This window comes from Boleophthalmus pectinirostris, unplaced genomic scaffold (genome assembly GCF_026225935.1).
Source record: "Boleophthalmus pectinirostris isolate CB_2022bp ecotype Guang Dong unplaced genomic scaffold, ASM2622593v1 HiC_scaffold_16, whole genome shotgun sequence".
Taxonomy (NCBI): Eukaryota; Metazoa; Chordata; class Actinopteri; order Gobiiformes; family Gobiidae; genus Boleophthalmus; species Boleophthalmus pectinirostris.
The window spans coordinates 32,995,560-33,067,648 of record NW_026571095.1 but is presented as its reverse complement, the minus strand read 5'-3'; the positions used below and the strand labels follow the sequence as shown (position 1 = coordinate 33,067,648).

The 72,089-nt window shown below is 41.2% G+C and overlaps 3 protein-coding genes across 3 annotated transcripts in view; 1 reads left to right on the top strand and 2 right to left on the bottom strand.

The window, feature by feature from the left end:
* cavin4a (caveolae associated protein 4a) overlaps positions 1–8,684 on the bottom strand; it is a 15,545-nt gene extending 6,861 nt beyond the window's left edge. The window contains exons 1-2 of the mRNA XM_020931152.2: positions 8,530–8,684; positions 5,108–5,537 (exon numbers count right to left, since the gene is read on the bottom strand). Coding sequence (XP_020786811.1) covers positions 5,108–5,491 — 384 coding nt within the window. The 5' untranslated portion in view covers positions 5,492–5,537; positions 8,530–8,684. The remainder of the gene's footprint in view (positions 1–5,107; positions 5,538–8,529) is intronic.
* A 20,496-nt stretch (positions 8,685–29,180) lies between these two features.
* On the bottom strand, positions 29,181–49,073 carry tmeff1a (transmembrane protein with EGF-like and two follistatin-like domains 1a). Its single transcript, XM_055151384.1, has 10 exons — positions 48,926–49,073; positions 42,418–42,527; positions 40,835–40,964; positions 37,224–37,253; positions 37,037–37,133; positions 34,754–34,902; positions 33,152–33,205; positions 32,276–32,396; positions 30,711–30,872; positions 29,181–29,265 (listed from the first exon to the last, which is right to left on the bottom strand). The coding sequence occupies exons 1-10, from the start codon at positions 49,071–49,073 to the stop codon at positions 29,181–29,183; spliced, it is 1,086 nt and encodes a 361-aa protein (XP_055007359.1).
* Positions 49,074–68,785: 19,712 nt separating this feature from the next.
* slc39a6 (solute carrier family 39 member 6) overlaps positions 68,786–72,089 on the top strand; it is a 28,806-nt gene continuing 25,502 nt past the window's right edge. The window contains exon 1 of the mRNA XM_055151459.1: positions 68,786–68,960. The gene's annotated coding sequence lies outside the window, so the exon portion shown is untranslated. The remainder of the gene's footprint in view (positions 68,961–72,089) is intronic.

The following is a 72,089-nucleotide window of genomic DNA, read 5'->3' as shown; positions in this document are numbered from 1 at the left end:
ATTTTAGACTTTAATCTGATTTGATTTTCAGTTTGATTTAATTAAAATTTTTTGTTCTTTGAAAATCAAACTCCCAGACAAGACCACGAAAGCTTCAGAGTACTGATCACAGGCTCCTGAAAATGTCTTGTTTAAATCCAGTTTGTATTTTCTCTTGAGTTTTCAGACCATTTTAAAACTTTTCCTCAGTGTTTGCTTATGTGTGCTTTGTATCTCCATGATAATTACAGAACATTACGCTATAGAGATACATGTAGAACATCCCCGGAGCAATGTCACGGCAAAGTATCAGCAGCTGTGTTCATGACATTATGCAAGTGCTGAGGTATTCGTTTCCACCGGCGAACCTCCAGAGGACCAGATGGGGCAGGGCCAGAGTCATTTTAGATTTTCAGGAAGGTGGTGGTGAGGTGTTGGGGTGGTGGGGTGCACAAATGTAAGACAGACTCAACTTTCTGAATCATTTTAAACTCTGGCTGGGCGCGTGGGTGATTAAGATAAAATGAATGGTGATCTCGTTCCTGTGGCTATAAACTATTTTGGGAGGCTGACCAGGTTTTCAAAACTCAAAACTGGGACACACCCGGGTTTGGATCTCGGTCTGGTATAAATAAAATCATGACAAGAGCGTGTAACATTTAATACATGATTAGTTTTACTTTTTGACTCACTTGTGGGTCAGTATTAAATCTGAGGTACTTTTATCAGTGTATTTTTTTTTTTTTACCTTATGGTCATTTTCAAGCTCGGTTTTCTGTATTTTAGCCAAACAAATGACAATAAGGGTCAGTCCATATGAAATCAGCCGTCCTCCCCTATGAGCCATCTCAGATTTGGCTGAAAAAAATTCTAAAAATTTCTAAAATCACCAAATGAAAGAATCTCACATTTTAGCTCAATCCCTTGAGTCGTTTCTGAGTTATGGCCCGTGGAAATTTTGGGGCCATGCTCACTTTTTCGGACACCTTAATTTATAAACATGTTTGAGAGACCAGAACTTTAATAAAAAATAGAGCTATGAAGCTGAAAATTTGTATTACTGTAGATTCTTAGCGAATAGCAAATAGTGTTTAAGGCTATTAAAGGTAATTAAATTTTTCTTGCAGGTGGAAAAGTACGTGAGCTCCACCAAAAATGACCCGTGAGAACTAATTTTCAAAAATTCCGTTTGAAATGAAGGAAGTTAATAGTAGATGTTTTTTATTACTTTAAACTACTCAGAATATGCCAAAGTTTCTCTGGTAAAAATTTTATCAACATCTAACTGTGCCCACAACCGAGGGTCCAAAGAAGGGGCCAAAAAGATCACATTTGGTCTGTGAACATATTTGGGACTCTTCACCGTCCACATGAAATCTCAGAAAAGTGTGAGATTGGTGTCAGAAATGGTCATTCTCTCTAATATTCAGGTTCAACAGTTAGTTTGTAAATATCTGCTTGGAGTAAATAAATTTTGGACCTCAAAAATTGAAAAAAAAAATTGAGCGGCAACCAAATGTGAGATTTTGGAGGCCCACAGCGTCTCCCTTAATAAAGATACACAATATTTACCAACAGATTCAGAATCTATAATCAAGAATCTACAATAATACAAATCTTCAGCTTCCTAGCTTTATTTTTTATGAAGTTATGGTCTCTCAAACATGCTTATAAATGAAGGTTTCCGAAAAAGTGAGCATGGCCCCAAAATTGCTCGGGAACGACTCAAGGCTAAAATTTGAAATTCTTTCATTTGGTGATTTTAGAATTTTTTTTAATTTTTTTCAGCCAAATCTGAGATGGCTCATAGGGGAGATTCCTTGAAAATGGCTGATTTCATACGGACTGACTCTATATTCCTCTCTTTACTGTTTTTCAGGTGTCAAATTGGTCCAAAATAGAAACACCTGGGACATTTCTTGTATAAAACTACAAAGTAAATCACTGGTTTTGTGTAAATCTGCTGGGACAGGGGACACTGAGCAACAGAGTAAACAGGATCGTCTGGTCGCTTCGGTCATATCATCATAACATGATTCACTACGTCTGTATTTAACGCAGCTGTCTGCTCAAACACACACTCGTTTTCCACCCTCTGGTCTGTCTCTATAAGGCTCTGAGTGAGTGACAGGTGCATTTAGCCAATCGCAGTGAAGTGTGTGAAATGAAAATTACATCTGGCTCTAAGTAAGTCATGATATTGTTTGCCTACTACTGAATGCTCAGTCCTTCCATTTATTTAGGTACACTTAAGAACTGTTCTGATGATGGATCTTATCTCATGAAAACGTTAGAGCTTTGCCTGAAATTTTCCATAGTATGGCATTATACTAATCTATAGAGCTTTTTCACAATGGCTGGAAGTGTCGCAATTTAGAGTAAACATCACTTTCGGTTCATGCTTTTCTATTGTAAAATATATGTGGAAATGTCTTGTGTTTTTTCCACCAGCTTCATAAATCTGCCCATCACCAAATCTTCAACGAACAAGAAGACTTTATCCACAACTATCAAGGTAAGAAAGATGAAAACGTAAAGGCAAACAACAACGACGCATGAGTGAAACTACTGAGCAAAACTAATCTTATGGTCATGAATAAAACAAAAAAATAAATTTCATGATGCCGATATTTGCATAAACAGAGAGATTTGTGCAGTTCAAAAGCTACAGATGTTCACAGATTCCATGTCTTGCATTTAAACTGCACAAATCTCTCTGTCCATGCAAATATCGACATCATGAAATCGATTTTTTAAATTTTTATTGTAGAATCAGTCTGAATTCACAAGTTACTCACTAATGCGTCGTCGTTCTTCGCCTTTACGTTTTCGTCTTTCTCACCTTGATAGTTGTGGATAAATTCTTCATGTTAGAATGTTTATCCTTTGTCGACCTTGTTGGATGAAGATTTGGTGATTGGGCAGATTTATGAAGCCGGTGGAGACATTTCCACAGATATTTTGCCATAGAAAAGTATTAAAGTAAGTGATGTTTACCCTACATCGCGGCACTTCCGGCCATTGTGAAAAAGGTCTATTGTAGGGAAGGTTTCAGCGGTTGCCATCTGGACCCTGTCATTACAATCACGACTAGGATTACTACTACATACAGTGGGATAAATCTTAGAGTAGTAAAAAATCCCAAAGTCTCAGACCAGAACCATCAAGCGAAAACGACTTCTAGATGGAGCCAAAAAGTGTTGATTGCAAAAATTGTGTCCAGATGATTGAATCTTGAATCTTGTGCTACATTCATACATCACTCATACAGTTTTATTATACTAATCAATCTCCATGGAGACAAACAGGTGACAGTAGCAGGACGGGAACTACAAGGCAGATCTGTGGAAAGGCAAGAAGTAAGAATGTCCTCCACACACAACAGGATCATTTGCCCGATTTAGGCTCTGATTTGCCGCTCACGGACTTCGGGGAAGTGGTACTCCACTTTGGATCCTTGTATGCTGTGCTTCTCATGTGTGTGTGTGTGTGTGTGTGTGTGTGCGCTCCTCATGTGTGTAGCCAATGTGACTCTGAACTGCTCTGCGATATCGTAACAATAAAAACGTCACCACGGTAAAAGCCAATCAAGTCAGGGCGAGTAATAAAGTCTTTATCATCTCTCGTAAAGTTGTACATTTAAACTGTTACATCTATTATCCATTAAAAAGTGTCCTCCGCAATTAATGTCACCCAGTCCACAAAACAGTGCTGTTAATCCAGTTTAAAGCGTTCTTTAAGAGTAAAAAGGTGAGAGTAGTTTGTATGTTGACATAAATCCACACCATGAGGAGCACAGTGAAGCTGCTGCAGATTAGCCCTGGTGACTCAACTTACTGCAGCCTTCTGTGCATTAAATGTGAACTATTGCACCATATTTATAGCACAGTTTTGACTTTCATCTAATGTAGAACTATCCTGATTCATCAGACGGTTTCACTTCATGGAAACCCTCTGACCTCTCAGCATTGGGATTCGTTCGCTTGACAGTAGGTGGGTACTTTTTTTTAATTTAACAAGTCGCTGCTATTTGGTCGTTCTCTTTGTTCCGGCTTTAAATCCTCGATCTCAGGAATCGTTGCCAACACAGAATGTCTGTCTTCGTCTACATCCATCTCAACGCTTTGTTTACTGTTGTGCTGTTCCACGAAAGGGACACAGACAGACGCTTGAGTTTGACATCATGGCTTCACAGATCTTCAGTGATTCACCATTGCACGGTCTACAACTTCCGGAGTTCTTGCAAATTGTCTAGTGTATTCCAATTCCTGATCAAGTCGCTGGAGAGAAATGAAATTGAGCGGAGGCACTAGGTGGCACCAGTCTGGCTAATCTAGAAGTGCAATGACCTAATATTTTAAACACTTAAGAATCTCAACGTGAGTCATTTTAGGCTTTAGCTTGTGGCGTGCTGTGTCTTCACTGCCATATCCCGTTGAAATTTTTATGCTTGGAGATTTCAAATCTCATCTGCTTTTGCTCGTCTCTGTAGTCTGAGCTTTTATGTTTATGTTTATGAATCACTTAAGACTGAAAAATCCTGTAGTGTGTGGGCGGCTTAAAAGACCTGAACAAATGCAAAATAGATAAATTCAGTGCCATACAGTGGAACATTCTTTACCAGGCTGGCACCAAATAGTGCCTCTGCTCAATTTAATTTCTCTCCAGTGACTTGATCAGGAATTGGAATACACTAGACGGTTTACAAAAACCCCGGAAGTACGAGTTCGGGCACCAGCCAATCAGCGAAGAGCCGTATATTCTGTGTTGTCAACGATTCCCGAGATCGAGGATTTAAAGCTGGAACAAAGAGAATATTTGGTGAATTTTTTCAAGGGTAAAGACGTTATTGTCCTTCTTCCTACGAGATTTGGGAGAAGCTTAATATACCAGTTATCCCTGTTAGTGACGCATTACATACATCAGAACCAAAAAGCAGTGATTGGTTAAATAAAGAAAGTACCTGCCTACCATCGAGCGAACCTAATCCTAATGCTGCTAGGTCAGACGGTTTCCACAAAGTGAAACCGGCTGATGAATATCTTTGGTGACAGACCTTCCATCAGCAAAAGTTACATAGTGCCCTTTAAGTCTGAGCGTGGTGTGTGTTGGTGCTTGGCTCCCTCACCTGGTAGATGACCACTCTGAACTTGTTCCTGGTCAGCAGCTCATCCTGAGTGGACTCCACCTTCTTGACCCTGACGTTCTGCTTCTCCACGCGGCTGCGCACCTCCTTCACGTTGGCGCTGACTTTGCGTGTCTTCTGCAGGAGCTTGTCCACGGTGCCGCTGGTGTCGCCGTGGTCCTTGGCCAGCTTCAGGACGTCTCCCTGGATGTTCTTGATGCTGTTCTCCAGCTCCTGTTGGCGCTCCTCCATGCGCTGCTGACAGGCCTGCACGTTATCGATGATGCCGGCCACGCGCTCCAGCAGGGACAGGATGGTCAGGGCGCTGATGGGGTTCCCCGCCTCGTCCTCCACCCCGATGATCTCCAGCTTCTTCTGGGCTTCCATCGCTCTTCAACACTCAGCGTTCAGATTGTAACCAGATAAGGACTCTCTGTCAGTGGACACAATTACATGGTCAGTGAAATCAGATAACAAGCGTAATCAGATAACTCAATAATGAGATGTGATTTTGGTGTGTGTTTACAGCACAACAGAAATCTGACCACACAACACCTGGTGACATGTGTCAGTTCATCACAGGATGTTTACTAAATACAATACTTAAAAAAAAAAAATAACTCTTTGAATCTTTAACTAGAACTGGGGGATATGGCGATAATAAAAATTCTACTCATGGTCTGATCCTTGGAACAATTTGCTATTTTAGTCTGTTGTCATATTGTCTTATAGTAAACCTGATCCTGTCAGGTCTCAGAAGCTCAGCAGGGGTTTGTACTTGGATGGGAGACACTGAGACCACTGGCGCCTCCACAGGAGGTGTAAAACTCGTCGTAAAAACTGTCATTGTGTCCTTAGGCAAGGCACTTCACCCTCATTGCCTAGTATGAAAGTTGTGTGTGAGTGTTGGTGGTGGTCAGGGGGGCGGATGGCGCAGATTGGCAGCCTCGCTTCCATCGGTCTGCCCCAGGGCAGCTGTGGCTACAATAGTAGCTTACCACCACTGGGTATCGAGAGAAAAAACAATGCTCTGAAAAGCATCATTGAGTGTCCAAGAAAGCGCAATATTAAACCGATGCATTATTCTTATTATTTTTTTATATCATGGATTAATTTTCTCTTTAATGCAGCCACTTGTTCTCACCCTCTTCTCTTATTTATTTATTTGTATTTATTTATGGTCTTATTTGACAGGAGCAGTACAATTAAACATTACCACCATTTAGATAACTGATGTCCATGTACATAAGGCTTCTAGACAGAGGCTCATTTGCAGCCCCTGTCTCTGGTTAAGCTAAAAAAAATAAAAAAAAAAAAAAGTAAATAAGTAGGGATGTAACAATAACCAAAATATCGTTATATTGTATCAGTAAAGTTCTCACAATAATATCGTGGACCATCACAATATATCGAATTACGATATTACGTCTCTTTGCTTAAATGAAGAGTTATGGTGCAGCAACAGCTAAAAAAAAAGACAGAGGGAACTACATAGACCATGATCCTTTGCTCCATTTCAGTGCAGACTACAAGAAGAAATAACAGTTCTAACACTTTTAAGTCTTAGTTCTTTGGATTAAGTCTTGTCAAGGTATTTTAAGAGGAAAAAGTAGCATATTAACATAAAATATCACAATAAATATCGTACCGTGAGATGTATATCGTGAAAATATCGTACAGGGAGATTTGGATATTGTTACATCACTAATCGTGAGCTTTCCCACAATATCGCAATAAATATCGTACCGTGAAGTTCATACTGTGATGATATCGTATCGTGAGACTTGGATATCGTTACACCACTAAAAATAAGTGAAATAAAAAAGGAAAACCGTAAAAGGCAAATAAGAACACACTCAAAAACTGCAAACCCCAGGACACTTTTGTGCTCACACTCTTGATTTTCCTTGAGCCAGTTTTAAGTTTTGTTTCTATATTTCTGAACGGGGGTCACACCTCAGACCAGGAGCAGCTCAGAGTCATGAAGAATCTCCTCGAGCAGCTTTTTTATGACTCTGAGTGATAATCAGATTACTCACATCAGATCGTGGAACAGAACATGACACACCAGCTCCTGCTCAGAGTCAGATATTAATCAGATCGTGTGTGTGTGTGCGTGTGTGTGTGTGTGTGTGTGTCTTTCTGTTTCCCTTGATAACAATGCATTAGTGGAACCGATCTGTTGTCACACTCGAGTCATTTGGGTACAGCCTTTCACCAGCGCCGTTTACTCAGGACACTCAGGACACTGTACGTCACGACACTCATTCATTATTTCTCGCCAGTCACAGATGGTGCCGTTCCTTCAGATGCCCCGGGGCAGACTGACACATATTTGGCAGCTCTTCTGTGCATTTGACCGACAGGGTTGTCAAGAGAAGTTATAATATATACTGCCTCAATATCCACTAGTGCTGAAACAAGATTTAAACAGCTATTGAATAAATAAAAAAGTGAAAAAAGTATGAATCAAACTGGACAAAGTTGGACCTGAATCTTTTAGGATAGTTTATGTTGTGTTGTCTGTGCTGTTTCAGAGCAAAACCACACTGTGATACTAAAGAAACTACTGTTCATTTGATTAAAAATGTATTATTATTTTTTTTATTATTATTAAATTACATTTTTAAATGATCATTATTGAAATCAGTATTTTAAATCCAGAATATGTAACTTTTTAGCCAAAATATAGACAAGATTTTTATTTAATTTTTTTTTATTTTAGAGGATTTTATTCAACTTTCTTACTATGAGCAGACTCACACTTCTATAAATGGACTCTCATTTGGCCTGGAGGAGGGCCTCCTGCTGGTTTCCATAGACATGTTCCTTTGGGAATAATGGTTTTAACTTTCTATTTCCATGGAATCACACAGGTGCCGTGCCTCCTCCAGAAAGTTACACACTGTACCTTTAACTTAAGTTAAATTTGGTGTAGTTAAAACTCTTCAGTCACCTCTTCATTTCCACTGTTAAATGATCACCACATTAATGCGTGGGATTTATTTAGCACCTCAGTTGCAGTGTCATTGCCACAGCCGCCTGTAGCCACAGCTGCCCTAAGACAGAAACATGGCTGCCATTCTGTGCAGCTGACAGTTTCACCCTCCACCAATCTCACTCTCACACAAGACACAAGCTTGGGCACATTTGGAACCTTTCAGTTCATGGGCGAACATTTACCCACTGAAACACTTCTGTTTCCACAAGAATTATTCTAATGGAAAAAGCACTAATGTTGAACCTTTTTAAATGAACGACAAGCTCCATTATCCCTCCATATTTATCCAACCACACCACGGCATTCCCAGATTAACTAAAGACATTTTACCTTCCTCCATTTCAACATGTAAATATAGATATAGATAAATGGAAGGGCATCTGACACACAGACATACAAGCTCAATCAGCTGAAGTCCACTTACTTTGAAGGCCAGTGGAGTAACGACCTGCTTCTTCAAACAGCCAAGTACGTTTCCACCACTTAAATCAACACGAAATCTTGTGCAACTTCAGTTTCTCATTGAAAAAGTTGCTGAGTTTTAGGCAGAGTGTGGAGCGAGCCGGAGTGCGGCGTGCGGAGGAGGGGACGTCCAGCTGACAGAGTTTAAAAAAGACCCCGGGCGGCTTCAGTCCTGATTTGGGGCCCGAGGAGTGGCCCCTGAGAGGCTAAAGTTAGCTCGCTCTGAAAGCTGATCATCTGACATTTGAGGGAGAGGGCACAGCGGAAACCCCCCACTCATCTGGGAGAGGGGTCGCATACTCGAGCACAGGTTTGGTTATCCAGGTGAACCAACGACAACAAGACACACGACAGGACGTCACACTTTAGACATTTTGGTGCTGCTATTGTCGAATAATCAAAAATGTATTCTGCAAAATCTGCTTTTTTAGTGCTTTGAACCATGTCACAAAACAAGCATTCTTACTTTGAGCGGGCTTGCCTCTTCACAGATCTGATCAATGACATACCAAAGCAACAGTGTTGGGGAGTAACAGATTACATGTACCGGAGTTATGTAATCAGAGTACAAATTATGAGTAACTGTATTCAGTTACAGTTACTGTTTCAGTGAGTGGTAATTGGATTACAGGTACTTTGTTGAAAAAAATGGATTACACAACGGTATTTTGGGCTATACCCCCCCCCCCCCCCCCCCCCTTTTTTTTTTTTTTTTTTTCTTTTTTCCCCCAGTAATTGCACTCATTGCTGGAAACTAAACCAGGTCTAAACCAGGCCTAAACTAGATCTAAACCAGCTCTAAAACAGGTTTAAAACTAGGACTAAACCAAGACTAAAATCAGGACTAAACCAGGACTAAACCAGGATTAAACCAGGTCTAAACTAGATTTAAACCAGCTCTAAAACATGTTTAAAACCAGATCTGAACCAGGACTAAAACCAGGTCTAAACTAGATCTAAACCAGGTCTAAATCAGGTCTAAACTAGAACTAAACCAGGACTAAACCAGGACTAAACCAGGATTAAACTAGGTCTAAACTAGATCTAAACCAGCTCTAAAACAGGTTTAAAACTAGGACTAAACCAAGACTAAAACCAGGACTAAACCAGGACTAAAACCAGGACTAAACCAGGACCAAAACCAGGTCTAAACTAGAACTAAACCAGGACTAAACCAGGATTAAAACCAGGATTAAACCAGGTCTAAACTAGATCTAAACCAGCTCTAAAACAGGTTTAAAACCAGGTCTGAACCAGGACTAAAACCAGGACTAAACTAGATCTAAACCAGGTCTAAACCAGGTCTAAACCAGGACTAAACCAGGACTAAACCATGCTGCCTGGACCGTGCCTCCTTCTCCTCTTCTATCAATAATATTTTTAATACGGTTAAATAAAGTCTGAACATTTTATTTTCTTTTAGCAGATAAAACATCTTATGTTACAATATCCTGGTTTTGTTTCTCTACAGCAAATCAAGTAATCCAAAGTATTCAGATTACGTTACTCACTTTAAGTAATTTAATGGATTACGTTACAAACTACATTTTGGGGTATGTAATCTGTAATCTGTAGGGGAATCATTTTAAAAGTCACCTTCCCAACACTGCAAAGCAATAACATCTCCATGGAAACAAGCAGATAGTGGACTGACAGAAAAGTTCCATAGTGCACCTCAAATTAGGCCTGTGTCACTTTCACCTGCACGATTCCATGGAAACAGAAAGTTAAAACTTGACTTCGGAACATTCTCCATAGAGACAGATACGTTTTATGCCAAACTGTGGAAGATTAAACACAAAGAAACAACATTTCCATGGAAACAAGCAGAGAGAGAGAGAGATAGGCCTTAATCCAATTTTTTTTTTTTCTGAGGACCCATATTTTAAAAGTCACAAACCCAAGTCAATGGACATTATTCGTAAATCACAAAATAAAGTTGGATTTGACCATTATTGAACATTAATGAGGATATTTTATTGAGTGATCGTGTCTCTCTGAACAATTAGTATCACTCAAGTTTTAAACCATGAAAAACAATAATCGAAGCAGCAATAAAAGGATCCATAAGTCACCTATTTGGATATTAAACGTAGAACAATTCTTTTTCTATTCAACATTTAACTGAGCCAGCAATATTGGAACAAAAATATTAGAAATTATACAAAACATGTCCTAACATTTCAACATGTGTCAGAACTGTTGTTACGACCCAGGAAGATGAGTCCCAACATATTTTAAAAGGACACAGAAACCAAATTAAAGATTAGAGTTTTTTTTTTTTTTCTTTCTGTGGAGATGTTTTTAAACCCAAAAAGACACCCTTAACCCATGCCCAAACCAAGAAACCAAGAAAAGTAACAACAGAAAGGTGGATCTGATGAGCCGGCCAAAAAGAACAAAAGGGTGCAACACCGGGCCAACCCCGTACAGGGCCGTAGGAGCCGATGCCAGCACCCCTAACTAAAGACCAAAAAAACCCAACAACCTAAACCAAACAGAAAAGCGAAAACAGGACAGCCGGTCCCACCAGGTCAAAACAAACGGCTAACAAAAATGCTACCCAAACGAAGGATCAGGGGAGGCGTGCGCACTCCGGTACCTGCGGCGGCGGACGAGGAGGAGGAGAGACAGAGAGAGAGGCGACACCGGGCTCGCACATTTAAGGGCTCCTGCCGGAAATGAGTATAAAAAAAACTACAAAAACATAACCAACTTACAAAAACAAAACTACGCAGAAATGCTCCCAAAAAATATAAACAATAAAAAAAAACAGGGGAAAGCCAAAAAGTGCCCAAACATAACAACTGTATACTGCAGACCTACATGCAGATTTTGACAAGGCGACCCAAAAAAAGTTTTAAAAAAATCTCTTGTGACCCACCTGAGGGTCATGACCCAGTGTTTGGGAAACTATGTTTTAATGTAATAAAAATGTGATGGTGATAATTATTTCTTTATTTATTGCTAAATTACACCATCGAGGACATACATATAGTTATGACAGAATATATTTCAGAAAATTACACTTTAAATCTACACTTTTTTGATGAGAGGTCCATCAGCAGCTTGTCTCCATGGAGATGTTATTGCTTTGGGCCGAAATGTTCCACAGTAGGGCATTAACTTATCTCCGTATCTTGCATTTATTGAATTACAAATCAAAAATACATCGTAAAAATACATTCTCGCTCTGAGCTGGCTCGCCTCTCCACAGATCTGACCTGTAACTCGGAACATTCCAGGCGAAGTCAGAGCGTCCAAATGGAGACGAGCAGCCAGAAATATTACACAGTGCAGCTTTAGAGTCACTGTAAATGTTGGGATTGTGAGTGTAGAATGGGGATGAGGATGGTGATGGAGGAAGAGCACAGCTGACAGAGTCCACTGGGGACATGATCTCACCCTCTCTGCACTCACGCTCATGTCGACTTTACTACTGTCACGCTACAGCACTACTGTACTACGAGCTGAAGTACCACACACATTATCCAATCCACTTTACAGTTTCCAAAATGCTGCACAAACACAAACTAATCACAACAATAATAATATAATGATACAATAAAGGCTCAGATTTAATGATACTAGTGCTAAACCAATAAAACCAGTGAAATAAAATAAGAGCAAAACCACAGAATAGCATTAAATAAATAAAAACAATACATAATAGATAACAGTCCTTAATAAAAAAAAAAATATATATAATAATAATAATAATAATAATAAAAAAATAAAAAAATAAATATAAATATAGCCGCAAGCGGCAATGATTGGCCCTCGCGCGTGCTTGTGCCGCGCCCCGCAAACACCTCACACTGACCGTAATAAGCCTAAACTTAAACCTTACCCTAATCGTAATCCTAACCATAGCCCCAACCCTAGCCCTATAAATCTTAATTTAACCCTGCAATTTTCAAAATTTGGCAAAAGAAAATATCCAAGATGGCGGACTTCCGGTTTGTAAAGGGGCGTGGTCACAATATACATTTTTGTTCTTATTGCCATGATGCATCTGACTACCAAATTTGGTTTGGCTACGCCAACGTTTGTGTCAGGACGTCCCATTGACAAGGATACAATTTTGGCTTGTTGCCATGGCAACACAATGTAAATGGGGTGTGAGCATCATTGAGTTTTTTAATCGAGACCATGTCACAAATGTGGGTGCCAAATGTTGTATATCTGTGACAAATAAAACCTTATTTTTACATACAAATTTTCTAGGGGGCAGTATTGCACTCATTTTTGTATTTTCTTACATCAATCTGTTCAGGGTCGGGGTGTGAACCCACGGTTAAAGTATGAGTGAAATTGGCCAAAGTTTGTGCAAATTATCAGGCGTCGAAGTTTGATGGTGAGCCCCAAAAACAAACCCGAAATTTGCACCGTTGCCACAGCAACACCGTGTGACCTTTTAAAAAGCTTTTAACAAAGTTTAATGTCCCACTTGTCTAGATGATACAGAATGATTCTGGTGAGTCTGGGTCAAACGCCCAAGGACGAGTTCGTTCAAGTATGAGGACAGGAATTTGTGCCTTCGTCGCCAGGTGGCCCAATCAATCCAATATGACCGACTCCCTGTTGGTTGCCTAGCAACCACGTAATATACTTTTTTGTTCCTATTCCCATGATGCATCTGTGTACCAAATTTGGTTTGGCTACGCCAAAGTTTTTGTCGGGCCTATTGGCGAGGTCAGATGTTTAGCCTGTCACCATGGCAACACGATGGGGAAATGGCATGGGGTCGTCCTAGACTTTTTTGATCAAGACCATGCCATGAATCTGTGTACCAAATTTTATATGTCTACAACAAAGTAAATTTTGGCACTACCGTGCAATTTCCCTAGGGGGCGCTATTGCGCCCACCTGAGATTTTCTTCTATAAATCTGTTCAGGGTCGGGGTGTGAACCCATGATTAAAATTTGAATGAAATCGGACAAAGTTTGTGCCAGAATTTGTAGATTTTACCAATGGAGAGTTTATGTCATCGCTATGGCAACGCCATAAAAAATATGACATGGGTGTCACAGACTTTTGGATCAGGATGCCAAAAGGGAATTTTGTGCTAAATTTCAGAAACTATTGCAAGAATAATGTTTAATGTGAACTCTTCTTCTGGTTTCTGTCAAAAGTCGCGCTGCAGAGTTTTAGACGAACTGTTGTCGGTGAAGTGAGTTTTGTGAGATGCCAGAATAAAGTGCGTTACAGTCGTCCAGGCGGGATGAAATAAAAGTGTGCACGACTTGTTCAAAAAGTTTAAAACATAACTTAGGACAAGTACTTTTAAGAGTAGCTTTGTTCAAACTGTACTAAGTATTACTAATGTTGGGTTCAAATGACATAACCACATTCACATTCAACAGACCAGAGAGAGTTGTTCTAAAGGAAAATCCACAAATGTTGAACCAGATTATTTCAATTAGTGACAAAGTTAATTATTATATTTCTCCTGTCTCTTCTACACACTGCAAAAAACAACATCTCATCAGTTAAAATGACTTGAATTAAGAAAGTTTTATCATGATTTGAGTAAATTTCCAAGAGTGTAATTTGCACAGGGACGGTGGGGACACGTCACAATCAATATTTGGGGAAGACAAAATAGTCTTTACCAATATTTACCATTTTATTTTAATAAACAAAAATATAAATTTATTCTGCTATTTTTACAAACTCAATAGTATTAATTCAACATGTTTCAGTTCACATTTTGTTTATTAGACGTTCTGAGATGTACTCAGTGACGTGACGACAGGGTTACACCTGCCGCTGTTTCATTGGCTGCAACAGAGTGATGTCATTAGTGGAGCCAGGAGCCTAAACTGGGGAAGCGGCAGGACAGGGCCGCACCTGAACATGTCGTCTTGAGCAGCGTGAGTGAAGACGCCGCACCAAACTTTGAAAAACTTTTCAAATGGAACTTACTGGGCTTCATCTTCAGTTAAACTCGTCTTATAATGAGTCGCCGCGGAAAAAGAGCGACTATCACCACAAGTGCACCTCCCAAACAAACGGAGCCCTACTCGTGCCGGACTCTACTGACAATATTCCGTGGAAAAATGTACGGACATGACCTCACAAATATCTCATCACCAACAAGCAAAGGGAAATCTGCTACAAACTTCTACATCGCTGTTATCTGCTAAAGAATCATCTTAGAAGGACAATGGACACAAACTGAAAAATAAAACCACCTCCCACTTATTTTGGACCTGCCCAGACTCTGTGTGTTTTTGGAAAGAATTCATAAAACAACAAGACTTTTTGTACTTAAAATATGAAAGTGCATCTTGCTACACTTTGTTACATGCTTTTTGATTTCTTTCCTTTTTGTAGCCTAGTTTTCAGTTAGGGCCTGTTTTGTTATACCTTTTTGTTTGTTGATTTGGCACAACTGGCCCACGTCTCCTCCCACCAACCTTCTGTTTGTTCTTTGTGCACTTTGGTGAATGTTTGGCTGAAAAATAAAAAAGTTTGCCAAACCGACTTTGCCTCTAGGATTGTTTTATATACATTGTGTCCCTTGTTGGTTATAGGGGACATAACAACTTAAAATAAGAAAACCAACAACTTTTTGCACTTAAAATGAGAAACAAGAAACACGCACTTATTCCATTTGTTGATAATTTTACTTGTCAAGTTGAACTGACTCAAATAACTCACCTAGATATTGTTTTTTTCCAGTGTACAATAATGGTAGGGATCTGACAGAAATACTAATCAGCCACAGCTTAAGTGAAGTTACTCTGCTTCTTCAAATCGTCATTGTTTGCACAGGTTAAATTACCAAAAATAATACGACTCAACTCAATCTGAGCAGTCACTCTGACAGCTGAGCCTTTTTACTGCCAAAATGCAGAAATTTGATCTTGTTTATGGATAATATATCTGTAATTACTGGGCCTATCAATCACAAATGGACAATGTGATGATTACAGACCCTCTCCACACCATATTCTAAAATGTCCTGACCCACACTCTCACATGTCCGGTTATATAATCCATAAGAGACTGAAGTTTCTTGTTGGCGTATGAGAGGGTTGGAGAGGTGACTTATGAGAACAGGGACTTGATTTCTGTTTTTTTGTCTATTCTTTGGAAACACGTGTGCATGAAGTTTTGTCATCACAGTCACAATAAAACACAGGCCTAATAAACACATGTCATGTAAATTTACTCAGTACTTCGGTGTTTCACCAAATACTAAAACCATTACTTCATTTTTCGATGGTGCAGCACTGGCAGAAAAACTCCAACACCAAAGCAAGAGGCCAGTGTATTTTCCTTTCTAAAGAAGGCCTGTGTTTGATTCTGTGATTGGAGAGTCCATCGAAGCAGGATGACAGCCAAGTGCCTGTCAGTCTGCCCCAGGGCAACAAGACTACTTTCTTCATAGGTCTATATGAATGTTTAGAGTCTAAGCCAGGGGTGTCAAACTCATTTTCACCAAGGGCCACATTTGGATCATGTTTGTCGTCAAAGGGCCGTGTAAAGTTAAGACTGCAACTGTAACTGTAATATTAGTATGTTACCGAGACCGAGACCGAGACAAGACCAGGACCAGACCGGGACCAGACCAGAGGCTCAGAGCCCACGGCAGGGCCGGAGCTCGAAGCTGAGGCTCGGACCCCGTGGAGGCTTGGAGTCAAAGCTCGGAGTCCGCCCTGGTCCCGGTCTGGTCCCGGTCTCAGTCCCGCTCTGGTCCCGGTCTGGTCCCGGTCTCAGTCCCGCTCTGGTCTCGGTCTGGTCCCGGTCTCAGTCCCGCTCTGGTCTCGGACCTGGATCCGTCCTGATTCAGTCCGTATGCGGTGCAAAAGTCCGGCATCGCAGTCACGGAAGTCACGTAAACGGGAAACGGCCGTTATCCGTTTTTTCCATTCTTCATTTAAACACAAAATCGAAAACTAAAAAAACGAATCGTTATCCGTTTTTTCATTTTGGTTTTGGAGACAAATAACGAAGAAAACTGTTGTTTTTTCGTTTTCTTATTTTTGGTTTTATATTGAAAAACGAATGAACGAATGATACACGGATTATTATGTGACACTATGAGACAGTATGTGAAACGAATCCCCGTATCACCGTATCGGAAACGATCTACGTCCAAACACGTTGTTTCTGTGTCCGCAATCCTTCCCTATCCACACAGCTTTGAGCATATTTGTTTCCGTTTTACAGAAAAACAAAACTTAAAACCACATGAGTAATTTGCATAAACTGAGAGTTCAAAAAACAGGTCACTATTGTGCGCTGCTGAGGTTCAGCTTCTGCCGGACTAAAGGACGTGACTCAGTAGAATATGAGTGTTGTTTCTGTGACAGAGGGATGTTCTGCTGATGGTGAGTCTGTTCTGTGCTTCTGTTGTTTTGGAGATGGTTCATGTGAAACTTTTCAGAGATTATACATCTGCAGGTCGTACACACAGACCGTATATAATATATCCGGGGGGCCGTATCCAACCAACTTTGATCCCAAAGGGGCCGAAAAAAAGAATGGCATATAAACCCCAAAAATAGCAATAAGTTCAAATATTTGTGCAGAGAAATCGCAAATCTGTTACAGAATTTTTTTAAATTGATGAACTCTTCCTTTTACAAAATATTATAATATTATGAACAACCTGAAACTTTAAGAAAAATACAATTTCACAATTACAATGTGTTTAAATTTCTTGTAAAATCCTGCACTCGGCTCCACTTTTCTCATTGTGGACATTTTTCTGATGAGGGTGTCATGGTCAACAGTCAAAACGATCGTCCTTTAAGAGCGTTTGGAAAGAGACAAGTCTTCATTTGTGCTGCTCTGGTGGGAGGGGCCACGTACAGAGACGCTGGAGACGCTGCTGTGATAAACACCACAGAAAATTACCAATATTTTAATAGAAAATATAATTAAAATATTTTAGTAGAAAATCAGCTGAGGGCCACTTTAAAGGTCTTGGAAGGCTGGATCCGGCCCCCGGGCCGTATGTTTGACACCCCTGGTCTATATGAATATGCCTCTTATTGTTTTGGCGGTGAATTACTTCGCGGTATCAGCGTATCAGCGTTTTCAGTATGAGACAATATGAGAAAATATGAGACATTATAAAACAGTATGGGACATTGTGGGACAGTATGGGACAGTATGGGACAGTATGGGACAGTATGGGACAGTGTGAGGATGTCTCTGGGGCTTGGACACCAGCAGGACATGGACATTCTGTGTTTATAGGACGAGTGAAGTCAGCAGCTGTCCTGTCCCGCCCCAGTGCAGCCGCAGTGTGCTAAAAATACTCGTCCACAGACAGAAGTATCACTGCAAACCAGCCCTGTGTACTCTGCACACTAACTGCCCCGCTGACCACTACTAACTGCCCCTGCTACTTCTAACTGCCCCTGCCATTGCTAACTGCCCCTGTCTCCTCCCTGTCAATCACTCCAAAGGAAAAGTCAATCAAAGGTCCTCTGTTAGGCTAGATTTTAATTTACCATACCTTGTTTATGTAGTTTTTATATTGTTTTTTGCTCTGTAAAGCACTTTGTGATTTTTTTATCTGTGAAAGTTGCTATATAAATAAAGATTTTCTTACTTACTTACTTACTTACTTACTTATATATTCATGCTCCAATAATGCAAAACACTGTCTCATACAATTTAAAATTATACATAGGCTTCACTATTCCAAAGGGAAAATCCATAATATTTTCCCCAATGTCTCTTCGGCTTGTGATAAATGTGAGTCCTTTAAAGGGCCTATCTCATGCAAAATAACTCTTTTCACATTGTATCTTCATATACAAGCACAGTTTGGGTTTTGGAGTGTCCAGACAGGCGTGCATCCTGATAGCGGTAGGAATAAACTTTTATTCATCATGGCGATACAGCGCGTTCAGTCTTATGTGTTGGACCTGGAATCGGACGAGGACTTTGAGGTGCATGAAGCGCGAGCAAGTATACCACGGGGACGACTCGTTTCAAGCAGGAGGCCTCTCGCACCAGGCAGGGGTTGGAGTACGAGTGCCCGTCTGTGGCGCACACTGGGTTCTCATTGTGCCCGCTGCAGTCGATGTTACAGATGCACCTGGACAACAACACGGCAGCTGTGAAGACCTGGTTTATGTGATGTGGTCTGGTCCTATTGAGTCCTGAGTGAGTTTTCTTGAGTCCTGGTTACCTTTAGCACTCCAGCCCTGCTTTAATCTTGTTTATGTTTAATCCTGGTTTAGTTTAAAGGAACTATAATGTAAGATTTTGATTTTAAAAACATAACGTATTTGTGTCCCCAGATATGAGGGAGATCAGACACATTGAAATAAAAAAAATCACTTTCACTGATAAGAATTCTAACAATGGGGATGTGTCTTCTTTGGATACTTTGCAGAGACATTGGTTTGGGAGGAGTGATCAGCAGTTACCATGGAGACACACTGCACGCATTAGCACTCACTGCCTGATAAGGTTTGAGATTGTCTAACTAAACTAAACTAAAGAAAACACAGAATTGATTTAAACAACTAATATACAGACACCATATATTCTACAACAAAGGCTGTTTGAGAGCGTGGTAATCCCAAATTGACAACCTAATTCAAAAAATGCAATCTGTTAGAACTCAACAAAAAGGCCCTTTGAAGTGTTCCATGCTCAATTTGAAAACAAATAGAAAGTTCCGTGACTTTTATGACATCATAGAATCTTTGATGATGTCATAGGACTTCAAAGGTCAAAGACTGTGGTAGTTTATAAGTGTGAGCAGAGAGAAAGAGACAAATTAGGATATTTTTGAGTGACAATGCCTGAAGCTATGGAGAAAGTTATCCCCCTGACCGAGAAGAATATTGTGGATTATATACCTTTTGAGCAGGAGGTGAGACAGTACGCGCACCACATCGGCATTAACCCAGACGCCGAGCCGGAGCTCACGTGACTGGCCAGAGAGGGAATCAACTGCCCTCTTCTCCCTGGCTGGAAACCTTTCCAGAAAAAATCTGGAGATATTTTTTACTTTCAACTTCAATGAGAGCAACTTCGAACATCCTGTGGACACAATGTACCGGAGTCTTGTGATAAAGGAGAGGGAGAAGTCTAAAAAAGCTACAAAGGAAGCAGCAAGGAAAACACAAAAGTGTTCTACCCCTCCTCAGACACTACCACCCCTGAAAACCGCTCCCAAAGGGGTCAGTAGTAGTAGTAGTGTTTTAATACACAATAAAATGGAGGAGAAGGTGCGGTGTGAGAAGAGATTGGGGGTTCGGTTTCAGTCGCATAAGGACAGTCATAACAACAGAAAATCCACACAAGTGTCCTCTCCTTTGGATAGTCCAGAGATATCTTGGAATGATGACAACTTAAACAAGACAAACGATAAAGCCCAACAGGGACAAAACTCTTCTTTGTCTACTCGACATCCACCTTCACATCCGAAGTCTGTTGGAGAAGGGAGACCCAAAACCTCAAGAGGACCATTACGACACAGTCAAGGATCAGATCTGTCAAATCGATCCAAGAAAAATCAAACCATTGTGAGGCAAAACCACATGGTTAAACCTGAGGGAGTTATAGGAGAATCTATAAACCAAGATGATCCATACATCTTTTCAACTGAGACTTCAGAGTCGCCTCCGAACGCACACAGCTTAAATAAGGCAAAGAAAAGTTCTGGGCTTTGTGAGAAGAGAACGGGCAGTCAGTTTCAGATTCTGGTACTTGATGGAAAGGATGAGAACCAGTCTCAAATGGACAGTCATAACAACAGAAAATCCACACAAGTGTCCTCTCCTTTTGATAGTCCAGAGATATCTTGGAATGATGACAACTTAAACAAGACAAACGATAAAGCCCAACAGGGACAAAACTCTTCTTTGTCTACTCCACATCCACCTTCACATCCGAAGTCTGTTGGAGAAGGGAGACCCAAAACCTCAAGAGGACCATTACGACACAGTCAAGGATCAGATCTGTTAAATCGATCCAAGAAAAATCAAACCATTGTGAGGCAAAACCACATGGTTAAACCTGAGGGAGTTATAGGAGAATCTATAAACCAAGATGATCCATACACCTTTTCAACTGAGACTTCAGAGTCGCCTCCGAACGCACACAGCTTAAATAAAGCAAAGAAAAGTTCTGGGCTTTGTGAGAAGAGAACGGGCGGTGAGCTTCAGATTCTGGTACTTGATGGAAAGGATGAGAACCAGTCTCAAACGGACAGTGAGGAGAACAGAGACTCCACACAAGTGTCCTCTCCTTGGGATAGTCCAGAAATATCTTGGAATGATGACAACTTAAACAAGACAAACGATAAAGCCCAACAGGGACAAAACTCTTTGTCTACTCCACATCCACCTTCACATCCGAAGTCTGTTGGAGAAGGGAGACCCAAAACCTCAAGGAGACGATTAAGACGCAGTCAAGGATCAGATCTGTCAAGTCGATCCAAGAAAAATCAAACCATTGTGAGGCAAAACGACATGGTTAAACCTGAGGGAGTTATAGGAGAATCTATAAACCAAGATGATCCATACACCTTTTCAACTGAGACTTCAGAGTCGCCTCCGAACGCACACAGCTTAAATAAGGCAAAGAAAAGTTCTGGGCTTTGTGAGAAGAGAACGGGCGGTGAGCTTCAGATTCTGGTACTTGATGGAAAGGATGAGAACCAGTCTCAAACGGACAGTGAGGAGAACAGAGACTCCACACAAGTGTCCTCTCCTTGGGATTGTCCAGAAATATCTTGGAATGATGACAACTTAAACAAGACAAACGATAAAGCCCAAGAGGGACAAAACTCTTCTTTGTCTACTCCACATCCACCTTCACATCCTAATTCTGTTAGAGAAGGGAGATCCAAAACCTCAAGGAGACGATTAAGACACAGTCAAGGATCAGATCTGTCAAGTCGATCCGAGAAAAGTCAAACCACTGTGAGGCAAAACCACATGGTGAATCCTGAGGGAGACGTAGGAGAATCTATAAACCAAGATGATCCATACACATCTGAGTCTTCAGATTCGCCTCTCATGGTGACTCATGAGATCAAGAAAGAGGCTTCACTGGAAAAGAAAATTAAGAACAATGATAACCATGAAGTCCCAGCGAAGCCATACACTTTTTCTTGGGATAGTTCAGAGTTGCTGCAGAATTCTGAAAACTTCAACAAGACTCAGAAAAGTCCTGAGTGGCAGAAAACTGTGGTGAAACTAGAGACTTCCCCAGAAAAGAAAAGTGTTGCTAAAATCCAGGCTGCACTGACGAGACCAGAGGAGGAGGAGGAGAGGATCCTGAAGGCTGAGACCGAGGAAAGACTGAGAGCCCTGCGTCAGTCACTGCTGAAAAAGCGTGAAGACGAGGAAGCAAAACTCGTTGTGGAATCTGAGAAATCAATAGAGGATCTCAGACTTTCTCTGCGAGCCAGCCAAGAGAAGGAAAAACAATGGCTTAGAGAGAAGAATGACGCCATCCTTCAAGATCTCGAGTCGGAATTACGTCAAGAACTCGAGACAAAAAAGAAGGAACTCAAGCTCAAATACAAACAAGAGATTGAGAGCGTACAAACTGAAAGATCTGAAGCAGAGCACGAGAACCAAGTCACTGAGGACAACGCAGAGTCACGCAAGGTCATAGGAGAAGAGCGATACAGGGCCCAAACAACTCAGACTCGACCCAGAGAGGAGTGTGAGAGGGCCAGGGAGGAGCAAAGGAGGAGCAGAGAAGAGAGGGTCTTACTGGAGCGGAGGGTTACTCTTCGAGAGGAGAGAGTGCGTGGGCTCGAGGCCAGGACTCCATACGTGGGCTCATCGTGTGGCATCCCTGGTCCTGAAGGAGAATATACTGTTTTAACGCAGTATCGGGAAACATCTCAGTATGTCTTCTGTCACCCAGACCCCATCCAGAAAGCCCAACTCTTTTTGGAGAAACAGAGAAGGAGACCTATGACCTCTGTTGACCTCAACGGCAGCAGTTGGAGACCCTCCACATGGACCACCACACCCTCCACTCTGTCCAGTCAGAACCGCTGGAGCACATTATCCTGGCAGAGTTCAACACATCTGGACACACACAAACTCCTCAGTGACATCCACAGACATAAGACCTGGCTGAAGACGCAGCAGAGAAATGTTCCTCTGTTCTACAGATTGTAGTCAGACAACATTTTTGTGGGATTTGGAAGAAGGCACAGGGACCTGTGTCTGGGATCCTCCTGATGAAGTAAGGCTGATTGATTTTAACAGGTGATTTAGAACATCACATGGGCTGTCACAGACTACAGAATGAGGTGGCTCAAGAGAAATTTTGGTGGACATAAACATATAACATTACAGGTCGATTTGATAAACGGGCTTTGTATAGAATATGCATTTTGTAGAAAGCCTGACTACACCAGTTCACTTTATATTATTTAGCATTTCATGGAATGTAAATGGGATTCAAATACACAAGAGCCCACCAAAAGTTGAATTTAATGCTCAGCCTTACTTTAGTTTTATTAGAATTGTTAAGCCAAAGTCATTGTTTTGGATGTCTGCTGGTTGATTCTGCTGGTTTATTTATGGCACTGGACTGTTTTAATAATTATATTAATACTTTAATATTATAATTATTATAGCTGTTGTTGTTATCATGCCATTACTGTTCTACCAATAAATAATAAATACATTTTAAATAATGTTTGACTCTTGCCTGATTCATTAGAGGATATACTGTCACACTACACACTCAGACACAGACACACTACTGGTGAAGACAGAACAACAGCGCCACCTGCAGCTCTCCTTCTTCAGAACAGTACCCCAGGTGTGAGAGAGTAAAAAAACTCCCTCGTGCTGGTTTAACGTCCTCTGGGCACGTTTCTGTATTTCAACTACCTCTTTAATCCAGCGACGATGTTTGTCGTCTTCTGTCCTGTCCATAACGCGGTTCTTAAAATACAGAAACGTGCCCACAGGAAGTTAAAGGTTAAACCAGGATGAGGCTTTTTTACTGTCCTGAAGAACTTGGAATGCAGATGGAGCCTCCACCGCTAGGAAGACTGACCAATCACAAATCAATAACGTTACTTGACTGTTAGTGAGCCGTCCAAACTGTCGGGTATGAAAACAAACTAAACCTGAAAAAAATAATCTATGAAAATAAATGATCAAGTATGAATAAATTTAAAAGTAGAAGAGCACAGTGTAGTGTAGTGTAGTGTAGGGTAGGGTAGTAGTAGTAGTAGTAGTAGTAGTAGTAGTAGTAGTAGTAGTAGTAGTAGTAGTAGTAGTATACACCCATGGACCACTATAGAACCTGCCTGGACTTTAATGTTGAAAGCTGATGAGTAGTGGAGCTGAAATAGTTCACTTTTATGGTACAAGCATCAAACTTTGCCAGATTAACAACACCCCCAGGACTAATATTTCTGGATATGGAACCAAGTCTAATGTAACACTGGAGCTGAGAACTGCACATGTCACAAAATGGACCATATGAAAACACTGCATTTGACCTTTATTACGGTCTAATTTGCTTAATTATCCATTTTATAATGTTGAACAACTATTTTTCATAATCTCCAAAACATTAAGGAGGTCACATGACTGTTTTCCTGCAGAATGTAAGGGTTGTGTGGGTTCCCTGTGGTTGAAATCCAAGTTAATACAATATTTTATCTTTCAAAGGCATATTTGTTGGGTTTTTCATGACAAAAAACATTTAAACATCTCTAAAGATCTGTAAGTGCCAAATCATAGTTCATAATGATATTTATATGCTGCAGCTCTGACTAATATGCAGATGTTGTAGCAACATTGCAGACTAAATCACTCATGTCAATGTAATAAACACACAAAAATCATTGATTTAACTTTAGTTTGTGAGTTTATTTTCTACAATCTACATTTCTAACAAGTCAATTGACGTTAAACATACAAACAGTGTTTAGCAAAAAGCATATGGGATTGTTTCTCTTCAATCTACTCTCTCTCTGCGTCATTAATAAACTATTTAATGTAAATTTACAATACAAAAACTTAAAGTTTTTGAACTGTTATGAGATAATGGTTGAATCTACACTACACTGTCTTGCCTTTGTCACGGTCTTAAACGTTTCCTAATTCTTCAGACTCACCACTGCAGCCTTCTGAGCCGTCACCTCTACATCTGAGTCTTTGGGTGTTTCCAACCAGCCCTTGCCACAGTTTTTTTTTTTTTTTTTTTTTTTTTTTTTTTTGGACTCTTCTGGTACTATCTTCATGGCCTCTGGACCTGGAAACATTTCCACAGACACTTCCACAGAAGTTTGGAATGGAATAAAATGTCTTTATTGTCATTATACAGTTTAATGAGATTGAGAGCTGCTCTGTCAAAGTGCAAAAAAACCCCAAAAAACAAATGAACAGTTCTCAGTGTAAAGATGAGTTCAGTATGGTGACAGCTTTGGGAAAGAAACTGTCCCTGAGTCTATTTGTTCTGGCTGAACTGGACCTGAAGCACCTGCCAGAAGGCAACAGGTTGAAGAGGTGGAAGCTGGCGTGTGTATTGTTTCTCCACTGTGTTTATTCAAAGCACACCTGCAGTCAGGAGAGGACATCGTCAGGCCCGGTGGTGACGGACAGTCTTTCTGGGGTTTTTTTGTCGGCTGAGGGGGGTGTCTGCAGGGGTGAGGAACAGGGAGAGATGGTCTGACTGGCCCAGGTGGGGGAGGGGTATGGCTCTGTATGCACGCATGATGTTAGAATACACATGGTCCAGAGTGTTCTAACTCTTGTTGGGAATTTAACATGTTGGTGGAATTTTGGCTAAACAGTTTTACGATTTGCCTTATTAAATAGTCTCCTGCAGCTAACTCTGTAGGCAGAAAGAAGGGTCTGCATCTCACCGACATGAACTCTAGGTCAGGAGAACAGTGTCTGTCCAATACAGTGCTGTTGTTACACAAACCTTCATGCATGTAGATGCAGAGCCCCCCTCCTGTTTTTCCTGGAGTCACTGTTCCTGTCCCATCTGTGTAGCGTACGTCCTGCGAGCTGCACCAAAACGTCAGGGATTTGTGCGTGTGATTATGTTTCTGTAATGATCTCGAACGTAGCCAGCTGTAATTCCAAATCATCCATGTTAACAAAGTAATAGTAAAAAAAAACGTCAGTCCTTTATTTTGTAGAAAGTTGTTTTATTTTGGCGGGGCTTAAAATGGCTCCTGAGTCCAATGGGAAACATGCAGAAAAAGTGGTCATTACACAGTTCCATTTCACAGAATACGACAAGTACAGGACATCACTGAAGACTCCTCCCCTCCTCCGAGCGTCCAATCAGATCTCACCACGACGACATTTCAAACCAAAAACAAACCAAAAAATCAATACAAACATGTGAACGCTGGACCCACACGGTGAACTCTGGGCTGTGCTTTTGGAGACATGGATCATTTTCAACGACAAAAAACAACAAATGCACGGACAAAACAGAAAATTAAATCTATATAAACTCTATTAAACACTATTACAGCACAGTAATAGTGTAGTAATATGACAGTTGGATGGATTCAGTGGTTCAATAGTCGCTGGCTGCTCTTGTGGTGTGAATTTTTAATTTTTATGTTACATTTTTAACTTAATATTTGGGGATTTTGACCAACTAAGAAGTGCAGCTTGTGCAGTTCATAGGACAAGGATTAAGGACTATTGGATTTGTTTTTGGCAATCGTGCTTGGAGATAACTATTCTAACCAACTAGTTCTGAAATGCTGCATACTTATACAATGCAAAACGGCTTTCTAAACCAAAATAAAGAAAACCGTCCAGAGGAAAGGCTTTTATTTTGTGTCTCCAGAGTCCCCCTGTTCCCCCTGGGGGCTGCTGTAATGCCCGGGCTTCAGGACACAGAAGAGAGACACTTTTGTCCTAAGGCTTGCGCCACCTAGTGCCTCCGCTCAATTTCATTTCTCTCCAGCGACTAGGTCAAGAATCGGAATACACTAGATGGTTTGCAAACCGGAAGTGCAAGTTCAGGCACCAACCAATCAGCGAAGAGCCATATATTCAGTGTTGTCAACGATTCCCAAGATTGAGGATTTAAAGCTGGAACAAAGAGAATGTTTGGTGAATTTTATCAAGGGGAAAGACGTTATTGTCCTTCTTCCTACGGGATTTGGGAAAAGCTTAATATACCAGTTAACCCCATCCCGTTAATGGCGCATTACATACGTCACGACCAAATTGCAGCGATTGGTGAAATAAAAAAAAAAACTCATCTACCGTCGTGCGAACAAATTCTAACACTGCGAGGTTGGACGGATGAATCAGGTTACCTTCCTCAAACTGCCCTGGATCTCATGACTCTATCTGTTGAGCTGCACTGAGACTTTTCGTTTGATTTTCTGTTATTATTGTATTTTACTGCTCAGTGTGTTTAAACTTTGACAAATAAAGTGATTTTGATTGGATTTGATGGTCACTAAAATGTAATTACACAAAAACTACTCAAGAAAACAAACAAATTCTTAATCCAATCCAACCCTGAAACAAGTTTGAGGTAAATTAGGCCAGCTTGTTTGCTTGGCAAGTCCAGAGTGATACCTGTCTGTATTTTTATACGGAGGGACATCAGTCTGGTCCCAACGCCCTTCGTCGCATTTTAAACCTGAAACATGTTTGTTCAATCAGATTTGTTCATTTCAATGACACATGTGAAACGAAGGAGCTCATTGGTCACCGTCATTTAGAACACCTCCCTCACCTCAGATTAACGGTGCATTCACACTTGTACATACACTACACCAAAAATAACATTAAGGACTAAAGCCGAAACAAAACCTGGACGAGACCAGGACTAAACCAGGACTAGAACTTGACAAACCCATGTCCACATCAAGTCTAAAATGGGATAAATTTTGGACCAAATATCAACAAGTACGAACGAACCGGAACAGTTTAATGCTTCTTTAATCTGATCTTTGTTTTAACTCAGTCTGACCATAAAAAAATGCCACAGCTGATCTGATTTGTGCTGTTAAACAAATAGGTAAATTATGAAAACGTGCTGCTTAAACCCATTTTAAATCTTTTTTGACGTTTGCTAATGTGTGCATCGTGTCACCGTGGTAACTGCTGAACATTCCACCACAGAGATACATGTAGAACACCCCAGCACGATGTCATGGCAAAGTACCAGGTCTGGATCCCAGGGAACCAGTTTAATAAAATCATAAGGAAACAAGGCTACAACAGGGATTACTCCAGTCACACTGTTATTTCTGTCCTATTACTGTGCTGTAAAGTTCAGTTTTAAAACTTTTATAATAATGTTAATAAATATAAAACATATGACATTTTGTTTAAATCCTGAGCTGTGAGCATCAGTGAGGAAGCTCCATGAAAACCCCAGGCAACAAACAAACAAACAAACAAACAAAGTAAAATAAAGTGAAATAAAGTAGGATAGATCTGTTTTTCTCACAAAGATTAATTGGAGAAATGTAGTTATAATTATTTTGTTTTGTTTATTTATGTATTAATTTCATACCTGTGTTTTTACAAATGGTAACATGATGTAGATTTGAGTTTAAATAAAATCATACAATGAACTGATGGCAACAGAAGGAGAAAGTAATTTGGTGATAGCTTTTACATTCCGAGTGATTTATAAAACATTCAACCGTCAATGTCAAAAAACAGAACAAACACAAAACATTAAAGGGGAGACACTACAGGGAAAACCTTTTTTTAAATCTGATTTTTGGTTATTTGGTCTCTTAGTAACAAGCGTCCATGTGGAAACAACAAAACAGTCCTCTCGGCACCGAAAGATCTTTTCAAATTTTATTTAATTTTATCCATAAAGTTACATGAGACTTTGTAACTTCAAACTCTGTTTTATCAAAACTCTCATTGGGATGTAAAACCAAACTTTATAATTTTGTACTGGACAGGATTTTGCTAAAAAGTACAGAAAGATTTTCTGATATCTAATTCAAGCCTGATTTATTTATTAATTTTTAATTTTCCAGTGAGATTAATTAAAATAAGACATCCAAGTTAAATCAGATATCCAAAATCCTTCTGGATTTTTTTTTTGTATCTAATAAGACAAAACGAATAATATATCTTTTTTTAAAAACCCTTGGCTGTATCTGTTTTTGAGATTCAAAGTTCAAATTTGGCCTTTATAGACATAAAATGATTTATTTCTATATGAAAACATGACATGATTAAAAACATATGATACATTTATTTCTTACATTTATGTGAGTGAACTACAGAAGTAGAAATTTTAAACTGATTTCTCAAAATGTACATTTTTTTCCCTGTTCACCTGCAGTGTCTCGCCTTAAATTTGACATAAAAAATCAGATTACATTTACAATAACACGAGTTTAGAACAGAGTCCAAAAGATTCTGTCATAGATCAGAATGGAGACGAACCAAAATGAAGACCTGAACTCATGGACCAAACCTGGAGAAGCTGCAGACGTCTCCTCCACCACAAGACAATCAAGGCCATTGTTCCTTTGAGCCAGGCATTGGGCATAGAACCAGAAGTCTCTCCAAAAAAGAGGGAGGTCCAGTGGTAAGGCCCCGTGTAGCAGCCCCGCCCTCTGCTGTGGTGTCCAGATGCCCTCCCGCAGGGTGAGAAGGCTCCAGAAGGGGGCGGAGCTATACCATGCGCGAGTTGGATTCTGAGGGGAAGTGTCCCAGGTTCTGCTTGTGTCGACGTCCGCGCTGGTTCTTCGGACATTTTCTGAAAAATACAAGAGTTCAGATTCAGACATAAAGGTTGGTGGTTCAATTAGAAGTATGTTCTGAGGAGAATACTTCTAATGCAGTATTATTCTCTTTATACACAGTCAGAGTGCTCCCCCTGCTGTCACATCAGTGGTACTAAAAACTCCCTCAGGTCCAGAGGTCGTCAGTAATTAAGCAAAAGTACTTGAGTATTCATTTTAAGCATCTGTCGTGAAAGACAAACATAATACTTTAAACTTCAGTGTATTTCTTTAAAAAAGGCTTCAAGTACAAAGTACTTTTGTGAAGCTGTTTTACACATTCATATTGTTTCCATTTTGTCCCATTTTTAAAGCCTTAAATGACCCGTGCACATGTGCTGTTACACACTCAAGTGCTACACACACACACAGCAGGTGTTCTGTTCAGGATGTGCTGCAGTATCAACAATTTTAGGGCTTGTTAACATCTGCACTTCCAACAAGACTGAAGTTTGATTATTATCGTGTTTATTTTATAGCAGATAAATATACAAAATATTGATTGAATCTAAATTCCCATTTGAGATGTGCTCATTGTAACCAATGTTTTTGTCTTTCTAATCTAATAATTATTAAATACTTAAGTTGTTTCTACAGCAAATATTTCAGTACTTTGAGTAATAAACTGACATTCCTACTTTTACTTGTATTGGAGTAATATTTGACCAGGTGTATCTTTAGTTTAACTTAAGTAATGAAATGCAGCACTTTAACCAGCTCTGCTCAAGTCATCCCAAACACAACAACACACTAGACAGTGTTGGTCAGTGCTGTGGTCAGTGCTGTGGTCTGTGCTGCGGTCAGTGCTGTGGTCAGTGTTGGTCAGTGCTGTGGTCAGTGCTGAGGTCAGTGCTGTGGTCAGTGCTGTGGTCAGTGTTGGTCAGTGCTGTGGTCAGTGCTGCGGTCAGTGCTGTGGTCAGTGCTGCGGTCAGTGCTGTGGTCAGTGCTGTGGTCAGTGGTGGTCAGTGCTGTGGTCAGTGGTGGTCTGTGCTGCGGTCAGTGCTGTGGTCTGTGCTGTGGTCAGTGTTGGTCAGTGCTGTGGTCAGTGCTGCGGTCAGTGCTGTGGTCAGTGCTGCGGTCAGTGTTGGTCAGTGCTGTGGTCAGTGCTGTGGTCAGTGTTGGTCAGTGCTGTGGTCAGTGTTGGTCAGTGCTGTGGTCAGTGCTGTGGTCAGTGTTGGTCAGTGCTGCGGTCAGTGCTGTGGTCAGTGCTGCGGTCAGTGTTGGTCAGTGCTGTGGTCAGTGCTGTGGTCAGTGTTGGTCAGTGCTGTGGTCAGTGCTGCGGTCAGTGCTGCGGTCAGTGTTGGTCAGTGCTGTGGTCAGTGCTGTGGTCAGTGTTGGTCAGTGCTGCGGTCAGTGCTGCGGTCAGTGCTGCGGTCAGTGCTGTGGTCAGTGCTGCGGTCAGTGCTGTGGTCAGTCGTACCTGGTGATGCACAGGACCACAGCAGCGATGATGGCGATCTGCACGGCTCCGATGATGGCGGCGATCAGGACGTAGTGCAGTTTCTGTCCACTGGGGACGACGTAGAGCACGTTAAAGTCCTGGGGCTCGGTGCACTGAGGGCCTTTGTACCCCGCGTCACATCTGCGGAGGACACACACACACACATGTGCACACACACACATGTGCACACACACACATGTGCACACAGACACACACAGAGCGGTCAAAGCTCACCTCACATGGACAAAAACTCTAGAGTCAATACTTCCATCAGCTACTGTCCTGTGGAAAGGCCTGTCAAGATATTTAAAGCAGACCCACTGAGGCTGCACTTGCACTGATTCATGAGTCTCTGAGTCCTTTTACATTTAAATCAACTGGATTCTCATACAAGGCTTATTCTGCTTTCTGATTGGTTAATTATCTTAAGAACCAAAACACCAAAGTTTACCAAAGTAAATGGGTAATCATGTCCAGTGATTCTGTAATAAATCAGCATTACAATTGATCTGTATTTGAACATGTTAACCTCGTATGTGGAGACACAAATCTAATATACATTTCTTTTGAGTGTTGTTATAACATATTTTATAACTTAAATTAATAGTATGTACAGACATGGACAAACTTGTTGGTACCCCTCTGATAATGAAAGAAAAATCAACAATTTTCACTGAAATAACTTGAAACTAAGAAGGAACCCTTCAAACCTGAGACAACTAGAACAGTTTGCTCACGTGGAATGGGTCAAAATACCTGTTGATTAGAGCAGAAGTTCATTGAAATCACAGAAATTGTTTCTTTGCAGAGTTTGCCTTAAAAAGGTTGTGCAACAAAATATTAAGTTAAGGGTACCATCATTTTTGTCCAGGCCAGTTGCATTATTATTATTATTTTTTTTTATAATTCTGTCAAACCACAGGTGAAAAACAGTGTTTGATTTTTGTTGGACAATTTTCAGTAATGTTTTTTATTATTATTGCTTTTATCAGTTTCAAGGTATTTCAGTGATTATTGTTGATATTTGTTTCATTTCCAGAGAGGTACCAACAATTTTGTCCATGTCTGTATGTAGACTGTGAGTAGCTGAACACTGTATTTTAAACACTAGTATTTTAAAACAGCTCTTGTGCCCTCTGCTGGTAGAGATGGGGAGTGTAAAGTAAGTACAGCTGTCAAAACAACAGCAATCAATACACAATTAGGAGCACATATGACAGGTTTTTATCTTTCTTGTATTATATCATCATTATTGTCTGTGAGAGGAGAGACACAGGAGAAGTTTTGGCCCAGTGTTCCACAAGGTTGTTTGGTAACAGTAATGGAATTCCCTAGTCAGGATTTGCAACCAGGAAATAAACTCTGAAACCTTAAAAAAAATGGGGATTTATTATTATTACTATTTTAGTTAAATCCTAAATAGAATGATCTTAAATGTGTTTTGGTTTTGGTTGTTCATAGACACTTCACAGCATAAATGCTCATATTTAATTCAGAAGCAAAAGCAATGATAATACAAAACACATGCAGTGTATGTGTCTGACCTGCAGGTGGCGGTGTTGTAGTGCATCTCACAGTTGCCATGGACACAGTATCCGGCGTAGCTGCTGGAGCAAGGCACGGGCACCCCAGCACGAGCCGCCTCTCCTAGGTCCACTCCGGTGTCTGTCACAGAGACGACAGAGACAAAGTTAATACTGAGTAGATTTGTAGATTTAGATTTAGAATAGATTTTCTGTAGGCCTAGTTAACCTAAAAATGTTGCAGGGATTGCACTGTAAATTAAATGACGAGTAGCCTGACAGAAACATCATCGCAACAGTGCAGGTGCTCAGGTGACACGACTGCACTCAACATGTGTGTCATATCACTGTTAAAACAGAAAAGCTGCAGGAAACCGAAAACATCCAGTCTTCATTGCCAGGCATTTATAGCCATTATTCACCAAAACTCTGCCAAAATCATGCTCCTCATTGGTAAATATATCCAGCGAGGAGTGAGTGTGCGTAAAGATTAATCCAAACGAGTCTCCATAAAGTTCTAATTCTCCTCCATCCAGGTAACCGTGTAGTAAAAGCATAAAATTACATCTGTGTCATGTGCTGCCTTTGATATAACCTGCTGTGTCTTTGTACTAACTCGACTTAAATGGAAGCTTTTTCCCTTACCTGCCAAAGCCCTGGATGAGTAATTAGTTTAGTAAAATAATGAAATTATACATTTTAAGTAGAAAAGGGTGTATAGTATTCAAATTAAAATAAATGAACAATTATATTAGTTACATTTAAAGAGAAATTATAGTAAACGCCAATCATAATTCTCAGCACGTCCATCGTCCATCACAATGATTCCCTGTAAACAAGCAAGGACGCGCTGACACATGACACACAGCAGCAGGCTTCAGTGAGGGAGGCTCTTACCCAGGACTTTGAAGGGGCTGTTGTCCTCCTTCTTGCCCATCTTGTCTTTGTCGGCTGTGAACACAAAGATCATAATGAACGTTCACACTGGAACTGCTTTCTGAGGCGGCCTAAAGTGGATAACCTCCAGTGGACTGACAGCAGGGATCTTCACTCAGACTGGGTATAACAGAACCCTCAAACCTTAGTCTGTGGAGTTCAAAATCAGTTGTTTATTCTCTAAATCAGAAGTGTCAAACTCAAATTCACAGAGGCCAAAATTAAAAGTCGTCGGCCAAACTAAATATTTACAGAAAAATTTCAACAACATCTGCAAGTTTTTCTCTTCTTTCGAGATATGTAATGTTCAACCTTTTCATATTAAAATAAATGTTTAATAATAGTTTTGCTTAAACACTGAATCCAGAACAAGCAAAATATAAAATAATAACAACATTTTAATAAAATAATGTCTCTATAGTCTATCTGTAGCCGGAGGGCAGCTCTAATACATGTTTGATATGATCTTGTGGGCCAAATATAATTATATAGTGGGCCACATTTGGTCCCCAGGCCTGAGTTTGACATGTCTGCTCTAAATCAAAGAGCCGCATTACTACAGTCTAGATTCATATATAAGAAGACATCAGTGTTAAAGCTCCAGTGTGTAACTTACTTTGGAATATCTTTGATGGACACAGATAAGTGTTATGTCCTACTGTTGAATATTATACAGGGTATCCCCAGGTTTGACTACCCCAAATTTAGGACTTTTTAAAAGACCTTTTAAAGACCACTTAAATGGAAATTAAGACCAACATCGCACCCATTATGTGGGCCAAAAACACCAGATCCAATTCTAATAATGACCATTACTCACTGCTTTAAATAACCAAAAATACTTTTATTATAAAGTCTCATTCAGAACTCATTTATAGTAGGATGCATTGCTTGTAAAATGGCCAAAAAATGATTTATAATATTCTAACAAGACAAACTATACTCCAAAATAGACATTCATTCACGTTACATGATTTCACTTTTTATTTTTTCCTCCGTCCATTTAACATTTACACTGTAGCCTGTTGAGTAAACAAAAAAATAGGCTAATGAAATTTAACACCTTTGTGGAAAAAAATAAGACTTGGAAAACATAATTTGAGAGTTTTTAAGGTCTTACTTTAGGAACATGAAATTTAAGACTTTTAAGACCCTGCGGCTGCCCTGTTATAGCCAAAGGAACACCATGTATTTGTGCTGTTTCAGTTCGGTGCAGGGCTGTGCACGAGTGAATTCTTCCAATTTGTGTGTGTTTACATTCCGCCACTATATGTGCAGCTACACGGAAGGCTCGACTCTTTAATATTCACCAGGGAACCCGCCCGTGATTGGGTTGGCAGTGTTTCCCGCAGCAATTACCCCCCACCTTGAGCACGTCCCTCTGAACCACGCGAATCCTCGCAAAACTACAGTCGTCAATTTCGCCTTTCGCCCTTTCGCCGGCACAGAATCTCCGCGATAGTCCATCAAATTTATTGGATTGGATAAACAGATTTTATGTGTGGCCCTGACTTGTGGGTATTACAGTCCTGAATAGAGGATTGTGGGTAACGTGGTCCTGACCTGCACAGAAGCCCAGGTGGCGCACGTCGATCTGCTCTTGCTTCATGCAGGAGGCCTCTCGCACCAGGCAGGGGTTGGAGTACGAGTGCCCGTCTGTGGCGCACACTGGGTTCTCATTGTGCCCGCTGCAGTCGATGTTACAGATGCACCTGGACAACAACACGGCAGCTGTGAAGACCTGGTTTATGTGATGTGGTCTGGTCCTGTTGAGTCCTGAGTGAGTTTTCTTGAGTCCTGGTTAACTTTATCACTCCAGCCCTGCTTTAATCTTGTTTATGTTTAATCCTGGTTTAGTTTAAAGGAACTGTAATGTAAGATTTTTATTTTATGAACACAACATATTTGTGTCCCCAGATACAGTAGTTTTATTAGAATTGTTAAGCCAAAGTCATTGTTTTGGATGTCTGCTGGTTGATTCTGCTGGTTTATTTATGGCACTGGACTGTTTTAATAATTATATTAATACTTTAATATTATAATTATTATAGCTGTTGTTGTTATCATTCCATTACTGTTCTACCAATAAATTATAAATAAATAATAAATACATTTTAAATAATGTTTGACTCTTGCCTGATTCATTAGAGGATATACTGTCACACTACACACTCTCAGACACAGACACACTACCGGTGAAGACAGAACAACAGCGCCACCTGCAGCTCTCCTTCTTCAGAACAGTACCCCAGGTGTGAGAGAGTAAAAAAACTCCCTCGTGCTGGTTTAACGTCCTCTGGGCACGTTTCTGTATTTCAACTACCTCTTTAATCCAGCGACGATGTTTGTCGTCTTCTGTCCTGTCCATAACGCGGTTCTTAAAATGCAGAAACGTGCCCACAGGAAGTTAAAGGTTAAACCAGGATGAGGCTTTTTTACTGTCCTGAAGAACTCAGAGTGCAGATGGAGCCTCCACCGGTCGAAAGCCTGTTTAAATGAGCTGACCAATCACAAATCAATAACGTTACTTGACTGTTAGTGAGCCGTCCAAACTGTCGGGTGTGAAAACAAACTAAACCTGAAAAAAAGAATCTATGAAAATAAATTATCAGAGGACCAAAAAACTTTGGACAATGGTCTTGAGCTGTATCAGAACAAGTATAAGAGCACATAGAGTAGTATAGTATAGTATAGTATAATATAATAGTAGTAGGGCCCGGTCAAGCAGAAGTAAACAGCAAGGACAAAAATTCAAGTTAATGCATCTGATATAAAAATGTATTGAACAGATACATATGTACTCTAGTTTATGAAACTGTTTACCTTTTTTCTGTACCGTTTTTGGTTCTAAAGTTACATACGTTTTAAACAGACCATGTATGAAACATGGAACAAAAATTATTTCCCAAATTTCAAAGACCTGAAAATCATGTAAATAAACTGATGTATTTCATCATATCTTGTGTTATTCGATCTTTGAACTGTTGATGAAGGGACATGATTTAAAAAAAAAAAGTATTTAAAATGATAAAATTTGCTTAGAAGGACTGACATATTTTATAGAAATAGTTTCTTTCATTTTGAAGTAATATTAAAGTATTCAGAAGAAAAAAGTTGACAAATTATACAAAATCATGCACCTTCTACTTGTTTGCACAATTTTCCTCCGTTACTTTTCCCTCCGTTACCATGACCTTTCTTAATAAAAAATCTCATTACTCAAAAAGTAAGAGGTTTTTCAACCTAATCTTGTACCATTTGGTAGAAAACTATATGAAGCAAATATTCAAACCAGTTTGTTAAGGATATGTAAGTGAGAACCAAGAGTTATCACTGTTTGTGTTTATTGCCCAAAAAGTGCTGCATATTTCATTCCCTCCGTTACCGACATGAGTTTTTAAATTTTTTCTCAACAACTTGAAAGAATATCACAGGTTTAACTTGACCCTGTTGGAGTGTAACTCTTTCCTACATTCTGATACTTTACTTATTTCAATAGTCCCTCTAGTTTCTGAATAAGAGACATTTGAATGTAAAAAATCTGCCCGTTTCCCTCCGTTACCACTTGACCGGACCCAGTAGTAGTAGTAGTAGTAGTAGTAGTAGTAGTAGTAGTAGTAGTAGTAGTAGTAGTATAAGGACTTTAAAGTTGAAAGCTAATGAGTATAGAGTCTAATCCTTAATATTGAAATCGAAAATTTTAGTATTGTGACAACACTAGTCCATTCCAGGTCTAGTCCAGTCCAGGTTTAGTCCATGTCCAGTCCAAGTCTAGTCCAGGGCCATTCCAATTCTAGTCCACTTCTAGTCCAGTCCCAGTGCAGTCCTGCTGTGGCCGGTGCTCACCACACATCTTCAGAGTCTTCATCGCACTCCGCTCCGTACTTGCAGGTGCTACATTTGGTGAACTTGCGGCTGAGGTCCGGCGTGGAGCCCTCGGCGTCTGCACAGCGCACAGAGGTCAGAGGTCAGAGGTCAGGACTGTGGAGATCAGGACTTCCTCATGACGCTTTCAAAATAAATACCCACTTACCGTCTCCATCTCCAGAACCCGATCCCGGCTCTGGCAAACACAGAGAGAACAGGTCAGTGCGAGGTAAAGTCACTGTACAATCATATTTGCACTTACGTCACAATGGGGTGTTCTACATGTATCTCTATGGTGAAATGTTGCACAGTTACCACAGTGACATAATGCACAAAAAATAAAAGTTTTAAGATCTGCCTGAAAACATTGTGATTGTAATGTTTTTTTTTTCGAGAGGGAGAAATCAGCTCACCTGTTGTATTTCCAGCTAAATCTGTTTTTTCTGTTGAGATTGTGTTATAAATATTAAAACTAAATTCAGGCCCCGTCCACACTAGTTCGTATTCGAGTCCTTTTCGTTGTGGATGCAGTGTTCGTTCACACTAATCCGATTGAAAACGGCTCCAGAGACGGAACGATCTGGTGCCTCCAACTCCCACGAATAAATTTGAGTACAGATCTGGTCCAGCACCGTGTGGACGCCTGAAAACGCTGATACGCTGATGTAGGTCTATGCACCACGAAGTAATTCACCGCCAGAACGCTAAGAGGCTAGAATATATGTCCATTTATAAACGGTTTGTGCGTATGACCTGCAGACGTATAATCTCTGAAAAGTTTAACATGAACCATCTCCAACATGATAGAAACACAGAACAGACTCACCATCAGCAGAACACCCCTCTGTCACAGAAAGAACACTCATATTCCACTGAGTCGTGCCCTTTAGTCCGACAGAAGCTGAACCACATCAGCACACAAAGAGCGAGCTGATTTTTGAGTGCTCAGTTTATACAAATTAGTCATGCGGTTTTGTTTCTGTAAAACGTAAACAAATATACTCAAAGCTGCGTGGATAGGGAAGGACTGCGGACACAGAAACGACGTGTCTGGACGCAAATCATTTCCGATACGGTGATTCGTTTCAGTGTAAACATGACCTTAGATTTATCAATTTGAAACTTCGTCTGTGGTTTACGTAAAAAGTACATATGGACATATTTAGCACACTTTTTTCATCACGTGATGTTTTCATAAACATCTAAAATCATCTCCAAACTGAAACATGGAAAAAGCCAGGTTTAAATTTAGTCTTTCTTCTTTTTGTTGACATATTAGAAACAAAAACAGACAGAGGGGATATATCTTGTATCATATTTAGAATTTGAGTAAACTAAATTTCACAGAAAAATTGCCAAAAATTCTTAAAAACTGAAATAAATCAGACTGACAGAATTAGAAAACAACTAAATACTTCAGGACATTTTGTTGAAATCTTGTTGAGTACAAGACTATAAAGTGTGGTGTGTGCAGATGCTGCTTTAAGGACTGATCCTTGTGTCCATATAAAGGGACATGAAGTTATAATGTCCCATATAACTCTACTGTATGGAGGCAGGTTGATTAAATTAAATTTTAAAACATCTTTCATTCTAGAGTGGACGATTTTGTTGATCCTTGTGAAAGCTTGAACTCTCCCATTAAGGATTTCTTAAAATAATCTAGAAGTTAAAATGTTATTGCGATATCTTTAACACTCCTATGTGAGACTGAATCAAGATCAAAGCAGGACTTGACCATAAATGGGTATAAGAACCAAAGACCAGACCAGGACCAGATCAGGACCAGATGGCTCTGTTTGCCTTTGACTCAGCATGCTGAGTTTAATCCAGTGGTAATTATGGTTCCAAATTAAAATTGATCTGCCACTCAATCAGAGGAAAAATCAGTACAAGTCTGGAGCTGCACCAAACTGTCCGCTCTATCAGGACCACAGAAAATCTTGTAACCAAATAACCAACACCCAGCGGTGATTTTTGACAGAAAAGCAGCTAAAAACAGATTTGTTCTGCACTTTCCTGAGGTCAATTTGGAAAATGTGTGTATTTAAAGTGAGTGGAAACAGCATGTGATTAAATGTGTACGTTTTTACTGTGAAGTGGAGTTACAGTCATGTGTATGTGGTGTTACAGTGATCAGTGTTACAGAGACTTGGTGTTACAGTGATCAGTGTTACAGTAACATGGTATTACAGAGACTTAGGGCTCGATCTTGCCCCCAGTCTTAGCACTAGGTGGAAGCGTTAAGGAGTGGGCGTGCCCAGGTGGGGCTGTACTTTGCTGCTGGGGGCTGAAGTGGGTAATGTCTGTAAACTTTGCCTCATCACAGGCAGCAATGCGGAGTGCGAGGAAAAGTTATAAACGTGACAATAAACCGCTCACGTTCTCGTCTCATGGTTGTCCACTGCATTTTGCCCCACACCGGTGGATGTCTCATGGATTACAGAATATGTTTATTGTCATATAAGTGTTTCTGATGTTACAGCTTCGAGCACAGATATGATCCGTGCGTCTGTTCCGCTGTCACAGCCCCGAGCTCAGTGAATGCACGCGCAGAATCCAGCCGTGAGAATGTGAGGAAATCGACATCGCAGCATTAGGACACAGACAGAGTAAGAAGAAAACAGACTTTAGGACATCGCTGTAAACGGCCTCATGTGAATGAGCAGCTTTTGTACAGATCCACATCAAACCAAACTCTAGAGCGGAGCTGAGCCTATACAAGGCAGACGAGGGGCTGTGCTCTGCTGCGAGTGGGCATCCGGACAACTCCTGCACAGCACACGAACATGTTATGAATGTTAAGCATTTATCATCCTAATATATTTCCAAATAAAAGAAGTCTTGAGCATGTTACATGTAGATTTCAGCGGACTCGTTTGATATTTATTTTTACAATTCTGGCAATTCACTGAACGAACCACACCACGCCCTCAGTCTGCTCTGCTCCACCTGATGTTCAGGCACGGCACACCTCCTGATTAGAACTCCACGCTCCACACTAAATGCTTACACTAGGGGGCAAGATCGGGCTCTTAGGCTGCGTTCAGACTGCAGCCTGAAGTGACCCAAATCCGATTTTTTGGCTTCTATGTGACCTGTATCCGATCTTTTAATGACAGTCTGAACGACACAGATCCGATTTTTTCAAATGTGACCCAGGACACTTGGATATGTGCTCCTGAAACTGATACATATCTGATCTTTTGACATGTGACTTCAGTCTGAACGGCCAAAGTGCATTCATCCCACTTACACGTTATCAACAAGCCACAAACGTCACTATTCTGCGCTGAAGTCGTATCTCTCCGTGTCACTGAAGCGAAGCACATCACCACTCACCACTCTTGGCTCCGTCTCCACATCCACACATTCCTTTCAACGGACTGAACCACAAAACACCACGGCCAAAAACCTCGTCCTTCTCCTTCTCAATCTCCTCCTTAAAACAAGTAAGTTGTTCATGTTCTGGCTCCGGTACGAGAGGAACTTTAAAATCTCCAGGTGCTCAATGCTCGCGTCCGTGTTTGGACAACTTCCGTAAACACAGAGCACGCTCGCTGCGGTTGACGTCGTCGTGTCTCCAGTGCACATGCGGGACACTTTCGGTCCGTTTAATGTTCACACTGGAGTCACATACAAGTCGCATTTAATTGGAAATGTGAACGACCTCGCAAAAACATCGGATTTCACAAAAAAATTGAGCGTTAAGCCCTGCAGTCTGAACGTAGCCTTAGTGTTACAGTGACTTGGTGTTAGAATGCCGTGCAGCGTTACCATGAGTGCAGGGCCCGTCCGACAGCTTGCTGATGAGTCGTTGCTGTTTGCAGGAGGCCTGGCGTCTGTAGCACTCGTTCTGGTACGTGTCTCCGTTGGATCCGCACACTGGGATGTAGTCCTTGTCGCACTGGAAATAAGAGACAACACCAGACTCATGTGGGTGGAATGAGCCGAAGCAGCTCACAGCGGAACAGAGCTCATTACTACAAGGTGGTGACACATTTAGTCAAATACATTTAATAGTGGAAGTGAGTATTAATGCTCAGGGATGAATAATTGTGTCTTATCAGCTTGATTTATTGTTTTATTATTATTATTATTATGTGGACTGTACTATACATTCTAAAACTATTTTGCAGAAAACATGTAAAATTTAACTTATTTTTGAAAATTCTTATAAAAATAGTGTGCAAAATCTAAAGAATATTCACACATGTTGCCCCTGAACATTTCTACGAGTGATTGGCGCCTACAGCTCCCTATAGAACAATATTTATTTTAGACGCCCTCCAGCAATTTGATCGTCATTTTAAGGTTTCAATTTAATTTATTCATGAAATTATACAGAACGTGCTTTCAATAAACGTGATGGATATGCATGAGGCTCGCCAGAACACCGCAGCGGAATGTTAATTGAATTGAATCATAAATAATAGAGATTTACGGGGCTTGTTCTGGTTGTTCTGTCCCCCCCCACCGCGGTCCCACGAACACAGCTGTTTATCTGTGGACGCGTCTCTCACACTCACAGCTTTTGAATCTATACTCAATTAAAGCTCAGCCATCAATCTGAGGGCACCTTTGACCCCTGCACACGGCGGTCAATGGGTCGTGTTATGAGAGAGAGAAAAAGGACGGGACAGAGGGGACGATGTGGACAGATGGGGATAGTGTGTGATAGAGAGGACAGTGTGTAGGTTAGACCAGTCCTCCAGTTAGGTACTCCTGTCCTGAGCATAAAACACAGGTGTCAAACATACAGCCCAGGGGCCAGATCCGGCCCTCCAAGACCTTTCATCTGGCCCTCAGCTGAATAGTTTAATTATATTTTCTATTAAAATCTTGTTAATTTTCTGCGGTGTTTATCACAGCAGCATCTCCAGCGTCTCTGTACGTGGCCCCTCCCACCAGAGCAGCACAAATAAAGACTTGTCTCTTTCCAAACGCTCTTAAAGGACGATCGTTTTGACTGTTGACCGTGACACCCTCATCAGAAAAATGTCACAAATGAGAAAAGTGGAGCCGAGTGCAGGATTTTACAACAAAAATTGACTTTCCAATTTGCATACCACTTCATGTTAAAACATTGTGTTGAAATTGCATTTTTCTTAAAGTTTCAAGTTGTTCTTAATATTATATTTTGTAAAAAAAAAAAAGAGTTCATCAATTAAAAAGGATTTCTGTAATAGATTTGTGTTTCTCTGCACAAATATTTGAACTTATTGTTATTTTTGGGGTTTATACGACATGAGTTTTCTGATCCAGACACTTTGGGATCAAAGTAGGTTCAATATGGCCCCTGGACCAAAATGAGTTTGACACTCCTGGCGTAAACCATTGAGCTGCTGGTGAATCCTGACCTGGAACTGGCAGACGCACTTGAGCTGAGCGCCGTCGTCTCTGCACACGCCCCCGTACCGACAGCTCCACTCATCGCACACGCGCAGGTCGCTCTTCCTCTGGGACAAGTCTGCGGGGACACGGAAAAAAAAAGAAAACATTAAAACAGACATGTGTAAATGAGGGTGGTGTAATGAAGACTTTGTTGAGTTGATACATTTTGGTGGAGAACAAAATGAACCAGGACTAAACCGGGACCTTGACTTAACCAGAAGTAAACAAGAACTTAAACAGGTCTTATCCAGGACCAAACCAGGACTAAGCCAGGACCAAACCAAGGCCAGGACTTAACCAGAAGTGAAGAAGAACTTAAACAGGTCTTCACCAGGACTAAAACAGGACTAAAACAGGGCCAAACCAGGACTTAACCCACACTATACCAAGACTGACCCACAAATAAAACAAGGACAGAATCAAAACTTGAAATGGACTTAACCGGTACTAAACAAGGACTGAAATAGGACTTAACCAGGACCAAACCAGGATCAGGACTTAACCAGAAGTAAACAAGAACTTCACCAGGTCTTAACCAGGACTAAACCAGGACTAAACCAGAACTAAACCAGGACCTTGACTTAACCAGAAGTAAACAAGAACTTCAAACAGGTCTTAAACTAAACCAGGAGTAAACCAGGACTCAACCAGGACCTAACCAGGACCAGGACTTAACCAGAAGTAAACCAGGACTAAACCCACAAATAAAACAGGACAAAACAAGAACTGAACCAAAACTTAAAATGGACTTAACCAGTACTAAACAAGGACTTAAACAGGACTTAACCAGGACCAAACCAGGACCAAGGCTTAACCAGAAATAAACAAGAATTTAACCAGGTTTGACCAAGACTAAACCAGGACTAAACCAGGACCAATCCAGGACTTAACCCAGACTATACCAAGATTGACCCACGAATAAAACAGGAAAAAAACAAGGACTGAACCAAAACTTAAAATGGACTTAACCGGTATTAAACACGGACTTAAATAGGACCAAACCAGGGTTAGGACTTAACCAGAAGTAAAGAAGAACTTAAACAGGTCTTAACCAGGTCTAAACTAGGACTAAACCAGGACTAAACCCACAAATAAAACAGGACAAAACAAGGACTGAACCAAACTTAAAATGGACTTAACCAATACTAAACAAGTACTTAAACAGGATAAAACCAGGACCAAGACTTAACCAGAAGTAAAGAAGAACTTAACCAGGTCTTAACCAGGACTAAACCAGGACCAAACCAGGACAGGGACTTAACCAGAAGTAAAGAAGAACTTAAACAGATCTTAACCAGGACTAAACCAGGACTAAACCGGGACTAAACCAAGACTAAACCCACAGATAAAACAGGAAAAAACAAGGGCTGCACCAAAACTTGAAATGGACTTAACCAGGACTTAAACAGGACTAAACCAGGACCAAAACAAGACTAGGACTTAACCAGAAGTAAACAAGAACTTAACCAGGACTAAACCAGAACTAACCCCACAAATAAAACAGGACAAAACAAGGACTGAACCAAAATTTGAAATGGACTTAACCAGGACTTAAAAAGGACGAAACCAGGACCAAATCAGGACCAGGACTTAACCAGAAGCAAACAAAGTACTTAACCAGGTCTTAACCAGGTCTAAACCAGGAGCAGGACTGAGCTGCGCGCTGCTCTCGTCTTGGAGGGAGAATTATTGATCTGATATAAATCCCCGAGCTTTCTATTATTTATGCGCCTGTCTCGTTGTTTTGGTTGTAACCATGGTAACGGGCCAGTCTGCTCCCGCACACACTGTACACTCTATTATTCTGCATCAATAAAAGAAGAGGAGCGCTGGTTTGTTCATAAAAAACCAGGACCAGACCAGGACTATGTGGGATAATGCGGCTGGAGGGGGCGGGGAGAAAAGTATTGATCGCTCTCCCGGTGCTTGATTTCCAAAAGGACAAAAATAACTGGGATTGGAACCGGACCAGGACTCAACCAGGACTGTGCGGAGACTAAAGGCCGTGGTGGTCTAAGCGAAAGAAAATGAAACTTAAGATGGAGGGTGGGTCAGTTTTCAGAGTCGATGTTTTGAGCCGGTTTATGGTTCGTGTGTTTGTGATTACTGGGCCTGTGCACGTCCAAAGAAACTGCATGAGCGCTTTTTCAAATTATAAAAAGTCGTGCAGGTTGACTGATGTTTGTGAGTTATTTCGCTTGTGCTCCAGAAAAATCCCTGTATCATTTGTTCGTTTGTTTTCCAAAATAAAACCCCAAAAAAAAAAAAGAAAATGCAAAAACAACAATTTTCTTCTTTGTCTTCAAAACCAAAATGAAAAAACAAACAAAAAAAAACAGATAATGATTTGATTTTTCAGTGTTTGATTAGGACTAAAACAGGTCCAGGACCAGACCGGGACTGAGACCAGGACTTAGACCGTGACCAGAGAAGGACCAGGACTGAGACTGGGATCAGACCAGAACTGAGACCTGGAATGAGACTGGGACTGAGGCCAGGACCAGACCGTGATTGAGACTGGGACTCAGACTGGGACCAGACTGGGACCAGGGCCAGGACTGAGACCGGCACTGAGACCAGTACTGAGACCGGGACTGAGACCAGGACCATACCAGAAATGAGGTCAGGATTGAGACTGGGAACAGAACCAGGGCTCAGACCAGGACTGAGAGGACCAGGGGACTGAGACCAGGACCAGAACTGAGACCAGGACTGAGACTGGGAACAGGACCAGGACTAACACCGAGAACAGGACCAGGACTGAAACCAGGACTGAGACTGGGACTGAGGCCAGGACCAGACTGTGATTGAGACTGGGACTCAGACCGGGACCAGACTGGGACCAGGGCCAGGACTGAGACCGGTACTGAGACCGGTACTGAGACCAGGACCATACCAGAACTGAGACCAGGACTGAGACCGGGACCAGACCAGGACTGAAGCCGGGACCAGACCGCGACCAGACTGGGACTAAGACCAGGAATAGGACCAGGACTGACACCAGGACTGAGATCGGGACTGAGACCGGGACTGAGACCGGGACTGAGACCGGGACTGAGACCGGGACTGAGACCGGGACTGAGACCGGGACTGAGACCGGGACTGATGCCATAACCAGATCATGATTGAAACCGGGACTGAGACTGGGACCAGGACTGACGCTGGGACCAGACTGTGACCAGACAGGGACTAGACCAGGACTGAGACCGGGAACAGGACCAGAACTGAGACTGAGGCCGGGACCAGACCAGAACAAGGCCGGGACTGAGACCGGGACTGAGACCGGGACTGAGACCAGGACTGAAAACAGTTTAGTCCTGGTTTAGTCCTGTTTTAGTCCTGGTTCAGTCCGAATGCAGTGCAAATGTCCGGCATTGCAGTTTAAGTCACAGTTTTTATCTATTGCTGCACCATAACTCTTAATTTAAGCAAAGAAACTTGTAATTCGATATATTGTGATTGTCTATGATATTACTGACAATACGATTTCCTGATATTTCGATTATTGTTACATCCCTACTTTATGAAGATGTGAGTCTGGTCACCGCTGAATCTCCCACAGTTTAAAGGGTGTGATTGACAGGTGGATTAGCCAATCAGAGACACACATGGTCCATCCATATCCAAAATATATATATATATATATATATATATATATATATATATATATATATATATATATATATATATATATATATACACACACATACTGGACGATCATGTTTGGTTCTGACTCGAGACACGACGGAGGGAGTGCTGACCAGACTGAGCCCTCGGTATAAAAATACAGACAATCTAGAATTTTTAACAATTCAACTGTACCAGCATTAGTAAATATAAACTTCTAGTAAAATCTCATTATGAAGAGGCAGAGCTGATCATTTAAGGATGTTAACTTAAAGGGACAGATCAGAATTTTGGACATAGGACCTCATTTCCTAGTGAGCCAGAGTGTTGGAGACGTGTGGAGACACTTTTTTAAATATTCCATCCAGTCCTTGTATTTGCAGAGGTCGCTGGTGCTAGACTAGTGCATGTCAATGGCCATAGTTATCCTGCCACTAAAAACAGTCTTACCCACTCCACAAAACACCTGAAGAAAATGTATTATTACACCAGACTGTCGATGTAAATGTCTGTGTTGATAGAAAAATTTTAGAAGTAAAACCAACCTTGCATCGCATGAATCGTCACATGTTGAGGGACTATTTTCTCATATATCAGTCCGCCGCTGCCAAACTTTTATGAAGAAGTACAACTCACTGCTGCAGCAGCTCAGACATAAATCCTTCAAACGCAAGGTTAGTTTTACTTCTGAAATTATTCTATCAACAAAGACGTTCACATGGACAGTCTGGTGTAATAATAGATTTGTTTCGGGTGTTTTGTGGAGGTGGGTAAGACTGTTTTTAGTGGCAGGATAACTATGGCCATTGACATGCACTAGTCTAGCACCAGCGACCTCTGCAAATACAACGACTGGATGGAATATTTTAAAAAGTGTCTCCACACGTCTCCAACACGTCTGCAGCTCAGTGGGGGAATTCTGGAGGTTCTGAGCTTTGATACGAGCTCTGGCCTGTGTGTGTCCTTTATCTGCAGGTTAAGACGCTGTTGTGATTGTGTGATGCCATAGTGTGCTCAGCCCTCACAATCATACAGTTCTTTAAAACATGCACTAGAAAAATACAATGTCGAGGTAAGTTATAATGACTTAAATTTAAAAATATTTAACTTTGTTTGAGTAAATTCAACTTGACAAGTAACATTATCTACCAATAGAGTAAGTGTCTTTTTATTAATTCAAGCAACATTCGATTTTCTTATTTTAAGTACAAAAAGTTTTATTCCGCTGACGTCACCTAATGCTTCCGCTCAATTTCATTTCTCTCCAGCGACTAGGTCAGGAATCTGAATACACTAGACGGTTTGCAAAAACCCCGGAAGTGCGAGTTCGGGCATCAACCAATCAGCGAAGAGACATAAACAACAACGATTCCCGAGATTGAGGATTTAAAGCCGGATCAACGTAGCCTAATTCATCAGCCGGTTTCACTTCGTACAAACCGTCTGACCTCGCAGCGTTAGAATATTAAGTTTTTCTCAAATCCCGTAGGAAGAAGGACAATAACGTCTTTCCCCTTAATGAAATTCACCAAACATTCTCTTTGTTCCCGGCTTTAAATCCTCGATCTCAGGAATCGTTGCCAACACGGAATATGTGGCTCTTCGCTGATTGGCTGGTGCCTGAACTCACACTTCCGGGGTTTTTTGCGAACCGTCTAGTGCAGGGGTGTCCAAACTTTTTTCATCAAGGGTCACATATCTAAACATAGAAGAAGCAGAGGGTTGATCGAGGGCCGTAGACTGGTGCTCAATAAATAATTGCTCAGTAAATAATTTAAATATGTGCATGTTTAACACGTTGGAATGAGCCATCAGATTTTATTCATGCTAAGGTCCGTAAAACAACACACTAAATAATAAATATTGGCTTCATCAAGGCAGATTTTCAAAAAACTTGCAATAAAAAGTAAATTTTTCATTGATGCAAGGTAATTTGAGCCTATACTCCTGGAAGATTGAGGGCCAAGAAAAATTTGTCAGAGGGCCGCATTTGGTCCACGGGCCATAGTTTGGACATGCCTGGTCTAGTGTATTCCGATTCCTGACCTAGTCGCTGGAGAGAAATAAAATTGAGTGAAGGCACTAGGCGGCACCAGTCTGTCTAGGAAACAAAGAGAATGTTTGGTGAATTTCATCAAGGGGAAAGACGTTATTGATCTTCTTCCTACGGGATTTGTTGCATTACATACTTGACGATCAAACAGCAGCGAATGGTTAAATAAAAAAAGTACCCCCTACCGTCGAGCGAACAAACCCTAACGCTGCGAGGTCAGACGGTTTCCACGAAGTGAAACTGGCTAGGATCATTTTTACTTGTCAAATGAAATGTACTCAAATCATGATAAAGATTTCTTAATTCAACTCATCTTAACTTGACTAGATTTTGTTTTTTTCGCAGTGTGCTACAGTAAAATCCACCTGAATTTAGTCCCAGACAAACAGCCCTGGACTAACACAAGGGCCACAAGAGCTGCGTTTTTAATAAATAGACCTGTTATACTTTTATAAAACCAAATGTTAGAATGAATTTGGTTTTGGACACGTGATCCGGAGCGTGTTTCTGAGCTTTTTTGGGTTTAACGTGCCCATGTTATCGAGGTGAACAGAGCATTTTGAGGTTTGGAAACGTAGACAGACAACAAATACAAATCAAAACACAAGTCCAGGTCTGTTTTTGGAGGTTTTAACACGGTTTAAAGCTCACACGAGTCAATTCTGCGTAATATTGAAGCTTTAAGTCGTACTCCTGGCAGGCCTTTTGGCTTCAGCTAGCTCTCCAAAAACCACAACAACACGGGGAAAAAAAACGTGAAATCAGACAAACAATGTGGCGCACGTCGCTCTCACCTGTGCAGTCGCGGCCTTTGCCTCGGCATTCTCCGCTCTGGGGCGAGTAGGACGCGCACGCCGGAGGCACGTAGAGCAGCAGCCAGAGCAGGCACACCGATCCCCGGCACCGGAGGCCCCTGTCCGCGCCCCCGTCCGGAGCTCTCATGGCGACGCCTGAACACAAACCACCGCAACACACCGAACCAGAACCAGAACCGAGGCAAAAACACGGAGCTCGAGTGCGTTCCTGGGGAGGGAGGGTTGGTGGATGGAGATGCCCGCCTTAAGACGCGTCGTTTTCGGCCACGTTGATCCGGTGCGGGCGCGGTGGGAGAGCGGCGCGACTCAAGGGCAGCATCCTGGCGAAACAGAGGGATTAAAAAATAAACAAAAAACAACAACAAAGAAGCGTGAAGGGGTGTAGGTGCAGGTCCCGGCGCGCGTGTGTAAATAGAGGAGTTGTTTTCGCAGCGCTCACCTCGTGTCGCGGCGGTGCGCTGTGCGGCGGAGCGCGTCACGGGCGGTGGAGGAGGAGGAGGAGGAGGCGCGGCGGCGGTGCGGTGCGGCAGACGTGATGCGTAAAGAAAACAGCGAGGCAAAAAAAAAGGAAAAAGAGAGAGAAAGCGCGATGAAGATGCATGTACGAGGAGAGAGAGAGAGGAGAGAGATGGAGAAAGAGGGAGGAGGGGGCTTGGAGGCAGAGAGAGAAACTGGGGGAGAGGAAGAGGAGGAGAGAAAATGAGAGGAAGAGAGGAGGGGGTTGACAAAGAGAGAAGAGAGGGGGAGAGAAAAAGAGAGGAGAAGGTTTACAGAGAGAGAAAAACGAGGAAGAGAGAAGGGGGTTGAGAGAGAGAGAAGAGAGGACAGAGACAGAGAGAGTAAAAAGACAGGAGGGGTTGATAGACAGAGAGAGAATAAGAGAGGGGGAGAGAAAAAAAGAGGATGGGGTTTACAGAGAGAGAAAAGAGGAAGAGAGAAGGGGTTGAGAGAGAGAAGAGGAGAGGGGGAGAGAAAAAGAGAGGGAGAGCGGGGGTTGACAAAGAGAGAAGAGAGGACAGAGAGAGAGAAGAAGAAGAGGGGGGAGAAAAAGAGAGGAAGGGGTTACAGAGAGAGAGAGGAAAAAAGAGAGGAGGGGTTGATAGACAGAGAGAGGAAAAGAGGAGGAGACAAAAAGGGAGAAGAGAGGACAGAAAGAGAGAGGAGAGGGGGAGAGAAAAAGAGCAAGAGAGAGGAGGGGGTTGGCAGAGAGAGAAGAAAAGTGGGGAAGAGAAAACAGGAAGAGAGAGGGGGCAAATGAGAGGGAGAGAGAAAAAGAAAGAGGCGGTTGACAGAGAGAGAAGAAGGGAGGGGGAGAGAGAAGGAGAGGAAGAGAGGAGAGGGTTGAGAGAGAGAAAGAGGAAGAGTGGAGGGGGTTGACAAAGAGAGAAGAAGAGAGGAGGGGGTTACAGAGAGAGAAAGGAAAAAAAGAGAGGAGGGGTTGATAGACAGAGAGAGGAAGAGAGGAGGAGGCAAAAAGGGAGAAGAGAGGACAGGGAGAGAGAAGAAGAGAGACGAGAGGAAGAGAGGAGGGGGTTGAGAGAGAGAGAGAAAAGAGAGGGGGAGAGAAAAGAGAGGAAGGGGTTGATAGAGAGAGAGAAGAATGAGGGGAAGAGAGAGGCAGATTGACAGAGTGGGAGAAGAAGAGAGGGAGGGGGGTTGAGAGAGAGAAAAGAGAGGAAGTGAGGAGGGGTTGGCAGAGAGAGAGAGAGGAAGAGAAGGGGAGAGAAAAGAGGAGGAGAGAGGAGGGTTGATAGAGGGAGAGAAGAGAGGACAGAGAGAAAAGAAGAAGAAGAGAGGGGGAGAGAAAAAGAGAGGAGGAGGGTTACAGAGAGAGAGGAAGAGAGGAGGAGAAAAAAGGAGAGGAAGAGAGAGAATAAGAGGAAAAGAGAGGAGAGGTTTATAGAGAGAGAAGACGAGAGGGGAAGAGAAAACAGAGAGGGTGAGAGAAAAAAAGAGGGGAGGTTGACAGAGAGAGAGAAGAAAGAGAGGAAGAGAGAGGGGGAGAAGATGAGAGGGTGGGGGAAGAGACGAAGAGAGAGGTGAGTTGACAGAGAGAGAAGAGAAGGAGTGAGAAAAAGAGAGGAGGGGGATTACAGATAGAGAGAAAATAGAGAGGAAGAGAGGGGGAGGACAGGGAGAGAGAAGGAGAGAGAAAAAGAGGCAGAGAAAGGGGTTAACAGAGAGAGAGAAGAAGATGGGGAGAGAAAAGGAGAGGAAGACAGGAGGGAATTTATAAAGAGAGAAACAGAGAAAGAGAGGAAGATGGGATGTTTGCTTCTCTCTTTTCTTCTGTCGCTCATTTTCTTGTAACAGTTTGTTCTTCTCTGACCTAAAATCTGCGACAGAAGCTCGTCACACGTTTTAGTGACACAGACTGTGGCCTTTCGCCTTAAGTTTAATAGTTTAAGATGAAAATATAAAAAGCGCTCGTGTTGTTCAAACGTGTCTGAGTGTAAATCTGTTCCGTCTCTCGTGTGGGAGTCAGCCGCCCGTCAGGGAGATGTGTCCTGTCCGTTTAAAGCCACACGGTGGAACATTCCAGGCGCCGACATCCCCATGGAGACGAGCAGATGCAGCACGCTCCAGCAGAAAAGTGACATAAAACTACAACTTTATATTTTATCTGTAAACTGAAACATTCTATTGTGCCGTTAGTCATTAATCTGCTAAACTCAGAGAGGGAAGTTAAAAATAAAAAGTAAAAGGCTCAGGAAATGTGCAATCAAAACTGCACACAGGTCAAGAGAATGTGCAGTTATTAATAGAATACAAGATTGCGACGGGTTTAAGAGTGATTTAAATGTTCTGTTGGTGCGTCACTCAAGGTCAGACTTGGTCTTTTATTTCTTCTGTTCTATGGTGGATGTTCGTGTGCTGCTTTTGTGCTTGTGTTGTCCTGTCTGTGATAATCTACTCAAACTGGCGCCACCTAGTGTCTCCAATCAATTTCATTTCTCTCCAGCGCCTAGGTCAGGAATCAAAATACACTAGGGTCCGGTCAAGTGTTAACGGAGGGAAACAGGGGCAGATTTTTTACATTCAAATGTCTCTTATTCAGAAACTAGAGGGACTATTGAAATAAGTAAAGTATCAGAATGTAGGAAAGAGTTACACTCCAACAGGGTCAAGTTAAACCTGTGATATTCTTTCAAGTTGTTGACAAAAAATGTAAAAACTCATGTCTGTAACGGAGGGAATGAAATATGCAGCACTTTTTGGGCAATAAATACAAACAGCGATGACTACTTAATATAGTTTTCTACCATATGGTACAAGATTAGGTTGAAAAACCTCTTACTTTTTGAGTAATGAGATTTTTTATTAAGAAAGGTCATGGTAACGGAGGGAAAAGTAACAGAGGGAAAATTGTGCAAGCAAGTAGAAGGTGCATGATTTTGTATAATTTGTCGCTTTTTTCTTCCGAATACTTTAATATTACTTCAAAATGAAAGGAAACTATTTCTATAAAATATGTCAGTCCTTCCAAGCAAATTTTTATCATTTTAAATACATAAAAAAAAAAAAAAAAATCATGTACCTTCATCAACAGTTCAAAGATGGAATAACACAAGATATGATGAAATACATCCATTTATTTACATGATTTTTGCAGGTCTTTGAAATTTGGGAAATAATTTTTGTTCCATGTTTCATACATGGTCTGTTTAAAACATATGCAACTTTAGAACCAAAAATGGTACAGAAAAAAGGTAAACAGTTTCATAAACTAGAGTACATATGTATCTGTTCAATACATTTTTATGTCAGATGCATTAACTTGAATTTTAGGCCTTGCTGTTGACTTCTGCTTGACCAGGCTCACTAGACGAATCGCAGAAACCCCCAGAAGTGCAAATTCGGGCACCATTCGATTTCCAAGATCGGGAAGAAAACTGGGCCAGTTTCTCATTTTTCTTAGATTTTGTTAGACTTACGACCGTGAACAGAACCCGCCGGAAGTTGTCGTCACATGTTTCCAAATGTCTTAAAGGAAAAATTAATGGTAACACCTTTGATTCTGTTGAAAGAAGGTTTAAAGTGTCTTAGTGTTTTAAAATGCCTTCCTTGTGTGTAAATTGTCTCTGCATTGTGGATATTATCTTCCAAACCAAGAAGGAATCACAAAAAAATATTTGAATTTGTCAAATGTACTTTCATTTATAAAACAGACTCATTCATGTCCAACGACGAGGAGCTGTGTGGGTTTGTGTGTGTGTGTTTGTGCTCTGATCCTTCAGCACCACGGACAGAGCACAGGCTTTTCTATTGGGAAATCAATGTCATTGGCAGTTTAGTTAATGCTGTGTAACTTTTCTGCTTGCCTCCATGGAGATGTTATTGCTCTTCCTGGAATATCCCACAGTATGGCATTAAACTATCTATCTAGCATTAAACCAAAGATGTTAATTTTGCCGTCTTATGTACTTTAACTCCTTGGGTTCTTTTTTGAAGACAATACAGTAAAGTGTATTTACTGTGTGTTTATGAAGCCATTTTGGGGCGAGGGGGATTTTTTACTCTCACACACCTGGGATACTGTCCTGAGGAAGTCGGGCTGCAGATGGCGCTGTCGTCCTGCCTCCACCGATAGGAAGACAGCACCAAAAACAGTTTAAATCAACTGAGCGACACGACACTGCAACATCACGTGACTCTGAGGAAGACCACTAGTGAGCAGTTGAAACTGTCAGCTATCTGGGGCCGGGTCACGGGGGCAGCAGTCTAAGCAGGGACTCCCAGACTTCCTTCACCCCAGACACTTCCTCCAGCTCCTCCAGGGGGACCCCAAGGTGTTCCCAGGCCAGCCCAGAGACATAGTCCCTCCACCGTGTCCTGGGTCTTCCCTGGGGCATGTCCTCTCGAGGGAGGCGTCCAGGAGGCATCTGGAACAGATGCCCGAGCCACCTCAACTGGCTCCTCTCGACGTGGAGGAGCAGCGGCTCTACTCTGAGCTCCTCCCGTGTGACTGAGCTCCTCACCCTATCTCTAAGAAAGCACCCAGACACCCTGCGGGGGAAACTCATTTTAACCGCTTGTATCCACGATCTCGTCCTTTTGGTCATTACCCAGAGCTCATGACCATAAGTGAGAGTAGGAAGGAAGACTGACCACAACTGACTGAAAGCAAACTCTTGGTCTGAAAAAAGAACTAATAACATAAATTATCAGAGGACCAAATGAACCTCATTAAACTTCTGTCAATCTCATATCAAGGTTTATTTCTAAAAATTACTTGGAAACTCGCATTTTACTGTGAAGGGGCTCGCCTCTCCACAGATATGACCTGTAAATTGTCCTTGGTGTCACCTACCCGTCTACGTAGAGAGACAAATTTAATGCCATACTGTGGAATATTCCAGCCATTGCAAAAACATCAGCACAGAAACAAGTTTTAACGGTTTTATATTACAAATGGACTCCTGTCGTGAGCTGTTATGATGCTGTTACCTCCTTAAAAAAAAACATACCTGGAGTTTTGTTTCATTCACACACGTTTGAGAAATGCTTCGTTATTAGTCTGTCTACTGTTCCACCTTGTGATGTCATCAAGGGGTAGTTTTCAAGTTAACAGCTTTTACTTTTAGTTCAGTGGAGATCAGCAATCCCAGGACTGAAATTATCTAAATGATTCTAGTGAATGAACTGAGTGTTTTCGGTTTGAGAAAAATATGTCTGTTTTTGTGCGTTAAACATGTGTGAGTGAAACAAACTCCAGGTCTGTTTGTGATTAGGAAACATAAATCAGAGAATAGTTTAATCTGGGCTCTTTAAAGACATTTTAAAACCTCAAAAAGCCACGACAGAAAACATGAGTCCCTCTCTTGTCCTCTCAGTGTGAGTGCGGTCGGAGCCCTGTGGTGTTGTGGTGATCAGGTAACGAGCCAGGCTTTAGTTTGAGTAAATCCCGCGTTTGGTCTGAGCTCGTCTGATCCTGTGTCTGTGGGCGGCTTACCCCCCCAACCCCCAAACCCCCAAACCCCCAACCCCGGTCCATATGTACCCCAAGAACCACTTTGTACCCCCCTTTCCTTCATACAAATTCTTTCAGAGTGTGTCAATGTCGCCAGTGTCTTTGTTCTGACTTCCTCAACGCTCTGACGTACTTCCGCTGTTTCATTTTTTATTTCGTCAATTAAAAGTAACATCAGGTCAAAGGGAGCATTTGTTGAGGATTTTTCTAAAGTCCGGGAGGTGGAATTTCTTTATTCTCAAGCCTCTCGGGATGATCTCCTCACGCCAGTAATCTTGACAAAGTAATTGTGTCCTTCCGAAACTGGAACATTTTCTTGTAATCCTGAACAGCAAACGATGATTTGTCTCTAAAAAGTGTTTGACTGGAGTTGTGTTTTGTTTCATTCACACACGTTTAACGCACAAACCCTGAGCATTTAGACTTTAGTTCTTCTCTCAGATGGAAAACTCTGGTCCAACTTGCAATACATGAAGTGTTTTTGAACTCCATACTCCAGATCCAGTGTTGGGGAGTAACAGATTACATGTACCGGAGTTACGTAATCAGAGTACAAATTATGAGTAACTGTATTCAGTTACAGTTACTGTTTCAGTGAGTGGTAATTGGATTACAGTTACTTTGTTGAAATAAATGGATTACATGGCGGAATTTTCCTGTTTTCACATTTTGGGCTTTTTTTTTTTCTTTTTTACGGTAATTCCACTCATTGCCAGAAAATAAACCAGGTCTAAACCAGGTCTAAACTAGATCTAAACCAGGTCTAAAATAGGTCTAAACCAGGACTAAAACCAGGTCTAAACTAGATCTAAACCAGGTCTAAAATAGGTCTAAACCAGGACTAAAACCAGGTCTAAACTAGATCTAAACCAGGTCTAAACCAGGACTAAAACCAGGTCTAAACTAGATCTAAACCAGGACTAAAACCAGGACTAAAACCAGGACTAAAACCAGGTTTAACTAGATCTAAACTAGGTCTAAACTAGATCTAAACCAGGACTAAAACCAGGATTAAAACCAGAACTAAAACCAGGTCTAAACTAGATCTAAACCAGGTCTAAACCAGATCTAAACCAGGTCTAAACTAGATCTAAACCAGGTCTAAACCAGGTCTAAGATAGATCTAAACCAGGTCTAAAATAGGTCTAAACCAGGACTAAAACCAGGTCTAAACTAGATCTAAACCAGGTCTAAACCAGGACTAAAACCAGGTCTAAACTAGATCTAAACCAGGACTAAAACCAGGACTAAAACCAGGATTAAAACCAGGACTAAAACCAGGACTAAAACCAGGTCTAAACTAGATCTAAACCAGGTCTAAACTAGATCTAAACCAGGACTAAAACCAGGATTAAAACCAGAACTAAAACCAGGTCTAAACTAGATCTAAACCAGGTCTAAACCAGATCTAAACCAGGTATAAACTAGATCTAAACCAAGTCTAAACCAGGTCTAAAATAGGTCTAAACCAGGACTAAAACCAGGTCTAAACTAGATCTAAACTAGATCTAAACCAGGTCTAAACCAGGACTAAAACCAGGTCTAAACTAGATCTAAACCAGGACTAAAACCAGGACTAAAACCAGGACTAAAACCAGGATTAAAACCAGGACTAAAACCAGGACTAAAACCAGGTCTAAACTAGATCTAAACCAGGTCTAAACCAGGATCAAAACCAGGATTTAACAGGACTAAACCATGCTGTGTGGACCGTGTCTCCTCGTCTTCTATCAATAATATTTTTAATACGGTTAAGTAAAGTCTGGGCTTTTTTATTTTCTTTAAGCAGACAAAACATCTTATGATACGATATCCTGGTCTTTGCTTCTCTTCAGCAAATCAAGTAATCCAAAGTATTCAGATTACATTACTCACTTTAAGTAATTTAATGGATTCCGTTACAAACTACATTTTGGGGTATGTAATCTGTAATCTGTAGGGGAATACATTTTAAAAGTGACCTTCCCAACACTAAAGCTGCATTGTTTTTATTTTAGAGGTGTTTTTTGTGACATTTTTAGTAAAGCATCATCACTTTTTTTTTTTGCTTAGTCATAAAATAAACTCTTAACAGTCTTACCAGCTCATCAAAACAATGATATTTACAGTTTTTTATGAAGAAATACAATTAATATTATACAGAATTGAGTTTGGCCTGGCCCAGTTTCTCATGTGGCCCCATGGAAAAAAATAATTGCCCACCCCTGTTGTACACCTTCACTAGAATCATTTGGATGATTTCAACGCTGAAATTGCAAAAAAATAGAAGGAGCTGTTAACTTGAACTTGAAGCTTTATTCTTTTAATGTAGGCTAAATAAATAAATAAATCTAATCCTAGAATCGTGACAACACTAATACCTTTACCGATGGACTGGAGTGGGAGGGCATCTGGTCCTAAACAGCCGTCCCTGTCCTTTAGTCTCAGAGGGTCTGTCACTGAGCACACTGCCCCCTGCTGTGCTGACAGAGACTAACGCCCCAAAGCCAGGATTAAACAATGAAGTTTACGGACGGGCCTTAAACCTCTCATCAGCTGCTCAGTCGTTATCTCATTACACGCGATGGTCTCCTCTTAAGACCTTTTTTTTTTGTCAATTTGCTCTCAACATAAAAGCTTTCTCCTGTCCGGTGTTAAAGATTATTATTTTATTTCACCCACTTGCATCCGTATATTTAGTTTAGTTTATTCTTTACTTGTCAGGGACTGTGTACAAATTCATTAATCTCACAAAAAAAAAAGATGATTTGTACCAGATTTAGCTCTTGTGACTTTCCACCTGCAGCCTAAGAGCAGGTGAACACACTAAAAATACAGATTAGAATGACACTACAGACCTAATTAAAGTGCACATATTACACACTTTTCTGATCTCTGTTCTAATGTAGTTTCCTCATCAAAAACCGACCGGAAGTTGTGTTTTGTTTCATTCACACGTGTCCATCCATTCATTCATTTACTTGATATGCTTTATCCAGGGCTGGGTCGCAGAGGCAGCAGTCTGAACATGGAGGCCCAGACTTCCCTCTCGACACACACTTCCTCCAGCTCTTCTGAGGTGTTCCCAGGCCAGTCCGGAAACATAGACTACGTTCAGACTGCAGCCTGAAGTGACCCAAATCCGCTTTTTTGGCCTCTATGTGACCTGTATCTGATCTTTTAATGACAGTCTGAACGACACATATCAAATTTTTTCAAATGTGACCCAGGACACTTGGATATGTGCTCCTGAAACTGATACATATCTGATCTTTTGACATGAACCTTCAGTCTGAACGGCCAAAGCGCATTCATCCGACCTACACATTATCAACAAGCCACAAACGTCACTATTCTGCGCTGAAGTAGGCGAAAATTGTTAATGAACTCCGTGTCACTGAAGTGAAGCACATCACCACTCACCACTCTTGGCTCCGTCTCCACATCCACACGTTCCTTTCAACGGACGTCGCTGCCGCTGCCCCACAAAACACCACGGCCAAAAACCTCGTCCTTCTCCTTCTCAATCTCCTCCTTAAAACAAGTAAGTTGTTCATGTTCTGGCTCCGGTACGAGAGGAACTTTAAAATCTCCAGGTGCTCAATGCTCGCGTCCATGTTTGGACAACTTCCGTAAACACAGAGCACGCTCGCCGCGGTTGACGTCGTCGCGTCTCCAGTGCACATGCGGGACACTTTTGGGCCATTTAATGTTCACACTGGAGTCACATACAAGTCACATTTAATTGGAAATGTGAACGACCTCGCAAAAACATCGGATTTCACAAAAAAATCAGAATTGAGCATAAAGCCCCACAGAACGTAGCCATAGTCCCTCCAGTGCGTCCTGGGTTTACCCCAGAGCCTACTCCCCGTAGGAAATGCCCAGAACACCTCCCCAGACAGGGGTCCAGGAGGCATCCGGAAGAGATTCCCGAGCCACCTCAGCTCCTCTCAATGTGGAGGAGCAGCAGCTCTACTCCAAGCTCCTCCCGTGTGACTGAGTTCAGACACCCTGTGGAGGAAACTCATTTCAACCGCTTGCACTGATCCACCTGTCAATCTCACACTCCGTCCTCCCCTCACTAATGAACAAGCCCGAGATACTTGAGGCAGGGACTCTCCACCCACCTGGAGAATGCAAGACACCTTTTTCTGATCTTGAACCATGGCCTTGTATTTGGAGGAGCTGATCTTCATTCCAGCTGCTTCACACTCCGCTACAAACCGCCCCAGTGCACATTACAGGTCCTGGTTCAATGAAGCCAACAGGACAACATCATCTAAAAACAGCAGAGATGAGATCCTGTGGTCCCCAAACCTCCTCCGGCTCCTGACTGTGCTTAGAAATTTATATTTATCACACAAACCCTGCATATTTAGGCTGAATTCAACACTCTGTTCCACCTCGTGATGTCGGATGTGATGATGTTGATCATTTCAGCCCTGGAACTGCCGATCTCTACTGAAAAAATGTAAAATGAAGCTGTTAACTTGAAAACTACCACTACATGACATCACAAATTGGAAGAGAGCAGTCTGAACTTTGGAGATGTAGACAGACTAATAATAAATGATTATTCAAACACGTGTGAATGAAACAAAACACAGCTCCACTTTTGTTTGAGTAATATGGGCCCTTTAATGTTGCATATATACACAAAACTTGGACAGATCTTACAGAAAAATGTGGTGATGTCTAATTCCAAGCCTGATTTATTCAAGTTTTAACTCCAAAATATGAGGCGAGAGTTTTTCTAGACTCTTAAAGTTGTGAAAAGCTCTTATAAACTCATCATGGTGAATAAGTGAGGAATAACTCTGGACCACTGCAAACCGTTTGAAATGAACTAGTTTTGATTTCACACTTTTAAGACAGGAAAAATCTGGTACAATAGCTTTAAAATTGTAGTTAACCCAAATTCAGCTGAACACTGCCTTCAAGTGGACGTTAGTGGAACTACACGAGAAAAGATGGACAGAGCAAAGGAGGGGACATGTTTTGTTTGGTTTTTTTTCTCAAGGATTCTTCTGTTTGGTTTGGTTTGGTTTTTGGCCATGACCTCTGACAGTTCACTCCAAACAAAGCCTGAGTTTAAAAGTGCACTGTGTCAATTTGTGGTGGAGAATCTGTAAAATGCTTTTCTCCATGGAGCTGTTATTGCTTTGTCTGAAATGTTTCACAGTGTCCATTTATGAACCGTGGACCTGGACCCTGGGCCTTCACTAGGGCTACATCCACACGACAACGCTCCTGGATTTTTTATTTTGCGGGTTGAAAAAAATTTGCGTCCACACACGTGTCGGATCAATAAATATTCACGTCCAGATGATAACAGAGCACTGAATGAAAACAATGTAATACACATGCCAGACCCGTATGTGGCGCTGTAAACCATGATAATAAAATTTAATAAAGCAGATCTTATCGTTTTTTTAAACTTTAAGGTAATTTACCCAATTTTGGATGTATCCTAGAAATATAGCCGTTTTGTTTTGCAAAAGTTAAACATAAGTTTCATTTTTAGTTATAACATTTGGATGAGAATTATTAGAATATCTTGGTCTCAAAATCCAACAGTTTATTAACTCGTGTGTAATCTTTGTTATTGATCCGTGTGCGTATGCGTGTTGTTAGTATTAGCAGCATGTCTCGGTTGATGGGTGGCTCCGTAGGCTACACCTGTCACATTTCAGCAACGGTCTTGCGGTCCACGGAGGCCAGTTCAAAGGATGCAGCCTTCAGAGGACACTGGCGATGACGGGATCGCGTCATCACCTTTTTCCAAAAGCTGCCATTTGCTTGTCCACACGACAACGCAACGGCAACGTTCTCAGATTTCTCCACTCTGGAACCCGTTCTCAAAAAAAAAAAAAAACAGTTTTCGGTCACCTGAAACGCCGACTCTGTGTGGACGAAAGACCAAAACGAATACAAACTTCACCAAACTTTCAATCAGAAAATGTTGTCGTGTGAACAGGCCCTAAGACCAATTCCTGGCTATCATGACAGCATTTACTTGAAAAAAAATAAACAAAGCGAATCACACACTCACTTACTTCATATATTTGTGTAATAATCATTAACTACTGTTCAAGAACTGTAGATGGTATGAGCCTCGATTTTACATCAATATTGCGATTTAAAATGCCCAAATTATAACATAATAATCCAGGGGTGTCACAGATTATAATTTTAGAACAGAAAGAAGCACAACAGTTCTGCTTTAATAACGTATTCTTAATTTGTATGTATTTAATCATTAGGCCAGTTGAAGCAGGCTAGATCAAATTATTTGTATTTTAACTTAACACACCGCAACATTGTGGAGGTGGCATGTATGTTGCCCAGCAGAGCTCTACGATCTGCTGGGCAACATCTGCTGGAGGTCCCCCTGCCCCGGCCAAAACTCTGGAACTCTCTGCTGATTGAGTTACGGTCCATTCATGATCTGTCTCTGTTCAAAACCAATCTTAAAACCTACGTGGCCCTGTGACATTTTCTTTATTTTAATGGTGTAATTTGTTGCTTTGTTGTATGATGTTTATTGCTTTTTTTTTATCCTGTTTTAATGTTGTACAGCACTTTGGTCGGCTTCGGTCGTTGGAAAGTGCTATAGAAATAAAGTTTGATTGATTGACTGATTGAAAACCATACTCCGGAACATTCTTCATGGGGATAGATGCATTTTATGCCATATACTGTATAATAGGACGCTCTTGGTTTTCTTTTCTCTCTTTTTCAGTGCAACAAAAACATCCAAATAATGATAAAAACATCTATTTTTTGGCTAGAAACCTACATGGGTGCACTTTACTAATAAAGTTTGAAAAAAAATCTGATTAACATTGCAATACAGGCATTTTATCAGATCAATTTAAAAGTCTTTGGTATGGCCTTTCACTGTCTTAAAAGTACATGATAGAGCTTTAATATCAAAACAAAACAAACAAAACAAAAAACCCTCAATGGTATCAGACCAGTATTGCGATCCACGGTGTAGGTGTGAGAGGTCCTTTGGTGTTGCCGAACCTCTCGCCGTTCCTCAAAAGCAAAGTTGCCCCGCCAAAGCTGATGCGTGTGTGTTAGGTTATGCGATTAACTTGTTTTCCTTAGGAATTAACAAACAGGTGTAACATTTGCAGCTATGGAAAATCATGGGTGGGTCTGGGCAAACAACGACGATGCACTAGTGAACTCCTGAGCAAAACTAACATGATGGGAATGAATAAAACAGAAGTAACTTGTTCACTTAGAGTTATTCTAGAATTCTAATTAAAAATACTCTAGACAGTTCGCAGAAGCGCGAGTCCGGGCACCAGCCAATCAGCGAAGAGCCATATACTGTATTCTACGGAAGCCGAGAGGGGTCACAACGAACGCAAACGCCGCAAAAAATACAAATGCGACAACACAACAAAAAGCCACAACAAACCAAAAAAAGCCACAACGGAAATGACCGCGGGACTCTATTTAAATGCAAACGCCGCAAAAAATACAAATGCGACAACACCACAAAAAGCCACAACACACCAAAAAAAGCCACAACAGAAGTGACCGCGGGACTCTATTTTCTGACGGACCGATCAAGCGGCAAGTGAAGAAGAAGAACTACAACGTGAAACGAATAATGATAAAACAATAAATTACTTTTACTTACGTTTCCAACTTCTCCGTTCCTTTACTTTTCATGTTGTAGTTCTTCTTCACTTGCCGCTTGATCGGTCCGTCGGAAAATAGAGTCCCGCGGTCACTTCCCGCTGTGGCTTTTTGATGTGTTGTGGCTTTTTAATGTGTTGCTGCATTTGCGTTTGTGTTGTGGCGTTTGTATTTGTTGCGGCATTTGTATTAAAATAGAGTCCCGCGGTCATTTCCGTTGTGGCTTTTTTTGGTGTGTTGTGGCTTTTTGCTGTGTTGTCACGTTTTGTTTGTGTTTGTTGTGACCCCTCTCGGCTTCCGTAGTATTTTGTGTTGGCAACGATTCCCGAGATCGAGGATTTAAAGCCGGAACAAAGAGAATGTTTGGTGAATTTTTTCAAGGGTTAAGACGTTATTACCCTTCTTCCTACGGGATTTGGGAAAAGCTTAAAGGGACAGTTCAGAATTTTAGACATACGAACTCATTTCCTAGTGGTCCAGAGTGTTGGAGACGTGTGGAGACACTTTTTAAAAATATTCCATCCAGTCGTTGTATTTGCAGAGGTCACTGGTGCTAGACTAGTGCATGTCAATGGTCACAGTTTACCTGCCACTAAAAACAGTCTTACCCACTCCACAAAACAAGAAGGAGAAAGACAACAAGAAGAAAATCGATTGTTAGGGTTAGAAAGGCAGTAGGTTTGTAAGGGCTAGGACTAAAACCAGGACTAAACTAGGACTAAAACCAGGACTAAACTAGGACTAAAACCAGAACTAAACCAGGACTAAACTAGGATTAAAACCGGGACTAAACTAGGACTAAAACCAGGACTAAACCAGAAATAAACCAGGACTAAACTAGGACTAAAACCAGGACTAAAGCAGGACTAAAACCAGGACTAAAGCAGGACTAAAACCAGGACTAAACCAGGACTAAAACCAGGACTAAACTAGGACTAAAACCAGGACTAAACTAAAAATAAACCAGGACTAAACTAGCACTAAAACCAGGACTAAACCAGGACTAAAGCAGGACTAAAACCAGGACTAAAGCAGGCTTAAACCAGGACTAAAACCAGGACTAAACCAGGACTAAAACCAGGACTAAACTAGGACTAAACCAGGACTAAATCCAGGACTAAAACCAGGACTAAACCAGAACTAAACCAGGACTAAAACCAGGACTAAACCAGGACTATAACCAGAACTAAACCAGGACTAAAACCAGGACTAAACCAGGACTAAACCAGAACTAAACCAGGACTAAAACCAGGACTAAACCAGACTAAACCAGGACTAAAACCAGGACTAAACCAGGACTAAACCAGGACTAAACCAGAACTAAACCAGGACTAAAACCAGACTAAACCAGGACTAAAACCAGGACTAACTAAACCAAAACCAGAACTAAACCAGGACTAAAACCAGGACTAAACCAGGACTAAACTAGGACTAAAACCAGAACTAAACCAGGACTAAAACCAGGACTAAACCAGGACTAAACCAGGTTTTAACAATATGACACCTAACAGTAGGTGGACATAATTTAAGGCAGCAGTGATCTTATATAGATAAATCATTTTTATATCAATAATATTTTTAATATGGTTAAGTAAAGACTGGGCTTTTTATTTTCTTTTAGCAGATAAAACATCTTATATTAAGATTTCCTCGTCTTTGCTTCTCTACAGTAAACAAACGCCTGTTCATGGAGACTTGGACTCAACAAACAATTTGAAAAGAACAAACATGAATTTTCAGGATGTGGTCGCTACATTCATGTAGTTTTAAAAAGCACGACAATATCAAGTAATCCAAAGTATTCAGATTACGTTCCTCACTTTAAGTAATTTAATGGATTATGTTACAAACTACATTTTGGGGTATGTAATCTGTAATCTGTAGGGGAATACACTTTAAAAGTCACCTTCCCAACACTGCGCATGCTTTAGTTCAGAGCGCACGGCACCACTGTCTTAATTAGTTCACGCGGCTCGGGTGTGCAGGCAATCTACCGTCAGCTCAAGTTGTGCATTGTTGACAAAACGTAAGTTTATGGCATTCGGGGCTGTGTGGACGTTTTATAATAATAAGTCCTTTGTTATTGTTTTACTCATGTCAGGGTGTGTAGTTCATGTTCCTGTAATACTTGTTTGGTTAAGTTTATAAGCTTATATGCTAATGTTATTTTTCGTGTGTCATGCCATGTATGTTCATTGTAGTTATATATGTCTTTATTCTGTTCTTATTTAGTCTGTCCATGTTTACTATTTATGTTTGTTATATGTTTAGCAGTACATCTTTTACTTTATCACTGTAATACAGTAACTTAATTGGTGTATTCTTTTTCTTTATAGGCCACACAACCAATAATGTTCTATGATGATGCCTGAGCTTCATTAAAACCTCCTAAATTTACCAACTGCATCCTGTCTCCTGTGTCCTGACCAGCACTCCAAGGCGAAAATCACTATCCGAGCGAACACCTATGCAGTTCTTAAGCCTGAGAGATAGTATTCTTCAATAATTACACCAGACTGTCAATGTAAATGTCTGTGTTGATACAATAATGTTGGAAATAAAACTACCTTTGCATCGCATGAATCGTCGCATGTGGAGGGACTATTTTCTCATATATCAGTCCGCCGCTGCCGAGCTTTTATCAAGAAGTACAACTCACTGCTGCTGCTCATAAATCCTTCAAATGCAAGATCGGTTTTACTTCTAAAATTATTCTATCAACACAGACATTCACATGGACAGTCTGGTGTAATAATATAGATTTGTTTCGGGTGTTTTGTGGAGTGGGTAAGACTGGACTGGATGGAATATTTAAAAAAGTGTCTCCGCACGTCTCCGACACTCTGGCTCACTAGGAAACGAGGTCCTATGTCCAAAATTCCGAACTGTCCCTTTAATATACCAGTCAGCCCAGTTAGCGGCGCATTACATATGTCACGACCAAATAGCAGCGATTGGTTAAATTGAAAAAGTACCCGCCTACCATCGAGCGAACGAATTTTACCGCTGTGAGGTCAGACGGTTTCCACAAAGTGAAACCGGCTGATGAATCAGGCTTGTCACGATCTGCATGTACGTCTACAATATATACAGTTCTGACACATGAGAGAGTGAGTGACTATTTTGTTCCAATATTGCTGGTTCAGTTAAATGTTGAAAAGAAAAAGAAACAGGCTACATTTAAAGTCCAAATAGGCGACTTATGGATCCTTTTATTGCTGCTTCAGGGACTGTTTTTCATGGTTTAAAACTTGAGTAATACTAATTGTTCAGAGAGACACGATCACTCAGTCGACAATAAAATATCCTAATTAATGTTCAATCTATCTGTATTTTGTGATTTACGAATAATGTCATAATTGACTCGGGTCGCGAAGGTTTGTGACTTTAAAAATATGGGTCCCCAGAAAAAAAGTTTGGGAAACTCCGGCACAGACAGAGAGATTTGTGCAGTCTGTGAACATCAAGTAACAAGTTAGTTTTTAATGAATTACTTATTACTTGTGTGTTTTATTCATGACCATATCGTTAGTTTTGCTCAGTAGTTTCACTAATGCGTCGTCGTTGTTCCCCTTTCCGTTTTCGTCTTTCTTACCTTGATAGTTGTGGATAAATTCTTCCTGTTTATCCTTTTTCGACTTTGCTGGATGAAGATTTGGTGATGGGGCAGATTTATGAAGCTGGTGGAAAATACGTGAGACATTTCCACAGATATTTTGCCACAGAAAAGCATTAACTGTAAGTGACATTTACCATACATCCGGCAATTTGTGTGAAAAAGGTCCATTTACCTGGGATCTGAATTTCAATTTTCTAATCGCCGTGACTGACAGGTGGATTAGCCAATCAGAGACACGCATGGTCCATCTGTAAAAATAAAGGAAAGAAAAATATCACAGGGGACTGAAAAACATGGGAATCAATAAGACTTTGTTCATCTGAGGGGAGAGAAATGTGATTTTATTTGTAAATCAAAGTTGACCTTTTTCGTTTCACGTGAAATCTGAAATCTAGTGATGTGATATTTGTGAACAAGTCGTCTCTTTTGCCATGCTTCCTTAACTTGAACGGCTGAAGCCAGATCAAAATCTTTAAAAGAACCAAATCTTTCTTCTTGGAGTGCAACATTTCATTTAGAATATGTATCATTCCAACTCTCCCACATTTTAAACACATCTGAGCCTTGGTCATTTTTCTGTAATGAGTTTGTAGATAAAATGAGTTCATGAGTCATTTAAATAAACATTAAAAGAGCCCATCTTTGAAATGAATGGTACCAAAAGATTCAGAGCACATAAAGTCCCATCAGTATCACAACTGTTTGAACAGTTTGAATGCACATTTTTTAGGCCCATCAGAATTCCAAACAAAATCTCCTGTCTTGTTCTGCATTAAAACTGACAGTCTGCTAAAAACAAATGTTCTGAAATGTTCATTAGTGTGTTATTCATAACAGATTTGTTCATATTTCAGTGTTTTTCCTCATTGTTTCTCTTTGGATTATTTAAACCAGGGGTGTCAAACTCAAATTCACAGAGGCCAAAATTAACTGGGACTAAGCCGTGGGCCTAAATATTTATTGAAAAATTTCAACAACATCTGCACGTTTTCTCTTCTTTTGAGATATGTAATGTTAAACCTTTTCTTATTAAAATGAATGTTTTGCTTAAACATTGCACCCGGGCCTGAGTCTGATATGTCTGATTTAAAGGATCGCGATCAGCTGTGAGCTGGAGACATTTGTCACAGTGAGGAACAGGACACTGGACAAACTGCTCTCCATCATGGATCCTTCGGCTCACCCACTGCACCAGACTATATAGAGGGGCAGATAATACTCCCTACCCATGGCCACGACAGCAGCCTAATTGTTGTTCACCCCAAAACGTAGGACCTACTTGACATCGTGCACGAAGGGACCTGCACGTGCGTTACTGGAAGTGAGCACTTTCCAATGACATACATACATACATACATACATATACATATACATATATATATATATATATATATATATATATATATATATATATATATATATATATATATATATATATATATATATATGTATATAAAACATGCCGAGTGTGAAGCGGCTGGGATGAAGATCAGCTCTTCTAAGTCTGAGGCCATGGTTTTCGACCGGAAAAAGGTGGCTTGCCCTCTCCGGGTGGGTGGGGAGTCTTTGCCTCAAGTGGAGGAGTTCAAGTATCTCAGGGTCTTGTTCACGAGTGAGGGGAGGACGGAACGTGAGATTGACAGGCAGCTTTGGCAGTGATGCGGTCGCTGTATCAGACCGTTGTGGTGAAGAGGGAGCTGAGCCGAAAGGCGAAGCTCTCGATTTACCGGTCAGTCTTCGTTCCTACTCTCACCTATGGTCATGAGCTCTGGGTAGTGACCGAAAAGACAAGATCGCGGATACAAGCGCTTGAAATGAGTTTCCTCCGCAGGGTGGCTGGGCGCTCCCTTAGAGATAGGGTGAGGAGCTCAGTCACACGGGAGGAGCTCGGAGTAGAGCCGCTGCTCCTCCACGTCGAGAGGAGCCAGTTGAGGTGGCTCGGGCATCTGTTCTGGATGCCTCCTGGGCGCCTCCCTCGGGAGGTGTTCCGGGCATGTCCCACCGGTAGGAGGCCCCGGGGAAGACCCAGGACACGCTGGAGGGACTATGTCTCTCGGCTGGCCTGGGAACGCCTCGGGGTCCCCCCGGAGGAGCTGGAGGACGTGTCTGGGGTGAAGGAAATCTGGGAGTCCCTGCTTAGGCTGCTGTCCCCGCGACCCGGCCCCGGATAAGCGGACGAAAATGGATGTATGTATGTATGTGTATGTATATATATATATATTATATATTATATATATATATATATATATATATATATATATATATGCCATCATAGGTGGCCCTATATTGTTATTGTTCTGGTTCATTTGTTTCCTTTTCTTTTTTTTTTTTTACTTGATTGACACCTGTCTCTTGTGATCTTTTTGCTACTAATTTAGAATTTGTATTTTTTACTCTTTGTTATTGCATTATATTGTGATGTGTGAGCTACTGTGTCCAAATAACTTCCCTTGTGGGTCAATATAGTTAAGTAAGGTGAACTTTGTACTGTTCTAGAAAAAAACCAAAAACATTGTACATTGAGAATATTTATAGAAAGGAGTGACTTGATGACAGTGTGGTCTTTAGTTTAGTCTAAAATGTAATCCTGTACTTTCCCTCCTCTTCTCAACTCGCACGTCACATTTCCGACAGCACGTGAACGCCCCTGGCTGGAAGCACTACTAAACCAAAGCGGACCAAAGCGGACCAAATCCGGGCTGATTCCTCACACCACGGGGCACGGCCACATTCCAAGACGACCCCGGGGATCTGCGACGAAGCCACACCGAGCGCTCCAACCCCCCGTGAGTGCCCCAAACCCCGCCGTGCGCCGTTCGTCGCGCCGTCGTGCGGTATGTCCGCTCGCCTCGCGCCGTTCCCGGGTTTCCTCAAAAGGCTGCGTGCACACGGCCCAAGCGCTGCACTGCACACGGCACTGCATTGGGGGAGCGCGTTTAGTTTAGAGCCGAGCGCACAGAACAACGTGCCTCTGTTTACCTCCGCCGCGGGGCCGTCGGCGCGGGGCGGACGCTGCGGAACGACGGGCTTTTCGCGATTTCCGAACACTGCCACGGGCTCACGGACGCGCTGGGACGGTCGCGGCCGCCTCATGCGACTGGGCCCCGGCCTCAGCTCGCTTCGGCTTGTGCCTCTGTTAGCGCCCGCAGCCACACGCGGCTACATGCTAACCCAGAAGCTAACAGGCTAACTCCATAGATGGATCAAACTCGCGTGTTAAGCTGCGTTTCACTGAGCGTGGCTAAAAGCGGGCACAGAATGATCATGTCTGGATTTAAACTATGCGTAAACACTGTGGAGGGATGACTGCAGTGCTTTATTTTGTTGACAGTGACCACAAACTAATCAGGAAGTGATATTTGGGCGATTTAAAGCGGTGGAGCTGGTCCCATGTTTGGTTCTCACGTCACAGTCTTATTCATTAAAGTTTGTACATTTGCATGACATTTGATCACAGATTTTTCTTTCTTTCTTTTTCCAATTATTGTTAGGATGAGCATCTACATTTATAGAAGGGAAAAGCTGTTGAATGCGCAGGGACGGACTCTCATTAACACCATAATAACTTTAGTTTTAAGAGATTGGAATAGCAATTGCAGGATTTCAGACAGTGTTGGGAAGGTTACTTTTAAAGTGTATTCCCCTACAGATTACAGATTACATACCCCAATATGTAGTTTGTAACGTAATTTGTTAATTTACTTAAAGTGAGTATTGTAATCTGAATACTTTGGATTATTTGATATTGTCATGTTTTTTTAAACTACATGAATGTAGCAACCACATCCTGAAAATTCTTGTTTGTTCTCTTCAAATTGGCCCTGGTTTAGACCTGGGTTTAGTCCTGGTTTAGACTTGGTTTAGTCCTGGTTTAGACTTGGTTTAGTCCTGGTTTAGACTTGGTTTAGTCCTGGTTTAGACTTGGTTTAGACCTGGTTTTAGTCCTGGTTTAGACCTGATTTAGACTTGGTTTAGTCCTGGTTTAGACCTGGTTTAGACTTGGTTTAGTCCTGGTTTAGACCTGGTTTAGTCCTGGTTTAGACTTGGTTTAGACCTGGTTTAGACCTGATTTAGACTTGGTTTTAGTCCTGGTTTAGACTGGTTTAGACCTGGGTTTAGACTTGGTTTAGTCCTGGTTTAGACCTGGTTTAGTCCTGGTTTAGACCTGGTTTAGACTTGGTTTAGTCCTGGTTTAGACCTGGTTTAGACTTGGTTTAGTCCTGGTTTAGACCTGGTTTAGTCCTGGTTTAGACCTGGTTTTAGTCCTGGTTTAGACCTGATTTAGACTTGGTTTAGTCCTGGTTTAGACCTGGTTTTAGTCTTGGTTTAGTCCTGGTTAGACCTGGTTTAGTCCTGGTTTAGACCTGGTTTAGACTTGGTTTAGACCTGGTTTAGTCCTGGTTTAGACTTGGTTTAGACCTGGTTTTAGTCTTGGTTTAGTCCTGGTTTAGACTTGGTTTAGTCCTGGTTTAGACTTGGTTTAGACCTGGTTTAGTCCTGGTTTAGACTTGGTTTAGACCTGGTTTAGACTTGGTTTAGTCCTGGTTTAGTTCTGGTTTAGACTTGGTTTAGTCCTGATTTAGACCTGGTTTAGTCCTGGTTTAGACCTGGTTTTAGTCCTGGTTTAGTTCTGGTTTAGACTTGGTTTAGTCCTGATTTAGACCTGGTTTAGTCCTGGTTTTAGACTTGGTTTAGTCCTGGTTTAGACTTGGTTTAGTCCTGGTTTTAGTCCTGGTTTAGTCCTGGTTTTAGACCTGGTTTAGACTTGGTTTAGTCCTGGTTTTATTCCTGGTTTATTCCTGGTTTAGTCCTGGTTTAGTCCTGGTTTAGTCAGTTCTCTTCTTCAGGACCACATATAAATGTAAATGTACAAATCAGAATTAAATAGAGAAGTAATAAAATATAACATCGCAGCTTTATTCAAGAAGTCATGGGAAGACAGAATGAAATGTTACGTTACTTTAGGGTGATTTCTTGTACAGTTGTTGGGAATATTATCTGTGATGGGACTTTTGGCTGTTTTATTGGATCTGCTCTTTTGTAATTATTTATAAGCTAATGTGAGAAGTAATTTTATCTACAGACTAATCACAGAGAAATGACCAAGGTCCAGATGAGTTTAAAATGGCTCAAACAAAACTGTTAATATGCTGCTTTTTCCTTTAAAGTGCTTAGAACTGTTATTTCTTCTTGTAGTCTGCACTGAACTGGAGCAAAGGATCATGGTCAATGTAGTTCTGTCATTTTTTAGCTGTTGCTGCACCATAACTCTTAATTTAAGCAAAGAGACTTGTGATTTGATATATTGTGTTGGTCCATGATATTATTGTGAGAACTTTAACGATACGATATCACGATATTTCAGTTATTGTTAGCTCACCCTAGTTTTGTTTTAGTTGGTATTATTGTGTGATCATTAATAAATAAATCCTGTGAAAATAATTACTATAGTGACTATCGGACTGTCGTTTTTGGAGTCAGTATTTGTCACGGGTAAATTTTTTTGTACTTAGTGAGGGAGTTTTTGTTCTTTTTCTGTACAGTGATTTAGATTTCTGGTGAAGAGGATTGAAGAAATAACTGTAACAAGTATGACTCATTCTAGATATATCCAACTAATTATAAATACCCAAGTATTTCATTCTGCAGTTTATGTTTTGCAGCTAATGTTTATTTAACTTTATTGTATAGGCCTGTCATGATAACACATTTACCGTATTTTTCACACTATAAGGTGCACTGTCATTGAACGGTCTATTTTCAAACTTTTTTCCACATATAAACTGCACCGGACTATAAGGTGCATTAAACGAAACACAACAGTTAGATAAGTCAGTCAAACTTTATTTAACACTTTCACAATAACTCTCAACTTTGTTCAATTGTAATGTGTAAAAAAATCCTGTCTGAGACGC

Excerpts from the sequence above, each read along its gene's own strand:
- tmeff1a (XM_055151384.1), bottom strand. The coding sequence starts at position 49,073 with ATGAGAGCTCCGGACGGGGGCGCGGACAGGGGCCTCCGGTGCCGGGGA. Across the intron at positions 42,528-48,925 it reads CAAAGGCCGCGACTGCACAG|ACTTGTCCCAGAGGAAGAGC; the intron begins GTGAGAGCGACG and ends GTGTCCCCGCAG. Across the intron at positions 33,206-34,753 it reads CCACCTGGGCTTCTGTGCAG|CCGACAAAGACAAGATGGGC; the intron begins GTCAGGACCACG and ends TTGTGTTCACAG.